The sequence below is a fragment of the Barbus barbus genome (genome assembly GCF_936440315.1).
Source record: "Barbus barbus genome assembly, chromosome: 3".
NCBI classification, from domain to species: Eukaryota; Metazoa; Chordata; class Actinopteri; order Cypriniformes; family Cyprinidae; genus Barbus; species Barbus barbus.
The window spans coordinates 3471105-3536961 of record NC_136731.1 but is presented as its reverse complement, the minus strand read 5'-3'; the positions used below and the strand labels follow the sequence as shown (position 1 = coordinate 3536961).

At 38.2% G+C, this 65857-nt stretch overlaps 5 protein-coding genes across 7 annotated transcripts in view; 4 read left to right on the top strand and 1 right to left on the bottom strand.

Annotated features, from left to right (window-relative positions):
* Positions 1 to 864, top strand: part of LOC306854775 (uncharacterized protein) — a 6482-nt gene extending 5618 nt beyond the window's left edge. For all 3 annotated transcript variants that reach the window (XM_079393008.1, XM_079393007.1, XM_079393009.1), the window contains one exon: positions 1 to 864. This exon is cut by the window's left edge and continues 102 nt beyond it. In XM_079393008.1, coding sequence (XP_079249134.1) covers positions 1 to 767 — 767 coding nt within the window. In that variant the 3' untranslated portion in view covers positions 768 to 864.
* An 11348-nt stretch (positions 865 to 12212) lies between these two features.
* Positions 12213 to 19601, top strand: LOC306854649 (uncharacterized protein). Its single transcript, XM_079392830.1, has 3 exons — positions 12213 to 12284; positions 12907 to 13055; positions 15701 to 19601. The coding sequence occupies exons 2-3, from the start codon at positions 12956 to 12958 to the stop codon at positions 16813 to 16815; spliced, it is 1215 nt and encodes a 404-aa protein (XP_079248956.1). The 5' UTR covers positions 12213 to 12284; positions 12907 to 12955; the 3' UTR covers positions 16816 to 19601.
* A 186-nt stretch (positions 19602 to 19787) lies between these two features.
* On the top strand, positions 19788 to 26131 carry LOC306854799 (uncharacterized protein). Its single transcript, XM_079393027.1, has 3 exons — positions 19788 to 19857; positions 20461 to 20609; positions 23511 to 26131. Exons 2-3 carry the CDS (start codon positions 20510 to 20512, stop codon positions 24362 to 24364), a joined length of 954 nt encoding a protein of 317 aa, XP_079249153.1. The 5' UTR covers positions 19788 to 19857; positions 20461 to 20509; the 3' UTR covers positions 24365 to 26131.
* Positions 26132 to 29805: 3674 nt separating this feature from the next.
* Positions 29806 to 34999, top strand: LOC306854830 (uncharacterized protein). Its single transcript, XM_079393075.1, has 3 exons — positions 29806 to 29853; positions 30358 to 30615; positions 33677 to 34999. The coding sequence occupies exons 2-3, from the start codon at positions 30408 to 30410 to the stop codon at positions 34297 to 34299; spliced, it is 831 nt and encodes a 276-aa protein (XP_079249201.1). The 5' UTR covers positions 29806 to 29853; positions 30358 to 30407; the 3' UTR covers positions 34300 to 34999.
* A 9396-nt stretch (positions 35000 to 44395) lies between these two features.
* Positions 44396 to 48986, bottom strand: LOC306854564 (transcription factor Sox-8-like). Its single transcript, XM_079392696.1, has 3 exons — positions 48329 to 48986; positions 47417 to 47646; positions 44396 to 46673 (listed from the first exon to the last, which is right to left on the bottom strand). Exons 1-3 carry the CDS (start codon positions 48721 to 48723, stop codon positions 46003 to 46005), a joined length of 1296 nt encoding a protein of 431 aa, XP_079248822.1. The 5' UTR covers positions 48724 to 48986; the 3' UTR covers positions 44396 to 46002.
* Between the last annotated feature and the right edge of the window lie 16871 nt (positions 48987 to 65857).

Here is a 65857-nt window from a genome sequence, read left to right as displayed (position 1 = left end):
AAAGTAATTTCACATGCCAACAGTGCGGAAAGTGTTTCTCTACAAAAGGAAACCTGAAACTCCACATTGACATTCACACTGGAGAGAAGCCTTACACTTGCCAGCAGTGTGGAAAGTGTTTCAATAAGAAAGGAACCCTTAAAGGCCACATGAGCATTCATACTAGAGAAAAGCCCTACTCGTGCCCTCAGTGTGGAAACTGTTTCACCCAGCAAGGAAGCTTTAACAGGCACATGAGAGTGCACACTGGAGAGAAGCCTTACACCTGTGAACTGTGTGGAAGGAGTTTTACAACAAAACTAAACCTTAAGTATCACATGAACAGTCACACGGGTGAGACGCCATTTACGTGTGATCAGTGTAGAAGGAGCTTCCGACATAAGGTAACCCTTAAAAAGCATGTGAAGCTTCACTTAAAAGAGAGCAGTTTTATGTGTCATCAGTGTGGAATGAGTTTCTCAGACAGCAAAGACCTTAAGAATCATGTGATAACCCACACTGGAGAGAAACCTTACATGTGCCTTCAATGTGGGAAGACTTGCTCAAACAATACAAACCTTGGCGTTCACATGAGAATTCACACTGGAGAGAAGCCTTTCACCTGCCCTCAGTGTGTAAAGAGCTTCAGATTTATTGGAAACTTTCAGACTCACATGAGAGTTCACACAGGAGAGAGGCCTTACACGTGTCTCGAGTGTAATGAGAGTTTCACATATCAGAGAGACCTGAAACGTCATCTACTAATTCATTCTGGAAAGGAAGTCTAGTGTTTCCTCAGTGGCAAGAGGTTTACAAAATATAGCAATTTCAAAAATCATCGACGCATTCAGTCTGGAGAATGGCAAATTGTGAAATAAAATTTGTATTGGTCTCAAAATAGTTGGGATGGGGGCATGTTTACCATCTCCTCTTCTTTTCAAAACATCTGGACATCGAGGTTATGAGTTTCTGGAGTTTTGTTGTTGGAATTTTGTCCTATTCTTGCCTGATATAGGTTTCCAGCTGCTGAAAAGTTTGTGGTCATCTTTGATGTATTTTCCGTTTAATGATGCGCCAAATGTTCTCTGTAGGTGAAAGATCTGGACTGCAGGCAGGCCAATTCAGCACTCTTCTACTACGAAGCCATGCTGTTGTAAAAGCTGCAGTATGTGGTTTTGCATTGTCCTGCTGAAATAGACATCGTCTGGAGGGGAGCACATGTTGCTCTAAAATCTTTATATACCTTTCAGCATTCATGATGCCCTCCAAAACATGCAAGCTGCCCATACCGTATGCACTTATGCACCCCCATACCATCATAGATGCCAGCTTTGAACTGAAAGATGATGACACGCTGGAAGGTCTCCTCCTCTTTAGCCCAGAGGACACGGCGTCCGTGATTTCCAACAAGAATGTCAAATTTGGACTCGTCTGACCATAGAACACTTTTCCACTTTGAAACAGTCCATTTTAAATGAGCCTTATCCCACAGGACACGATGCTTCTGGACCATGTTCACATATGGCTTCCTCTTGGCATGATAGAGATTTAGTTGGCATCTGCAGATGGCACGGCAGATTAAGTTGAAAAGGTCACGGTTGACTTAGGCGGAAGTACTGAGTCAGTAGGATTTTTAATATTAAAACGAAATGGGCATTTTAAACCATAAACTGACACAAAGACATTTGAATATGTGTATATGGTCCTCCTTCCGCACATTTGTAAACACTGACTCGGTACTTCCACCTAAGTCAACCGTGACCTTTTCCACGTAAACTGAGCACTGTTCTTCAGAAAAATCCTCCAGGTCCTGCAGAATCTTCAGTTTTCCAGCATCTTTTGCATATTTGAACCCTTTCCAGCAGTAACTGTATGATTTTGAGATCCACCTTTTCACGCTGAGGATGATTGAGGGACTCAAACACAACAATTAAAAAAGGTTCAAACATTCACTGATGCTCCTGAAGGAAACACGATGCATTAAGAGCCGGGGGGTGAAAACTTTTGAACAGGATGAAGATGTCCAAATTTTTCTTATTTTGTTGAAATATCATATTTTTCCATTTAGTACTGCCCTTCTGACGCGACAAATGAAGTACAATTTACCTTGATCTTCAAATTCAAAAAGTTTTCACCCCCGGCTCTTAATGCATCGTGTTTCCTTCAGGAGCATCAGTGAATGTTTGAACCTTTTTTAATTGTTGTGTTTGAGTCCCTCAATCATCCTCAGTGTGAAAAGATGGATCTCAAAATCATACAGTTACTGCTGGAAAGGGTTCAAATATGCAAAAGATGCTGGAAAACTGAGGAATCTGCAGGACCTGGAGGATTTTTCTGAAGAACAGTGCTCAGTTTAACTGTTCAGAACAAACAAGGGACTCATGAACAACCATCACAAAACAAAAAAACAGTCGTAGATCATCCAGGTAACCACACACAGTATTAAGAACCAAGGGTTCCCAAACTTTTGAATGTGGTTATTTTAATAATTTCAGCTATTTTTTTGTCTTGTGGACTATATGTAAACATCTTTTATGGAAAATATCTTACTCAGGACAGTACTAAATAAAAAATAACATGCATTTTGTATGATCTCTCTTATTTTGGTAAAATTATCCACATTTTCACAGATTCTGCAAGGGGTTCCCAAACTTTCGATCCCCACTGTATGTTAACATTAGTTCAGTCAACGTTAGGCTAACATCAACAGGCATGATTCTGTCTGACAGAAAATATGATTATTCTGACCTGAGCTAATTTACTGAATCAACCAAATGCAGTGCAGAAGTGCGTACGATGTAAGCAAGATATTAATTTCACAATGTAAGCAACTTCAGTGATTAATGGGAGTTTTTGAGAGTGCTTTAATGGCTAAGTCAATGATAATTTCGCTCACCAACGTGTGATAGGGACTGTCAAGATTATGAAAAGCTACTGTGAACCAACAGTTCCAGTGGCGCAGATGGTAAAGCACATAATCCCTGCTAACCAGTATCTCCGAGCTTTGGTTTTCTTGTACCACAACCAATGGCTCCGCAGTGGAGATTTTGAAAGCGAGGAAATTGAGGATGATTGAGTAGATTTTGATCTTTTTTGAGCTGTAGTTTCACACACATTATACAGCTATATGGGTATAAGAAATGTAATGTGTTTTTTCTTTTATCCTTTATCAAATGTGTGGAAATGATGGGAAAAAAGATCAGCAAGTATATGGAACACAAAAAGATTGGATTCTAAAGCTGCTTTCACATGTGTAAAATAAAATCATCCGTGTCCGTCCTGTGTAGGCATGATATCAGTTAGTGTGAGCCCTGGCCCTGTTTCGCTATGCTGAGCTCCGTTAACTTGGGAGTGTAGTGCGTCACCTTTGAAACAGTACTACCTCACGAGCAGGCACTTCCTGAGGGGTAAACTGGGACTTTCTGAGGGGTAATTTACCCCTCAGAAAGTCCCTGCTCGTGAGGTAGTACTGTTTCAAAGGTGGTGGGACTTGGGCGCTGAACATGCTGATTGGTTGAGTTCAAGCAGCACTATTTCAACCACCATTCATATACTTTTTTTTTTAATATTACTGTTGGATGATTCCCAACTATGTTATAACCGAATGATTCAATATAATGTGTGTAAAATGGCCATAAACTGGTTTTCTCATGATGTACAATGTATCTATAAACTAAATCTAATTTGCATATTAATGTATTTTTGGGGCTACATGTAATGAAAAAAGAAGTGTAATAATGGTAATAGTTGACCAGATTTTCATAATAATATATAATATTTCATAGAATATTGAAATATAATTTCTTTCCCTATTCCTTTGTTATGTCTCCCAAAATGCGTAATAAACATGATTTTAGTCCCGGTGTCCTCATATGAGGACATGTATGAAATCAACATCCTGTTTCATAACAGAAGGTCATATTTTGATTTGAAACCCCATAACATTTTCCCGAGATGTTGATTTATGACACACGATTTCAATGATAACTACAAAATATGATCATATTTCCAGTGTCACTAAATTAATTTCAGACATTTTTGAAGAACAAGGAGAGGGAGTAGTCATGGTGAAACATCCAATCATTTGGTATCTCTGAAAACAGGACATCCAGACTTAAAACTGTGGCTTGTATAGTCTCAGAGACATTCACAAAAATATAATGGCCTCATATGAGGACGCAGGGTCTTAAGAGGTTAAATATCGCGTTGGTTCTTTATGTCCCTCAGTTCTTGCTATAATAAATGACTCTTTGTAAACTGGTGTGGTGTTAGTAGAACTTAAAACTGCTGCTGTCACTCCCGTTTTAAAAAAAGCTTTAAAACTGTTTTAAAAACTTTGATGTGAACATTCTTTCAAATTTTCCATTCCTGGCTAAAACCTTAGAGGTTGTGGTTGTGGCCCAACTGAAATAAACACTTAATTGAAAAAAACAAAAACTGAATTTGGTTTGTCCGAGACAATTCTTGGCTGGTTTAGGTCCTATCTTACTGACTGCAGTCAATTTGTTTTTATGGGTGTCTATAGACCCAAGGTTGGTCCTGTTCATTCTGGTGTCCCACAGGGGTCAGTATTGGCTCCATTACTTTTAGTATGCATAGTTACTCACTTGGCTAACTACTAAGATCTCTTGACCTTAACACTTTTATGGTGATGATACGCAGATTTATATTCATTCAAGACTAGGTCAACATGTGGACGTTGTGCATCTTTCTAACTGTATCACTTAGATCAAGAATTGGATGTCTAATAATTTTTTGTCTTTAAATAGCTCCGAAACTGAAGTTATGCTCCTCGGCTCTCCCCATCAACTGCAAAATGCTGGTTCTCTTACTTTGTCTGTTGATGGTGTTGCTTTGGAGTTTCAAAGCAAACTAAAAAATCTTGGTGTTATCTTTGATGCTATGCTGTCATTCAAGCATTTTGTGCAGAATACAGTTAACTTGATATCGTTTGCCTCTTCTGTTACTGAGCAAGAGTGAAACTTGAATGTTTGATTAGCTCAGCTTGTTGCTCAAGTTTCAAGGGTTAAATGTAATATTTAAAACCAACTATCTACAGTAGTTCTTGTTTCCTCAATCTGCATACACTGTTTCAACACACTAACTTCCACCAGGCTTGGAGCTTGGTACAATTCGTCCTTAAAAGAACATTTCCTAAGCTTCTAAAACATATCAGAATAAAATATTAATCCTGCAAGGAAAATGAACTCTGTGACTTGTTTTTACAACAACATTTGTGTATGAGACGCCTTCTGCACATACTCAGTGCAGTCCTGAGAGACCTTGCATGCAGACCACATCCTGATTCACTCAAGATACAAGATCTGCTGTAAGATTTGAGGCTTTTGTTTTCAAATCAGCTCGCCTGTTCAAACAGATCACTTCAACCTCCTAGACAAGCCATGGATTTCGAGAACAGCAAAGAAGGATGTAAAAACTGCAGGAAGAATTGCAATAACAAATGCCAATGTCATTGTCATACAATAACCCAAAGTCCTAAACCTAAGCAAAGGACTGAGGAGAAGACGCCTGAAGGGCCTTCAAAAGAGTGTGGCTCCTGTGATTGCGGCTACTGTCATTTCGTCCCCTGTGACTGTGGCCCTTGTTATTGTGGCTCCGGTGATGGTGGCTCTGGTGATGGTGGCTCTGGTGATGGTGGCTCATGTGATTGTGACCCCTGTGATTGCGGCCCCTGTGATTGTGAAGCCTGTGATTGCGGCTCCTGTGATTGCGGCTCCTGTGATATTCAGTGAATGTTTGCAGGATGTTGGTCAGACAGGTGAGAAACATTTGTCTCTTTAATGGCTGCTTCTAAAAATATGGACATCTAACAATTTCTCTCTAGTTTTATCAAAGTTTTATCTAATTGTGGCTGTTTAAATGCGCTCTGAACATTGATCAGTACTTCCACAACATTTATAAATCTTGATGGTAATTTCAACATTTACTAATACATATTCAAATTAAAAATTGTGCCAGCATTATCTAGTGCATGGTGAATTAGCATGAATAAACCCTAACAAAGGTTAATACATGCAGCTCAAATATATTTTTCATTCCTAGACCACTCCAGCTAATGTGAACAAATGAGACTTTATTGCAAAAGTGTCATAAAAGTGACATGTTTTTATTTAATTCTTAACCTAGTGAAAAATAAATATACTGAAATTTATTTCCTGTTAAGTATATTACAAATACATTTCAATTTTTAGGTACTTAATAAAAATACCCTGTAATTGTACTTTTGGTATACTAAATTTGTACTTAATGCATCTAAGTAGTGCTGAGGTCCAACTAAAGACAGTAGAAAGTATATTTGATTGTCCTAGGCCCGGAGCTCAGCTCAAGCCAGGACTAGGACTTAGTTAAATTAAGATATTTACGCAACTTTTACAAAAATGAAGAAAACAATAAGGTGACACAGAACAATGACACTGACATATTTTAAGAGATGTCAGAGCTAGATATTGTCAGTTGAGACAGCTCAAACATGCATTTTAGTCTGGGACTAGCTTAAGCCTTGTCTGTGAAACCAGCGGCTAAAGTGGGACTATTGCAAATGTACTTCAGGTACACTTTAAATATTTTGCATGTGAAGACTGGTATTATTCAAAGATCATCGTAATCCTTATCAGTAGTGACATTTAAACACACTTTAGTCTTTTAGAAATGGTCTTATTAAGAAATGTGCATTATGCATAAGTAGTAATCCAAATAAAGTTTAATTATATATATATTTTTTATTAGTAAGTCTTTTGTGATATGCCTTGCGGTTAGTGCGCTGATATATAGTGCAACTGCGCTCACTGTGACCCGAGTTCGAATCCCAGTTCGTGGTCCTTTGCTGATCTCGCTCCGCTCTCTCTTCACCCAATGCTTTCGTGTACTCTACACTGTCCTTTACAAATAAAGGCATAAAAAGCCCATAAATAAATCTTAATTAAAAAAAGGTTAAACAGATTTCTTTTTACTAGGGTAAATGTAATTATTATGGTTGTTTTGATTTTTTAACGTATTGAAAATACTGCCCATTTCAACCTTTTTCATTTGTAGGCATAGCAAATATTTCATGTTGATACTGAACTTTTTTTATTTTACTAATAATTTTATTATTATTAAGTAATTCGTCTGTCCGGAGTAGATGGATTTGTGGAGACAACGCAGTACTCGGGACGGGTTTCAGCTCCAATGCAGAACATCATCAACACAAAGACAACACCACTGTGATCTACGATAAACATCAGGACATCTTCAGTGCCATTATGAACGTTAAACATCATAAAGGCAATATTATCTGTCCATACAAATACAGTTCCAGCCAAAAGATCAAAGTCAACTAAATAGCAAATCAATTAAATGCTGAATTATTATTTTTTCGGTGCTCTGAATATCTGTATTCAGATAAATGAAAAACAATTGTTAGATTTGATTATTTTTGTAAACAGGGGCATCATGCACTCATTATTTGTGAGGGGCACGAGTGAAGGTGGGGGTGGGGAGTGGTGTGCTCATCATGCTTGTCCCAAACAGGTTAACTATATCATGAAATATCTTCATTTTCAAATATGTGCGAGTACGTTTTGCTCAAAATATATTTATTCATTTGATTTATACATTTACAGCAAAACCAGAGTAAAGGCATTTTTAGCTTATAATTAAAAATGTATTCAATAATTATAAATTACAAAATTATAATAGCCTATTTGAAAAATAGGCGTTTTACCCCACACACACTATGTTAGAGGGAAAAAAAATTGTCATTCTAAATATAATTATATTTTTCTTAAATGACATATACTCCCCATCTACAGGCCCTACTGTTCTCACTGTGATTTTCTATAAAACAACAAGCTTTAAAACACTTCTTTTACTGCTGAAAATGAGATCATTTACTGTGAAATGTTTTTTTTGTGTCATGGTGAAGTGTCATGGTGAATACTTCTACATCACTCTTGTCAACGCAGTCCATACTTACAATAAAAATTATCTTTACTTTATCTTGTAGTTATTTTTGGAAAAACAGTAGGGGGGTGTTTTTGATGCATACTGTAGATCGTGTAGATCAAGTGTCACAAACCTCGAGCACGGAGGCACACACTTTCCACAGCACTCAGTCTCTCACACGCACTTCAAACAGACGGCTCCTGAAGACAGAAAAAGTTGGTGACGCATCCAGCATCTATTGCAGGGGGTCACGAAACTTGTTCCTGGAGTTGGAGTTGCCTTGAAGTTTCAATTATACCAAGCAAGACCTTGATTAGCTGGTTCAGGTGTGTTTGATTAGGGTTGGAAACAAATTAATGACATAAAGCTTATGATTTATTGAATTATATGATAACTTTGTCATTTTATTTGCTCCCTCTGCTGAAAGTAGAACTGACAATTTTAATTGCTTAAGTTATGATTACATTATTAATCAATGTCACTGGTAAAAGTATCAAAGCATCAATGGACTTGTCTCCTGTTTCATAACATTTGTGCATAAATAAGTTAAAAAGAGCTTGTGTACATTGGATAACGGGGTTATGAGAAGAGCTCTTTCAATGGGACAGTTAATAACTTCATAATGAAAGTTCAAAACTGAAAGTTGTTGTTTTTAAAGACTTCAATGGCCAAGTGCCCAACTAAAATGAACACTAATCACCATAATGGTAACTGGCTTTAGCAACTTTTGTGCATGTACCATATCAAAGAAGTAAACCCAAAATGGTTTGCAATAAGTGAATATGGTAATTATGTTTTTGCAGCTGTTTAATCATCTTCTGGTGAGATATTGATTTCATCTAAGACTTTGTGGCTGTAAGTAGTTGTTGTGTTTCTGCTCACCTCTTCACTTTTTTCTGTTCCTGTTGTTCCACTTATCTTCAGTGATTCTGCTTGTTAACTGCAGGTGTCATCACTAATGTCTACAACACTGCTTCAGTGTTACATTTACTGTCTATAGATGAGGATCATATGAAAACTGGGCAGTGTTTGTTTAACAATGGGGATTTTGCAGTGTAAACTTTAGGCTTGCTGCGATAGACATGTTGGCAGTGATACCGTTGTTATGCCACTTGCCCGCCGCAGCAACGTCCCTAACCGTTGTTTTGATTTTTTATATTAATACAAATCATATAGTTCAGTTAGAGAACAGACACTGCAATTAAAAAAGGAACGCGGTAAAGCATGCTGAATGACAGTCGCATTACAGATTCATTATTATTCATTTAGCCTATCATGTATCAAACTTTTTTTAAACATTAGTTTCTTATTTAACCTAATTGATTATACAGTTTGTGTAATTTATTTTATTTTGACATCAAGGTGTATGCTGCGTCTCCAAGCTTTCTCATTCATTTTGATAATAAACGGTAGCAATTCTAATTTATTTGGTTGTTTTGGTTTGTTTACATATTTTCAGTTTTGTATACCCATTTAAACTTTGTGCAAGTTATTTGTTGTTTTATATTAGGTATAGCCTAGCATGGTGTATTTTTATTCGTTTTGTTAATAAAAGTTCTATGATTTATAAATAGGCTAAGTGAGTTTGACGGTGTATCTTGTTGTTGCTTGAATTGATGCCGAATCGCTATTTAGAAAGTGAAAGTAAAATGCGCACGGTGCTTTTCTACTATTTAAAAGTGAGGGAAAACTCCCCCCATGGCGAACTGGGGGGCGAAATTTCCTTACCGTCACAACCCTAGTAAACATAAATAGGAACATCTGATTTTCTTTATTAAAAAATGTATTAAACTTTATTTGGATATGCACATTTATTTGGATATGTAACACATACACAAGTTTTGTTGTGGTCTTGCTGAGATCATACCAGCGTCCCAGCCTGCAAAACATACCTTATGCTGGTCCAAACGCACAACTGCTTACCTTGCTGAGATCCAGCAAACTAGCAACCAGCATCCCTAGCTGGTCCCAGCATGTAAAACATACCTTATGCTGGTGACCAGCAATGCTGGATTTTTCAGCAGGGCAAACATTTGCAACATCTATATGTCCAAAGAGCTACAATTTAGACTCGTCTGGCCAGAGGATGGATGACCAGAAGATCTCTAGGTGACCCCTCGCAAAGGCCAGACATGCAGCCCCATGTCTCTGGGTAACTCCCCCACATTGTCGGTTGGGGGGAGTGAATAACCAACGCTCTCTCCACCTTCAAAACCACGACTGAGGTGAAACCCTTGAGCAAGGCACAGAAACTTGCACTTGGATGGGTTAAATGCAGAGCACACATTCAGAGTATGGGTCACCATACTTGGCCACACACCACTTTCAATTTCACTTAAGATATGCCAGTCTAAACATTAAACAGCTAGAAGACCAAAATGAGAGCAAATATTTAGTTGTTTTTTGAGCTTGAATAGACAAATTCACACAAAAATTGTCAGCATGCTTGCTCGTCATATATATAAAATAAACAAGTGTTTGTAAACACTGAATAGTTGTAATATGTTTATTTATACATTTATTTTTATATATATTGTGGGTTTAACGGTTCAAATTATTCACAGTTCAGTTTGTATCACGATTTTAGTGTCACAGTTTCGGTATGGTAACTTTACTTTTTAGGTACAGAAATTTAATAAAGTAATCAAAAGTAAAATAACATTGGATATTTGCCAGTATAAATTGAAGTTCAATCCTTATTTAAGATATACGAGCTATTTAATCATGAGCAGTGAGTGATTTCCTTGAACTATCCGTGACGTAAGTGTGCGCTGATTGGCTAAACGCGTATGAAAACACCCTCACCCGCCATGATTTAAAAAACTGTAAACATTGTATCATACTGAGAGCATTTATTACATCACTTCTTAGTACCCGCTGTCGGTGCGAATGCAACCCTTTAAATGGTACTGGGAAAAAGTTCACGCAAAATCGTCCCAGTACTTTTAGTTCTGGACCTAAAGCAGTGCGAAAGGCCCTAATACTCACCCTTGTGTCACTCCACTCCTGTTAGACCCAGTGGTGGAGGTAACGAATTACAACTACTCACGTTACTGTAATTAAGTACTTCGGGTACTTGTTTATTATAGTGCAAGGAAGCCTGTTCAAATGCTGTTTGCTTCCAAAACTTCCAAAAATTGAGTTTCCGCCAAAATCATTATTGTATCTGGTCGGTATTGAAAAGTCCATTTTTAATTTTACGCCAAATGAGATATCCGCCATGTTATTCTGTCATGGTTGAAACGCCAGTCTCTCTGCAGAATGCGATAAATCCGCTCAGCCAATCACAGCGCACCATTCCACACACTGTAGACAGTAATGGCGGCGCTTTGAATACACCCGGCATCCATGTGATTTTCGTGCACATCATGTCAGGTTGTGCAATCTGCAGTAAATCTCCTTCATGTGCTTTCAGGTGGAGCGGCATTCAATACACAGAGCGATCGCTGACTGTAGCCTAGCTATGTTTAGGATAAGATTAGTAGGCTATTGACCAAGTTCAGATGCTGTCATATGCAGATCAACTTTGTTGAGTATTTTCAACAGTTTCAATATGAAAAATAACTTTTATATTGATTCAATGGATTTATTGCATTTTGGGGAAAAACTAATCATTTTTTATAATAAATCAAAGTTTGAAACAGAAATAGGCCTAGTGGTTTTCGTCTTGCCACTTTCTTGGTAAAGAAAACATTTTTTACTCAAATTAATCCAAACAGATTTATAGCGTTTTGGAACCAAACTGTTTATATATATATATATATATATATATATATCAGAAGAGAAGATACATGGAGAAAGAGATAACAGAGCAGACAGCTAATTAACCCAAGGCAAGACAAAGTATTATAGAGCATTTGCATGTATTTAAAAAAAAAAAAGTACAGAATAATTAGTTTATTGAATTAGTGCAAAATAATCTAATGTAAGATAATAAAAAAAAAACACAATTCACCAGAGGAGGGCATTCAATCATCTATTTTAAATGCATATTGAAATATAAGAATACATTTCAACTTGACCGAATGTTGATAGAAGGCAATCTTTGAGTTTCATGATTGTTGCATGTTTTTGTCTGTGTCTGTTGTCCTAATAAAAGTTTCATTTGGTTGACAAACATTTTATAGAAAATTATTAGTTTATCACTAAATATAAGTGGTTTCTGCACTTTTGTCTTTCAGACAGAATCTCACACAGGATCATATTGTAGTTATTTTCAGAGCATCACTGGACAAAATATTTTACCACATAAAACCTTTTTGGTTTTCTGTAAATGTTTCATGGGCTTTACAGGACTTTTATTTTGTTCCACTGGTATGACGTCATAAAACCGCGCCGCGCTGTGATCCGACTGAAGACAGGTTTGTGTTTTTAGTCATTTAAAATGTTTAAATCGAGACCCGTTGGAGCAATTTCACAGTTTTCAATAAGCGATGTAAAATTAATTATTGTTTAATGTAATACTGCAGTGCTGCTTCTAACATTTATGAGCGCTAATTTGTGTGATTAAAACACATCTGAAACAGAAAAGTGCGCCTCACTTTGCTTCATTTATCGTGAATCAGTTCATAATAAACACGAATTGATGAGCAAGTACTAGCCTGCGTCCTGATGTGCATACCATCTCTCCTAAATTCTGTGTGATATTAGTCATTTTCAACACTATTTATTGCAGATAGGGTGGATAGTATTGGGACGCAGGGCTATTGAATCAATTGCTTCGAAAATCGATTCAGTGATTCGGTTCGTTTGAATCGCCGCGCGCTGAAGACACACACAATGTAAACAAAACAAAAACATAAACATGTGTAACTCTTACAAACCTGTGTTTAACAAGTGCACTGACATAATACATGTTATATACAAAACCAACAATATAAATCTGTTTATACAAATATAAACCCTCATCAGTGCGCTGACTACTGAACTGAGCTGATTGAGATTTTGTCTTCATTTTTCTTTCTTTCATCTTAAATGTCACAGAGGGTCCAAACACAGAAGTAACTGAGAACCACGTGACACTGTTATTAAGATGGCGTTTATTAAGGAGGAGATCGAAGACGTGAAGATTGAAGACGTGAAGATTGAAGAAGTATTCAGTCTGAAACAAGAAGATACTGAAGAACAAACAGGTTGGTTTTCTTTCTCAAAGCTGAACTCATTTGATCCTTAATAAAATGTCCAGCTCTGCAGGTATTAATGACATGTTACACATTAAATTAGAAAACATACAGAAGTAGCCAAAACAAAACAATTTATTTGAACAAAAATTTTTTACTTCTGAATTGAAAACTCCTTTATAAGACAGAAAAACATGTTTTTCTTGTTAAAACACATGAACAAGCTGTGTTCAACCAAGTCTCTGGCTTTCTCACACACAACAACCTCCTCGACAGCAACCATTCTGGTTTCAGAAGTGGACATTCAATCAAGACTGCCTTGCTCTCAGTTGTTGAAGCCCTAGGACTGGCGAGAGTGGATTCTAAATCTTCAAAATTTATCTTGCTGGATCTGTCTGATGCTTTTGACATGGTTAACCACCCGATCCTCATGTCAACACTATTGGCAAAGGGCATCTCAGGAACTGCACTCCAGTGGTTTGAGTCTTACCTCTCAGATAGGTCCTTCAAGGTATCTTGGAGACGTGATGTGTCCACATCGCAACATCTAACTACTGGGGTGCCTCAGGGCTCAGTTCTTGGACCACTTCTCTTTTCTGTCTACATGGCATCACTAGGCTCTGTCATTCAGAAACGTGGCTTTTCTTATCACTGATATGCTGATGACACTCAACTCTACCTCTCACTCCATCCTGATGATCCGACGATAGCTGCTCACATCTCAGCTTGTCTAACAGACATTTCTTGCTGGATGAAGGACCATCACCTTCAACTCAAACTTGCCAAGACAGAACTGCTTGTGGTTCCAGCAAACCCATTATTTCATCACAATTTCAGCATCCAGTTATGCCATCAATCATAACTCCTGGGTCAGTCGTGGCCTAATGGATAGAGAGTCGGACTTGTAATCCGAAGGTCGTGGGTTCGAGTCTCGGGTCCGGCGGGGATTGTAGGTGGGGGAGTGAATAACCAACACTCTCTCCATCCTCAATACCACGACTGAGGTGAGACCCTTGAGCAAGACCAGATGGTAGCAAAGTGAATAAACGATTATCAGGGTGATTTGAGTCCTTGATGATTTTGACAGCTCAACTTTTGCAGCGATTTGAGGTAGATGTCCTGTAGAGAGGGGAGAGCGGACCCTGAGATGCGCTCAGCTAAGCACACAACACTCTCCGTTTCCATACCACACTGAGATGCACTGAGTCAATACACTTTCTATGGTCCCTGAATAGAAAGTTTTCAGTATTGCTGGTGAGACCCTGAATTTCCTCAGCTGTCGCAGATGGTACAGTCTTTGCCTGGCTTTCTTAACCTGTGTTTGGATGTGTGTAGTCCAAGTCAGGTTCTCGGAGATGTTTACACCGAGGTACTTGAAGCTACTCACCTGCTCCACAGGGGTCCTACTGATCATAAGAGGGGCGTAGGGCCGCTGCTGTCTCTTCCTAAAGTCCATGATCAGCTCTTTAGTTTTGCTCACATTCAGAGAGAGACAGTTGTCCTGGCACCGTGATGTGAGTCTCTCTACCTCATCCAAGTATGCGGTCTCATCGTTGTTGGAGATGAGGCCCAGAACCACAGTATCATCAGCGAATTTGATAATAGATGTGGAGCTGTGAGAGGACACGCAGTCATGCGTGTAGAGAGAGTAGAGCAGGGGACTCAGGACACAGCCCTGTGGGGCTCCTACGTTCAGGGTGATGGAGTTTGAGGTGAACTGGCCAACTTTCACCACTTGAGGTCTGCCGGTGAGGAAGTCTTGAATCCAGTCACAGAGTGAGGAGTTTAGGCCGTGGTCTGTGAGTTTAGACCCCAGCTTGATGGGGACTATAGTGTTGAAAGCTGAGCTATAGTCAATGAATAGCAGCCTTACATAATTCCCATTGTTGCTGTCCAAGTGTGTGAGGGAAGAGTGGAGGACGTGACAGATGGCATCGTCCGTGGATCTGTACGGACGTAGATCTTTGAGGACGTTCCCACAGCGTTTCTTGGACATTAGCCAAACTTCTAAAAAATGGAACGCTACCACGACATCCTCATGACATTGTCATAAAGTAATGTCACACTGAACAAATGACAACCAACTGGCGATGTCCTCACAACGTACTGTGTTTACTGGGCATAAGATCACTGTGTTAGTGTCAAGCTTAAGTAAAGCACTACAAATAAACTTTCTTTTTTCAATACATTTGTCACAAAGTCCAATACTTTCCGTGTTTTTTTGCCCCCTTTAACAACTGAGAAATGTGTCCAAATATCAGACCTGACTAGTTTTGCTTTTATATAATAAAAACCTGCATTAATCTTTTTCTCAAGTTCATTCCTTTTGTTTACTCCATCCTTCTTGTTAAATCTTGTGTCGAGACCCGCAGGATCCCAGTCCCAAAGCAGTACCCTATTGAGTTTTTATGTTTCGTTTTGTTTTATGAGGGGCTTGATAACTGCCAGTTTGAAAGAATTTGGGACATGTCCTAATGAAAATAAAGAGTTAACAATATTGACATGAGGTTCTGAGATTACAGGTTACAGAACACTTTGTGGGTGTACGATCTAGCAGACGTGGTTGTGTTTGATGCTTTACATGTGTACATTTTTATTTTGTTTGTTGCTATGTGCCATTAATCCGGTATTAAATTGCACGTTTCTTTCCGCTTTAGACCTGATGCCACTGAAAGAGGAGAGTCAACAACTCAATTACATGGAAGAAAAAGATCAATATGAGAAACCTCATCAGTTCATGACTGGAGAAAAAGATTTTAGCGACTCAAAGATTGAAGAGACGTCCTCACAAAACAAAGGAACTAGAAACATTAAAGGCCACAAGAAAGTTAAAACTGGAAAGAGCACTTTCGCTTGCCAACAGTGTGGAAGAACTTTCAGTCACAAACAAGCCCTAAACAGACACATGAAAATTCACACCGGAGTGAAGCCTTTCGCCTGCCAACAGTGTGGAAGAAGCTTCAGTCTCAAACAAACCCTTAACAGGCACATGGAAATTCACACCGGAGTGAAGCCTTTTGCCTGCCAAGAGTGTGAAAAGAGATTTTCTGATAGAACAAAACTTACAGCCCACATGAGAGTTCACACTGGAGAGAGACCTTTCACCTGCTCTCAATGTGGAAAGAGTTTTACACAGAAAAAGCACCTTAATATCCACATGAGTGTTCACACTGGACAGTGCCTGTACACCTGCAAACTGTGTGAAAAGAGTTTCTCACAAAAAGGAAATCTTAAGACTCACATGAGAGTTCACACTGGAGAAAAGCCATTCACATGCGATCAGTGTGAAAAGAGTTTCACACACAAAAAAAACCTTAATGACCACATGCATTATCATACCATCAGATTTAAAAAAAACCTTAACCATTATATTACGATTCACACAAGAGAGGGGGATTTTATATGTCATCAGTGTGGAAGGAGTTTCAAAGACAGCAAATGCCTTAAGAATCATGTAAAAACTCACGCTGGAGAGAAGCCTTTCATGTGCGATCACTGTGGAAAAACTTGCTCAAACAAAGCAAACCTTGAGAATCACGTAAGAGTTCACACTGGAGAGAAGCCATTCATCTGCCCTCAGTGTGGAAAGAGTTTCCCATACAAAGGAAACCTTAAGATTCACATAAGAGTTCACACTGGAGAGAAGCCATACAAGTGTCTTCAGTGTGAGAAGAGTTTCATGTACCACACAGGCTTGAAACGTCATTTACAGACTTGCACACACCGCAAGCGTGAGCTTCACGTCAGCGTCACTGGAGCTGCAGACTCCTGAGAGTATTCACTAGGGATGTGCGGGTCTAGTCAACTAAACGGTACAGCTCCTACTAGACCACACTGCAAACAATAGTCAATTACACGAGAGAGAAAGAGAAAAAAATAGGATTTTATCATTCAAATTACCATCATTTTAATGTTACAAAAATCTAGCAAATGTCAATCACACCATTCACTTCAACCCGTCACCGCTACGATCCCGTCCGCACCGTCTATGCCTCTGGTGGTGCGAGATGTCCAGGCACTTTCCGAAACTTGCTTGTCGTTATCTTTGCGTGAAGCCGAGCACTTTTTCAAGCGCTGTTGTCCGCCATCTTGTCCGAAAGCTACGGCCTAAAAAACATTTTAAAACTTTTTCAATATAACTAAATATAAAAATGTGCGAAGGGTTAAGCTGTGCTCTTGCTGGCTGCCACAGTAACGGCAAAAAGCTAAGGTATTCCTTTAAAGTACTGTTTTGGTTCCAGAAAACTTGTCATGTCCGGTGCTGTTGCATTGCTTGCAGCACTAAAGTTAAATGCTGAGTGTTAAGTAACGTATGCACGTGCGCTCATCTGTTTTCAATGCAGCTCTCCTCACATTGCTTCATGTCATCTTCCCTCTCATTAAACTATGACAGGTCCACAGTTTCGTCATAGGTAGAATGCAAAATGTTTCAATACAAGCATTGCAGTCAAATGTCATTTTTGCAGTATTTCAAACCTTTAACTCGTGGGAGAAAATGAACCCACTGCAACAGTTTAAAATCAGCCTAATTCCGTGCACAAATTGCGGATTTGGCAACCCTGCATCCAAGTGATACTCCGCATATGGATAGCTCCCTGATGTGCGAAAATTATATTCAGTATTACAATGTTTGCAGGAGCGGGAAATTCAGCGGGAGCGGGATTAAGAAAACAGTCCCGCGCAGGGCTTTAATACAAAATGCATGAATGGTGACTGTAGATAGCAAAAGCCAAATCCCGGACATTTTGGGGCGATTTAGAAATCGCAGCCGGACACATTTTTTAAGGTCCAAAAAGAAGACATATGGTCACCCTAGTAAAATGGGTATTATATTGTTTTTAGACGATATAGCCTACATTAAGTATGTTTTTAAGGGTGCTTTCACACCTGTAGATTGATTGCTTTGTTCCGAAACAGGGATTCAAATTATTACAATGTTGCTTTTTATCCTTGGTGCGGTTCGCTTTCACATGGCAAAGTTTCTAAACGGACCAAAATTGTTAATACAAGTCACGTGCGAGTAAACTGTCCTATCATTGGTCAGTTACACGGTTTATTTTCTGGGATTCCATAGCTGTCAACAGTCAGGATGGAACAACTACAACTTCGCGGCCTTATTGTTGTTGTTTTTTTGTAGCTGTCGTTATAGTAATTTATCATTTTAATCAGGGGTCCAGGATTCGTCGGGAAAACATTAAAATACACCTACTACGAAGAGCATTAAGACGGCATTATAAAATGAAAAGGCACGCTTTGATTTTGAATGGCGAAGACGTACTCACCCACAGACATTGTCTAACGTTATTGCTTTTCACTGAACTTACGTAATTACCCATTATACAGTGTGATATAGCCTGGTCCGTTGGATTGGATCCGAAACGCTCCAGAGTTCATTTTCAATCGAGCCGAGACCACCTCGTTCATGCAATCTCGGACCGATTGTTTTGGCGTGGATCCGAGCGCGATTTCCATGTTCACATATACCCAAACGAACCGAGCTAAGTGGGGAGACGCGCCAGGTGCTGAAACAACGGGCTAGATGTGAAAGCACCCTAAAAGCCGTTTTAATGCTGTTCCTTGTTAAACGTTCCTATTGTTTTTGACTTGTGTTTTAATATGTTGGCTAGATGAAGAATTCTGTCAGTCTATTGCCCCTTGTGCTTGCGGTGTGAAACTAGCGGGGTCAGCGGCATCACCGGCGGTGTCATGCTCTGCTAGCCGCCGCATGCCTCTAATAGTGTCTGCCAGACCCAGGTAGTCTTTCCAGGGTTCAAAGTTCTGACTTTTCGACTCCATTTAGACTATGGCATTCGTGACAGAACCGTGACGCACGAGCTGAGCACGTGTGGATTTTAAAGGGCAGACGTCACGGCAGGAGACCAATGATCTGAACTCCACGCAGCTCCTGCACTACTCTCCATTCAAAATGAATGACTTCCGGTCTGACGCTTGTCGTTCGTCGGAGATAGTAGAAAGACATTGAGTGTCACTAAAGGTTTACAAAACTGAGCGATACATTTTCATTCTGAAGGACATCAGTTCAATTGTGATCAGTGTAATTTTTTCTTTTGCCATCACACTTAACTGATGCATATGAAAAGACACCTCATTGAGACCCTGTTTGTGTTCCTTGTGAAATAGTAAAGCAACAGAAAATGTGTGCGTGTGTGAAATTAAGGCTCTGTTCACACTACAGCTGAATGTGGGCTACATCTAATTGTTCACTTTCATGACCAATTCTTTTATTTGCACCCTTTACTTCTTTATACTTCAGCTAATAAAAGGACATAAACTTATAATGAACTCTGCACTGTGTTATAATTTGATTTCAATGATTATGTAAACATATGTTGTCAGTCTGGACTTGAATATGGTAGATTTCAGCAGCGTAATTCACACAATTCACCAGAGGAGGGCATTCAAATATCATTTTAAATGCATATTGAAATATAAGAATACATTTCAACTTGACCGAATGTTGATAGAAGGCAATCTTTGAGTTTCATGATTGTTGCATGTTTTTGTCTGTGTCTGTTGTCCTAATAAAAGTTTCATTTGGTTGACAAACATTTTGTATTTAGTGATAAACTAATAATTTTCTATAAGTGGTTTCTGCACTTTTGTCTTTCAGACAGAATCTCACACAGGATCATATTGTAGTTATTTTCAGACAAAATATTTGAAAATATACTTTTACCACATAAAACTTTTTTGGTTTTCTGTAAATGTTTTATGAGCTTTTACAGGACTTTTATTTTGTTCCACTGGTATGACGTCATAAAACCGCGCCGCGCTGTGATCCGACCGAAGACAGGTTTGTGTTTTTAGTCATTTAAAATGTTTAAATCGAGACCCGTTGGAGCAATTTCACAGTTTTCAATAAGCGATGTAAAATTAATTATTGTTTAATGTATTATTGCAGTGCTGCGTCTAACATTTATGAGCGCTAATTTGTGTGATTATAACACATCTGAAACAGAAAAGTGCGCCTCACTTTGCTTCTTTTATCGTGAATCAGTTCATAATGAGCAAGTACTAGCCTGCGTCCTGATGTGCATACCATCTCTCCTAAATTCTATGTGATATGAGTAATTTTCAACACTATTTAGGGCAGAAAGGGTGGATAGTACACACATTGGGACGCAGGGCTATTGAATCAATTGCTTCGAAAAGCGATTCAGTGATTCGGTTCGTTTGAATCGCCGCGCGCTGAAGACACACACAATGTAAACACAACAAAAACATAAACATGTGTAACTCTTACAAACCTGTGTTTAACAAGTGCACTGACATAATGTTATATACAAATACCAACAATATAAATCTGTTTATAAACCCTCATCAGTGCGCTGACTACTGAACTGAGCTGATTGAGATTTTGTCTTCATTTTTCTTTCTTTCATCTTAAATGTCACAGAGGGTCCAAACACAGAAGTAACTGAGAACCACGTGACACTGTTATTAAGATGGCGTTTATTAAGGAGGAGATCGAAGACGTGAAGATCGAAGACGTGAAGATTGAAGAAGTATTCAGTCTGAAACAAGAAGATACTGAGGAACAAACAGGTTGGTTTTCTTTCTCAAAGCTGAACTCATTTGATCCTTAATAAAATGTCCAGCTCTGCAGGAATGAATGACATGTTACACATTAAATTAGAAAACATAATACAGAAGTAGCCAAAACAAAACAATTTAGTTGAACAAAAAAATTTTACTTCTGAATTGAAAACTCCTTTGTAAGACAGAAAAACATGTTTTTCTTGTTAAAACACATGAACGAGCTGTGTTCAACCAAGTCTCTGGCTTTCTCACACACAACAACCTCCTCGACAGCAACCATTCTGGTTTCAGAAGTGGACATTCAACCAAGACTGCCTTGCTCTCAGTTGTTGAAGCCCTAGGACTGGCGAGAGTGGATTCCAAATCTTCAAAACTTATCTTGCTGGATCTGTCTGATGCTTTTGACATGGTTAACCACCCGATCCTCATGTCAACACTATTGGCAAAGGGCATCTCAGGAACTGCACTCCAGTGGTTTGAGTCTTACCTCTCAGATAGGTCCTTCAAGGTATCTTGGAGACGTGATGTGTCCACATCGCAACATCTAACTACTGGGGTGCCTCAGGGCTCAGTTCTTGGACCACTTCTCTTTTCTGTCTACATGGCATCACTAGGCTCTGTCATTCAGAAACGTGGCTTTTCTTATCACTGATATGCTGATGACACTCAACTCTACCTCTCATTCCATCCTGATGATCCGACGATAGCTGCTCACATCTCAGCTTGTCTAACAGACATTTCTTGCTGGATGAAAGACCATCACCTTCAACTCAAACTTGCCAAGACAGAACTGCTTGTGGTTCCAGCAAACCCATCATTTCATCACAATTTCAGCATCCAGTTATGCCATCAATCATAACTCCTGGGGCAGTCGTGGCCTAATGGATAGAGTCAGACTTGTAACCCGAAGGTCGTGGGTTCGAGTCTCGGGTCCAAATTCCAAGTATGGGTCACCATACTTGGCCACACACCACTTCCCTTTCCCCCTTTGCCTTCAAGAACAGCCAGAAACCTTGGAGTTATGATTGATGTTCAGCTGACCACATTTGCTTTATTAAACATTAAGAAGATCTGGCCCTTTCTTTCGGAACATGCTTCACAATTCCTTGTTCAAGCTCTTGTTCTGTCCAGGCTGGACTATTGCAATGCTCTCATGGCAAGTCTTCCAGCCATCAATCAAACCTTTACAATTAATCCAAAACGCGGCAGCAAAATAAATTTTGAATGAGCCGAGACAAATGCATGTCTCACCTCTGTGTCTACCAATAGCTGCTCGCATAAAATTCAAGGCATTGATGTTTGCCTACTTAAACCACCACTGGCTTTGCACCCCTTTACCTAAATTCATTACTTCAGACTTATGTACCCTCTAGAAGCTTGCGTTCTGCAAGTGAATGTTGCTTTATTGTGCCATCCCAAAGAGGCACAAAATCACTTTCACAGACTTTTAAATTAAATGTTCCCTCGTGGTGAATGACCTGCCTTCAATAATCAGCTAAAAACACATCTCTTCCATCTTTATTTGATCCTCTATCTAGCAATCTCTATTCTGCTGTTGCTGCTGTCTGTACACGCTGCAAATACTCACAACACAACCAAAAAAAAAAAAAGAAAGAAACGCACTGCAAATAGAAAAAAAAAGCCTGCAAATTAAGAAAACAACTTTCATCAATTTGACAACACACACGCTGCAAATGCTCACAACACAACCAAACAAAGAAACGCACTGCATATAAAATTTATTTGGTTGTATTGTGAGCATTTGCAGTGTTTCTTTATTTGTTTGTGTTGTGAGCATTTGCACCACCTGCTGTCAAACTGATGATGTTTTCTTGATTTGCTGGTGCTTTTTCTATTTGCATGTTTTTTTCTGAAGTTGCAGCGCGTTGAGCTCTCTCGGCCACTGTAGCTTTGGCTACAAAATGACCTCTTCAAAGACTGAGTTTAAAAAAGAAAAAGTGTAAAAAATATCAACGAGTATTTAATGGTAAAAAAGCAACAACAACAAAAAAAAGGCTCAGCACAACAGCGGCCTGTTTTTCCATTCATTATAGGTCATAGAAATTCAGCTTTTTAGTCAGTAAAAGTCAGGGAATTTGACATTTGACTCGTACGTGACTTGCGCGAATAAATCGCGCTATTCGCGCGTAGTTGGACGCGTGAACATTTTGGGTTTACTCGCTTCACGCGCGTGAAATTCGCTCCAGGCGATCACTCATGTATCCCGAAGAGAGGAGCATAACCTCGGCTAGTCCTTCTGACATTTGCCGCTGGCTCTGATGTCTCTGTAGTGGATAAACATAAGATATAATTTGTTTTGGGTAAATCTAACAGGTAATCTTTGGTCTATAGTACAGCTCCGGATACAGCTACGATGATTTAGTCCTCTATTGTTGTTTTGATTTCTGCCTCGCTCGTAATCACGTCACTACTAGAGCAAGCTCCTGATTGGTTAGCGCGGCGCGAATATCCGCCAAAGTTCAGATTTTTGAACTTGCGCGTCAAACGCTCAAAATGCTCAATTCGCGCGAATCGCGCCGCAGGATGTCTATTCGCGTCTTTGCATTGACTTAACATGTAAATCACTCGCGCTTAACGCTTCATTCGCGTCTGGTGTGAACGCACCATTAGAGTGGGAACCCTGCCTATTGAGTTTTTATGTTTCGTTTTGTTTTATGAGGGGCTTGATAACTGCCAGTTTGAAAGAATTTGGGACATGTCCTAATGAAAATAAAGAGTTAACAATATTGACATGAGGTTCTGAGATTACAGGTTACAGAACACTTTGTGGGTATAGGATCTAGCAGACATGGTTGTGTTTGATGCTTTACATGTGTACATTTTTATTTTGTTTGTTGCTATGTGCCATTAATCCGGTATTAAATTTCACGTTTCTTTCCGCTTTAGACCTGATGCCACTGAAAGAGGAGAGTCAAGAACTCAATTATATGGAAGAAAAAGATCAATACGAGAAACCTCATCAGTTCATGACTGGAGAAAAAGATTTTAGCGACTCAAAGATTGAAGAGACGTCCTCACAAAACAAAGGAACTAGAAGCACTTTCGCCTGCCAACAGTGTGGAAGAAGTTTTAGTCACAAACAAGCCCTAAACAGGCACATGAAAATTCACACCGGAGTGAAGCCTTTCGCCTGCCAACAGTGTGGAAGAAGTTTCAGTCTCAAACAAGCCCTAAACAGGCACATGGAAATTCACACCGGAGTGAAGCCTTTTGCCTGCCAAGAGTGTGAAAAGAGATTTTCTGATAGAACAAAACTTACAGCCCACATGAGTGTTCACACTGGACAGTGCCTGTACACCTGCAAACTGTGTGGAAAGAGTTTCTCACAAAAAGCAAATCTTAAGACTCACATGAGAGTTCACACGGGAGAAAAGCCATTCACATGCGATCAGTGTGAAAAGTGTTTCTCACACAAAAAAAACCTTAATGACCACATGCATTATCATACCATCAGATTAAAAAAAAAACAGTGTGGAAGGAGTTTCAAAGACAGCAAATGCCTTAAGAATCATGTAAAAACTTGCGCTGGAGAGAAGCCTTTCATGTGCGATCACTGTGGAAAGACTTGCTCAAACAAAGCAAACCTTGAGAATCACGTAAGAGTTCACACTGGAGAGAAGCCATTCAAGTGTCTTCAGTGTGAGAAGAGTTTCATGTATCACACAGGCTTGAAACGTCATTTACAGACTTGCACACACCACAAGCGTGAGCTTCACGTCAGCGTCGCTGCAGACTCCTGAGAGTATTCACTAGGGATGTGCGGGTCTAGTCAACTAAACGGTACAGCTCCTACTAGACCACACTGCAAACAATAGTCGATTACACGAGAGAGAAAGATAATTTTTTTGGGGATTTTATCATTCAAATTAGCATTTTAATTTGATGTTTAAAATATTTTAAATAAGTTACAATTAAATGTTTGAAAAAGAATACATAATCTTTATGTTGTGTAAGGCCTGGTCAAAACCAGAACACACACACACCTAATTTCAACACATTCCTGAAGCAGGAATCAAAGCTCCCACTCCAGCCCATCGCTCGCCCCGAACCTCCTTATCTCCTGGGACCATAAAAACCAGGATATATTGGGGAAGAACATCTGGATGTCTTTAGAGAAGAGAAAACTTTTAAGTGCTTGGCTGGATTTATCATAAATAAAGTCGAACAGGGCAAAAGACCTTGTAATTTGGAGAAACTTCACACAAACCCTCCCTAATCTCTTTCCATTAACGCAGTAATTCAGGGATGGTATCGTTAAAGATGATGTTTTTACAATCAACGTCCAACTAAGAAAATCTCCAGATCTCCACGAAAGTGACCTTCCCGCGACCTCGCGCTTCTCCCCAAGAGGGGAATGCACCTTTTTCTTGTTGCTCTCTAACAGACAAAGAGACGCCACGCTTTGCTCAAGTATCTAAAAGAGGACAAATGATACTAGTTTCTACTATTGAAGCAATATATTCGAAAAAACACTCATACAATATATTTACAACATATATTAAGGTTGTTTTCGTGTCATTTCAAAGGCTTGTGGAACGTATGATATTGTTGTAATCTTTTGATGCATAACTTTACCTGATGCTCCATGTGTTTATTTAGAATCAAGGATTGTTTCTTCTATGGCTTAACCGCGTAATGAATACAAAGGATATATGTATTTTTGTGCATGTCAAATACGTGGTGTTTGGTTTCAGATGAAAGCTGATTTCATTAATAGTAAGCTGGTGTGGATGAAATTTGTTTGTTCTCATCAATGCATGATTACAATACGAATATCAATATGTTTTTCATGTGATAAATAACTGAACAGATAAGGTATGCGCACGGAAAGAAGCTGTGCAGGGCTGGAAGAATCCGATTGGGTCAGTCGCCCGGGGGGTAGATCCCAAATCGGCCCGTTAAAAACAGATACCCAACTGTGTCTCAGTGTTGTTGTTGGAAATTGAAAAGAAAAGCTTAAGCTCAGCTCGCTCCTTGCTCGACGCTCTCAGCCATTTAACATCATGATTGAGCAGTAAACTGAGATCAAGACTTAAGCTTCCAAAGAACTTTATCTAAAAGCCTCAGAAACTGAACCAACTTCCTGGGAGCGTCATCAAGTCAGAACGAGGCCAACCAACCACTGAAGAGTATTCTCGTGACAACGAACTACCAAGCCGCCCATCAGCGCGCGATCTTTTCTGAGCCGGGAAGGAAGAAACTCAACTGAAAGCAAAAAAGGTACAGCATCCTTGAACCGGGAAAAGACTGAACTCAACCGAAAGCAAAGACAGTAAGACAAAATCTCCTGAATCGGCTGAACTGGTTGTATTCATCTTTTAAGAGTAAAGACAGAAGAGTTCCATGCGTGTGTGATTTCCCTCAGGTTGAAAACGAGCATTAGAACCTAAAACTCTCTTCAGATCAGAACAATCCATTGCAACGAATGTGTGTTTGTTTACGTCTTTTGTTTCGTGTTGTTTAGCTTAGTATTGTGTTAGATTAGTGAAATAAACTTTGATTCTATTAAGAAATCTCATGTCTGTTGCTATGTGATTTTCCAAGTCTGAAATTACTTGCCAAGATCACGTTTACCGGTGCTCATGAGCTTGATAACTAACTATTTGGTTTGTTTTATCGTTGGCCGCGAATAAGATTTCAAGAGATTATTGTTAAGAGATATCGTGCTGATTTTAATGCTTGCTGGACAAGTCGTTAATAAGGTATCGTTAACAAGGTATAAGTTGGACATTCTGATTAATCTCAATTAATCATATAAATATCGACTCTTAAGAGTGATTCCCTAAAAGCTAAAGTTAGAACAATGATTCTAAAGACCCTTACAGTTGTTTTTAAAAGTGTATCTGGGCAGAAACTATATTTTTTACCTCAGAACTCTTGAATTTTCTTTGTGTCTGTTGCGGTGAGCTCAAAAATGACCACATGAAAGACGAGCAAAGTGTGGGATTATTATGAATTAGAAGAAAAATGGAAAGTTTTGTGTAAACGGTGTAATGTCAAATTGGCTTACAATAACTCTACTGGAGCGATACATAATCATATTCAACACAGGCACGTATGCGTTAGCTTAGAGGCCAAAAGCTAGCAAATGTCAATCACACCATTCACTTCAACCCGTCACCGCTAGGATCCCGTCCAAACCGTCTATGCCTCTGGTGGTGCGAGATGTCCAGGCGCTTTCCGAAACTTGCTTGTCGTTATCTTTGCGTGACGCCGAGCACTTTTTTTCAAGTGCAGGAATAACTGTTAATCGCCTCAGGTCCCGTCTTTCACCAGACCACGTAGACATGTTAATTTTACTGAACAAAGAAGCATTGGTCTGAGTAATTAAAATGGGCATTGCTGCATTTTGTTTTTAGACGATGAAGCCTACTACAGGTGCATCTAAAAAAAATTAGAATATTGTGAAAAAGTAAAAAAAAATTCTGACTTTTTTCAAAAATTGAAACTTTCATATATTCTAGATTCATTACATCTAAAGTAAAACATTTCTAAAGTTTTTTAGTTTTAATTTTGATTAGATCTTACAGCTCATGAAAGTAAAAAATCCAGCATCTCAAAATATTAGAATATTTCCTAAAATCAATCAAAAAAAGGATGTGCAAAACAGAAAAGATCAAGTTTTTTAAAGTATGTTCATTAATGCACTCAATGCTTGGTCGGGGCTCCTTTTGCACGAACTCCAGCATCAGTGAGGTGTGGCATGGAAGCGATCAGCCTGTCCCAGATAGCACACGTACGTCTGCAAGATGTCTGTTAAAGATCTCTTGATCTGGAAAGCATCTGCTGTCTACAAACATCTGACAGATGTCTTTCAGATGTCAGTTTTACATACATTCTAAATCATAAACATCTTAAAGACATCTATTTGATATCTAAAAGGAAACGTCCTATAGACGTATTGCAGATGAGCAAACGCCCTAAAAAATACGTCTTGCAGATGTAAATGCAGACGTCAAATAGATGTCTCCGAGATGTGTATGTGTGCTATCGGGTGCATTCAGCTCGTCTGGATTGTTGGATCCACTGCTTCTCATCATTCTCTTTTGACAATATCCCATAAATTCCATACGAGGTTCAGGTAAGGCATGTTGTCTGGCCAATCAAGCAAAGTAATGTCATGCTCAGCAAACCATTTGGAAGTGGTTTTGGCAGTGTGGGCAGGTGCTAAAGTCCTGCTGGAAAAGGAAATCAGCATCTCCATAAAGCTTGTCAGCAGATGGAAGCATAAAGTGCTTCAAAATCTCCTGGTGGACGGCTGCATTGACTTTGGACTTGATAAAACACAATGGACTAAAGGCCTTTCCACACTGAGCGCGAAAAAGCGAAGCAAATTTTGGACGCAATGACGCGCTGGAATAAAACAACAGCTTCCTATGGCTGCTTCCACATAGGCCGCAAACATTCGCGCACTGAAAATGCAAATGTTTTTTTTTTTTCGTCTAGTCTGACAAATCTTTTCAGTTTCGCAAAGCGAAAACACGGGCTGTCCAATAAGTTTTGATCTAGGATCACATGACTGGAGCAGCTGCTGTTGCACAAAGGGTGAGAATGGTGGCGCTGTTTCGAAAACCAGTGTAAACAAACAACGAAGAAAAGTCTCCTGGATAAGAGAGTGGATGCTGAGTTCTTGTTATCGTTGGTATTTGAGAACAGATTTATTCTCACATGTTCTTCCTTCAGAATAACATTTCTAATAATCATCCACTGAATCATGTGACCTGTAGAGCACCGTCCATTTTCTTCCACGTGTACGAGTGTTATGAGTCGGAGCGTTGAAAGTTGGCCAGTTCACCTCAAACTCCATCACCCTGAACGTAGGAGCCCCACAGGGCTGTGTCCTGAGTCCCCTGCTCTACTCTCTTTTCTTTTCAAAGATCTTTTCTAAATGAAAGAATTTGGATGATGACTGGTGATCTTTTACATGTTAATGACATTAATTAGGAGTCGTTTACAAGGCAGAGAGCTGAAACCGTTCAAGTTCAAGATCATTCATAGATTTCACATCTGAAAGAGAGGCGTTTGTGCATTTTCTGCAAAGACATTCATTCTATGAAACATACGTACGCATATGTGATAGATGATCATAAGATCAATTTTAGGATGGCTTCTGCACAACATTTTATAAACGAGGCCCCTGGAACTTAGCTGTAGACTGAGAGATAGAAACGTTGCATTCCTCTCTTGGAAGAATCCACCGAACAGATGGGAAGAAGTCTGTGTAGACCGCAAACTTGCATGGAGTCCAGGAACGTGATCTGAAGTGAGAATAAGGGGTAAGTCCAACTTGTCTTGAACATAGTCGAGACCAGATGATGTGTGAGTGATTGATGCTGGCTTATAAAGATTTTGTTTGAGTTTTATTATATTTGTGGCTGATGTTATGAAAGCTGGGGACATGGGGGTTTAGCCTTCTTGCACTAAAATAAGAGCAATTGTTTTTTTATGAATTAATTTTGGGTACATGTTTGTGTTGTATGGTAGAGGGGCAGTAACTTTGTAAGATGAGTACTAGCCCATTTTTACAGGAAATACACCACATTATATCATGGGGACTCAAATGGCCCTGAAAGCTAGGAATGACCCATATCCTGATGGAGATTGTCCCAAAACACACTACAGACCACAATTTTTTAATGGTTTAATGGTTAAAGTTGATGGTTTGTAATGATATTTGTAGTGGAAACCATTAGAATTAATAATAATCAGTTCATTAAACAATGTTGAATTAGTGAATAATGTTTCAAAACATATTTCAGCAGTGTAACTCACACATTTCACCAGAGGATGGCATTCAAATATAATTTTTGAAATATAAGAATACATTTCAGCTTGACCGAATGTTGATAGAAGGCAATCTTTGAGTTATTCTGCACACAATAAATAATAACATTGATACTTTAATGATTGTTGCATGTTTCTTTTTGCCCTAAAAAAGGTTTCATTTGATATTTAGTAATAAACTAATAATTTTCTATGGCTTGTTCTAAACATGCATCAAACTAACTACTATATTTTTCTGTTCTTTCAGACAGAATCTCACACAGGCTCATCTTTCACTGCTAGTTATTTTCTGAACATCACTGGACAACATATTTGAATATATACTTTTACCACATATGTAAATATTTTTTTCGTTTTCTGTACATTTTTATGCACTATACGGGACTTTTATTTTGTTGTACTGGTATGACGTCATAAAACCGCGCTGTGATTCGACTGAAGACAGGTTTGTGTTTTTAATCATTTAAAGCAAAGTGTTTAAATCGATACAACCCGTTGGAGCAATTTCATAGTTTTTAATATCCATGTAAGATTAATTACTGTAATACTGCAGTGCTTCATCTGTAACATTTACGAGCGCTAATTTGTCCGTATATCTGTAACAGAAAAGATGAGTCTCGAAACGGATCTTTTAGAAACAATTGAATCGATTCAGTGATTCGAATCACTTGATTTGCTCCACACACGTGACCACTCTTACAAAGCTGTATTTAACAAGTGCATTCATAAGAAAAATAGTATAGTAAATGTGATCTACAAAAACAAACAATATAAATCATAAATACCTAAATATGTACTTTCTAGATTATTTGTGATAGTGCTTGTGCTAGTTTTTAAATAGTAAATAAATCAGACTAATCTATCACTCTGACTGATTACCTTACCAGTGTGCTGACTACTGAACTAAGGAGCTGATTTGAGTTAATTATTCTCATATTAAACATTACAGTGTCCAAACACAGACAACAACTCCTGCTGAAGCAACTGAGATCCATAAAGATGACTGAAGAAACACTCAAACAAGAAGATACTGAGGAACAAACAAAGATGGCGTTCATTAAAGAGGAAAGTGAAGACTTCAGGATCGAGGAAACGTTCAGAATCAAACAAGAAGATACTGAGACACAAAGAAAGATGGCGTTCATTGAAGACGTGAAGATTGAGGAAGTATTCAGTCTGAAACAAGAAGATACTGAGGAACAAACAGGTTGGTTTTCTTTCTCAAAGATTAACTCAATCATTTGATCTTTAATAAAATGTCCAGCTCTGCAGGAATGAGTGGCATGTTATACATTAAACTAGAAAATATAATACAGAAGTAGCCGAAACTAAACAATTATTTAGCTTCACATTGAACAAAATGTTACTTCTGAATGGAAAACAACGAGAAACACCTTTATTTATTGAAATGCAACCTTTTAAAGAATACAAGATTGAAAAACATTTTCCGCTGAATTTCAGACCGTTACTGCCCATTCCCACAATGTGTGTATTTCACTTCCACCACCTCCACAATGTCAAGAATTTACACAAATGTTAAGGCTAAAATAATCTTTTAGGGGTGCATTCCCCAAAAGCATTGTTAGCCGACTATCATTGCAAGTTACCAACATATTTATGTTAGTTATAGTAATGATTTGGCATTTCCCAAAACTATAGACCCAAATTAACAATCTTTCATTCTGTTTATACTTATATATATGTATATAGTGCTGCTTTGTGAACCCTTTAGAATTTTCTATATTTCTGCATAAATGTGACTCAAAACATCATCAGATTTTCACACAAATCATGAAAGTAGACCGAGAACCCAGTCAAACAAATGAGACAAAAATATATACTTTATCATTTATTTATTGAGAGAAATGAACCAATGTTACACATCTGTGAGTTGCAAAAGTATGTGAACCTTGGCTTTCAGTATCTGCTGTGACCCCCTTTTGCAGCAATAACAGCAGGTAAGCATTTCTTGTAACTGCTGATCAGTCCTGCACAACAGCTGGTAGGAATTTTAGCCCATTCCTCCGTACAGAACCACTTAAACTCTGGGAAGTTGGTAGGTTTCCTCCTATGAGCTGCTTGCTCCAAGTCCTTCCACAACATTTCAATTGGATTAAGGTCCGGACTTTGACTTGGCCAGTCCAAAACGTTAACTTTGTTCTTGACCATTCTTTGGTAGAACGACTTGTGTGCTTGGGGTCATTGTATTACTGCATGACCCACTTTTTCTTGAGACTCAGTTCAGATGTCCTGAAATTTTCCTTTAGAAATTGCTGGTATAATTCAGAATTCATTGTTCCATCAATAATGGCAACTTGTCCTGGCCCAGATGCAGCAAAACAGGCCCAAGCCATGATACTACAACCACCATGTTTCATAGATGGGAAGGTTCTTATTCTGGAATGCAGTGTGTTCATTTCTCCAAACATAACGCTTCTCATTTAAACTAAAAGGTTCTATTTTGGTCTCATAAATGTCCACAGAACATTTCTCCAGTAGCCCTCTGGCTTGTCCACATGATCTTTAGCAAACTGCAGACGGGCAGCAATTTTTTTTGGAGAGCAGTGGCTTTCTCCTTGCAACTTTCTTGCCATGCACACCGTGGTTGTTCAGGTTGTTGAGGGTAACGGTGGTCTTGAATTTCCTCCATTTGTCCACAATTTGTCTGACTGTTGATTTGTGGAGTCCATACTCTTTAGAGATGGTTTTGTAACCTTTTCCATCCTGATGAGCAACAGCAACTCTTTTTCCGAGGTCCTCAGTGATCTTTGTTCATGCCATGATACACTTCTACAAACATGATCGGACTTTGATAGATCCCTGTTCTTTAAATAAAACAGGGTACACACTGACATCTGATAGTCATCTCAGTGATTGAAAACACCTCTGAACAAATGGACTTTAATTTCACCTTCAAATGAACTGTTAATTCTAGAGATTCGCATACTTTTGTCACTCACTAATATGTAATATGGGAACATTTTCCTGAATAAACAAATGACAGAGAATATTTTTGTCTCATTTGTTTGATTGGGTTCTGTTTGTCTACTTTTAGGACTTGTGTGAAAATCTGATTATGTTTTGGGTCATACTAATGTAGAAATATAGAAAATTCTAGAAGGTTCACAAACTTTCAAGCAGCACTGTATATATGCCCTACTCATGTCTTGCCCCGAGGGGCCTCCTGAGATTTGAGTCGTCCACTCAACTATCATGCACATTCTCTGAGTTAGAGCTCCTCTCGCTGTGGTGTCGAGTGGCTTCACTCTTTAACTCCACTCTGCAGTTTCAATAGATGGTTCGGCCCACTTGGACCTCCCTGTCACACTGCCCTTATTGTTGGGCGAGGACTGGAATTGAAAACCGCTGCTCTATGGTGTGACCCTGTTGGAATGTGTAGATCCCCTTCTAAGCTGGATCCCATTGCTAATGTCCCATTTGCGGTCAATCTGCTTCCTGGACATGGCAGTGCTCCCCTCACTGCGGAAGGGTCTTTTAGGAGCTCGCCATCATGATGTGCTCCCTATCCCCTGGCTGGGTGTTTGCTTCGAGAAGCTGCCCTGGCCAGGGTGCACTACTCATCTCTCACCCTGAGGGGTCTCCTGGGATTGAGTCTTTCCTTTAACCTTCATGCACTTTCTCTGAGCTGGAGCTCTTCCCGTTGAGCTCGCTGGTCTTGGGCAGACTGTGTGGGTCCTCCTCTCTACTTAGCTAGGTACACTGCCAATGGGCTATTGATCACGTCGGTCAAGCTGGGTTCCTCTGTCTCCTTGCTAGAGGTTGAACCCTCCGCTATTTGAGCTTCATGGCAGTGAAATCCGGTAGTTGGGCCGTTTGCTGCCTCCCTGATAAGCTGACTCTATTTGGGTCAAGCCTGGCAGTGCTCCCCTCACCTCAGAGGGTTGTCCTCTAGAGGACACAGTGTCTCGTTCCCTTCTCAGGGAACCATGGTTACATACGTAACCTGAGACAATTTGTGTCGAGACCCACAGGTTCCTAGTCCCAAAGCAGTCCCCTATTGTGTTAAGTTTTGTTTTGCTTTGTTTTATGAGGGGCTTGATTACTGCCATCTTGAAAGAATTTGGGACATGTCCTAAAGAAAACAGAGTTAACAATATTGACAATATTGATATATAGGTTCTGAGATTACAGGTTACAGTACCTTTGGATTTGGTTGTTTGATGCGTTACATGTGTAAATTTTTTTTGTTGTTGTTGCTATGTGTCATTAAACCAGAGTTAATTTGCATAAGTTTCTTTCCGCTTTAGACCTGATGCCACTGAAAGAGGAGAGTCAAGAACTCGATAATATGGAAGAAAAGGATCAATATGAGAAACCTCATCAGTTCATGACTGGAGAAAAAGATTTTAACGACTCAAAGATTGAAGAGACGTCCTCACAAAACAAAGGAACTAGAAACATTAAAGACTTCGAGAAAGTTCAAACTGGAAAGAGCCCTTTCACTTGCCAACAGTGTGGAAGAAGTTTCAGTCACAAAAAAACCCTAAACAGACACATGAAAATTCACACCGGAGTGACGCCGTTCGCCTGCCAACCGTGTGGAAGAAGTTTCAGTGACAAACAAACGTTTAACAGGCACATTCAAATTCACACCGAAGTGAAGCCTTTCACCTGCCAACAGTGTGGAAGAAGTTTCAGTAAAAAAAAAACCTTGAACAGGCACATGAAAATTCACACCGGAGTGAAGCCTTTTGCCTGCCAACAGTGTGAAAAGAGATTCTCTGACAGAAGAAACCTTGATGCCCACATGAGTGTTCACACTGGAGAGAGACCTTTCACCTGCTCTCAATGTGGAAAGAGTTTTACACAGAAAAAACACCTTAATGTCCACATGAGTATTCACACTAGACAGTACACCTGCAAACTGTAGGAGTTTCACACAAAAAGGTCATCTTAAGACTCACATGAGAGTTCACACTGGAGAGAAGCCATACAAGTGTCTTCAGTGTGAACTGCGCAAACCTTGAGAATCACGTAAGAGTTCACACTGTGGAAAGAGTTTCCCGAGCCAAGGAAACCTTAAGATTCACATAAGAGTTCACACTGGAGAGAAGAGTTTCATGTATCACTCAGGCTTTAAACATCATTTACAGACTTACGCCTGTTTCAGACCGCGAGCGTGAGCTTCACGTCAGCGTCACTGCAGCTGCAGACTCCTGAGAGTATTCACACTGGAAGCATTTGTACAGCGTCACAGCAGTGGCTCCAAAGCTGCATATTTCTTTACAAAGACAGCTATAAATTTGCTTTTATAAGTTGATTTACAAAACTGAGCAATATACATTTATTCTGAAGGACATCAGTTCAGTTGTGATCAGTGTATTTTTTTTTTTTGCCATCATACTTAACAGATGCATATGAAAAGACACATTAATGTGAGACCTGTTTGTGTTCCTTGTTAAATAGTAAAGCAAGCGAAAGTGTAATACGTGTGTGAGACATTAAGGCTCTGTTCACACTACAGCTGAATGTGGGCTACATCTAATTGTCCACTTTCACGACCATTTCTTTTATTTGCATCCTTCTTTATACTTCAGCTAATTTTTGTTACAAATAAAAGGACATAAACTAATAATGAACTCTGCACTGTTATTTGATTTCAATGATTAGGTAAACATGTGTTGAATATGGACTTAGGACCAACCTTTTTTACTCCACGGACCGGTTACGGTTTCGAAAAAAATCTTGGGGGGGTATGGGGTCTTCTATTCATTTATACTGTTGAAGTAGATTCGTCTGAAGTTAAGACGTTCACCGGCATAACTATTGCGCAAAGTTTGCACGTTGCTTGTGTGATATCCATTGGCTCACCTTCATGGTTTAACACAGAAATATTTGGAGTATTGCGACATAACTGCAAACCCCCATGCATATGTATCTTAAATGCAGGGAAACATGAAAGAGGAATAACTCGGTATGTCTGAAACACGTCTCTATGCTTGTGCGAGTACAGCACGCAAGTAATGAATTGAGTTCTGTTTCGTTTCTTCTTCATGTGGTTTTAAATAGCTTGAACGTGTAAATTGGCATATTAATCTGTGAATCGCATGCTAAGCGATGGGGTCTGGACCTGGTCTGTATATCACGGATCAACTGCAATCCGTTTCTGCCCTAATAGCCTATATGACAAATTAGTAAATAAAATAGAGCGTCGTATCTATACACATTATCCCCAGAATGTTCCCGCGACCCGGTAGGAATTCTTCTAATTATTATTATTATTATTCTAATTTATGAGCTACTATAATGACCATATTTTGTTGTTGTTGGAATCCAACTTGGTATCAGCTTCTTCACACTTTCATTACCTGAAGCTGTAAATCACATCTCTCCGTCAAATAGAAAGACATGAACAAACATAAGGCTGTATTTGCTTTCTTTCTATAGAAATAAACCTGTGCAAGACCCATCATGTCACATGTGGAAATGTTGGGCAGCAACTTGGAAAGTTTATAATTTGTAGCATGTCAAAACTAGCAGCAGCAGTGAGGTACCAGAGAGGTTTGGTGACAGCTGAAAGAGACTCACTTCAACGCTTTCCCTGAATTCATCCACTTGTCAAGCATTTTTCCACACCTCTTCCTCATGCCCCCTGCTTAGCCCCTAAAGCCCCCCAACAGCTGAGATTGGTTCTAGCTCGGCTGCAGCTGTTTCCCGCGCTTACAGCTGTAAGTCATGCGGCAACTGTTGCCAACTACTTTCAATGGAAAGTAGCTAAGCTTGCCTGAAAAGTTGCTACATGTTGCTAAATTATGTCATATGCTACTCAGCATACTCCATACATTTGCATCCGATCTAGTGTCAGCCCTTTACTTTTGTTCTAACATCCAGAACTGTGTTAAAACAGTTGAATTCTCAATAAAGCTGTTCTCATTGTTCTGTTGTCAGACAACGTAACAGACATGAACACATGACTAAACACAGTCCGTTAACACTACATCGTAACCAGAAGTTACTGCTCTGCATTAAAACCCTGATTCATAATCAAGATGTCATCTGATAAATTCACCATAGAGAAGTCAGAAGCAACAGTCTTTCTTATTTTGTCTCAGCATCTCTGCCACTAGCTGAACAGGGCAGACGCAGAGAGGGGTGCAAGGGAAAAAAATGTTAAACGGGTCTGAAAAGTTACAGGTGAAGGGAAGTGGAGTATGATTTTTCTGGTTTTAGGAAGTAAAATATACACAAATAGAGAGAAGGTCTCTTCATGTGTGTTTGTGTAAAAAAAAATAAAACCTTTCACACCTCTGCTATATACACTCACCTAAAGGATTATTAGGAACACCTGTTCAATTTCTCATTAATGCAATTATCTAATCAACCAATCACATGGCAGTTGCTTCAATGCATTTAGGGGTGTGGTCCTGGTCAAGACAATCTCCTGAACTCTAAACTGAATGTCAGAATGGGAAAGAAAGGTGATTTAAGCAATTTTGAGCGTGGCATGGTTGTTGGTGCCAGACGGGCCGGTCTGAGTATTTCACAATCTGCTCAGTTACTGGGATTTTCACGCACAACCATTTCTAGGGTTTACAAAGAATGGTGTGAAAAGGGAAAAACATCCAGTATGCGGCAGTCCTGTGGGCGAAAATGCCTTGTTGATGCTAGAGGTCAGAGGAGAATGGGCCGACTGATTCAAGCTGATAGAAGAGCAACTTTGACTGAAATAACCACTCGTTACAACCGAGGTATGCAGCAAAGCATTTGTGAAGCCACAACACGCACAACCTTGAGGCGGATGGGCTACAACAGCAGAAGACCCCACCGGGTACCACTCATCTCCACTACAAATAGGTAAAAGAGGCTACAATTTGCACGAGCTCACCAAAATTGGACGGTTGAAGACTGGAAAAATGTTGCCTGGTCTGATGAGTCTCGATTTCTGTTGAGACATTCAGATGGTAGAGTCAGAATTTGGCGTAAACAGAATGAGAACATGGATCCATCATGCCTTGTTACCACTGTGCAGGCTGGTGGTGGTGGTGTAATGGTGTGGGGGATGTTTTCTTGGCACACTTTAGGCCCCTTAGTGCCAATTGGGCATTGTTTAAATGCCACGGCCTACCTGAGCATTGTTTCTGACCATGTCCATCCCTTTATGTCCACCATGTACCCATCCTCTGATGGCTACTTCCAGCAGGATAATGCACCATGTCACAAAGCTCGAATCATTTCAAATTGGTTTCTTGAACATGACAATGAGTTCACTGTACTAAAATGGCCCCCACAGTCACCAGATCTCAACCCAATAGAGCATCTTTGGGATGTGGTGGAACGGGAGCTTCGTGCCCTGGATGTGCATCCCACAAATCTCCATCAGCTGCAAGATGCTATCCTATCAATATGGGCCAACATTTCTAAAGAATGCTTTCAGCACCTTGTTGAATCAATGCCACGTAGAATTAAGGCAGTTCTGAAGGCGAAAGGGGGTCAAACACAGTATTAGTATGGTGTTCCTAATAATCCTTTAGGTGAGTGTACGAGACATTAATTTGATTTATTTTTTCATTATTTATTAAATTATTTGTCTTTATTCTGTACAAAACACTAAAGTGGGTGTTAATATTTTCATAAAAGTGTAAATAGAAAAGAACAATGAATATTTCAGGGATAGCACAGTTTAAAGGCACCAAAAGTTTTGAAAACAACAAGATTCAGAAATAAAAGTTAGAAACTAAAATGTAAAGACACCTTAAATATTTTATATTTATTTTATAAGTTAATGATGCACTGACAATCTTCACCAACACACTTTATAATAATTTTAAATGAATGTGCTTGATTAATTTTCTATCCGTCTATCTATGGTATAGATTATGGAACACATTCACTAATAACCAGGAGTTTTCCCCCAAACAACTGTTTATTGCTGCTTACTGATAGTATGGTAGTTGTAGTGGTTATGTTTAGGTGTGGGGATCCAGAAAATATGTGCTTTATAAGCACTAAAAACGGCCAATATGCTAATAAGCAATTAGTTAATAATAAATGTGCTCTCTAATCTAAGAATAATTAACCTAAATCGGGTGAGGAACATTACACTCACTTGAAATGTAATTCTGCAGCTGCGTGGGATGAGGATGACTCGCACTTACTTACCCATCCAGGATCTTTCATTGAAAAATTTCATTTCATGAAGAGTTTTCATTTTGGGGTTAAGTATCCCTTAAAGGAAACCGAGAAGCACATCCTTTACAGACACTACTGAATTTAAAACTATTCATCCTGCTGCTAGAAATTATAATGCAATATTTCGATAATCTGAAGAGAATAGGTCATTATTCGCACTCATTACGCTACTAGTTTACAAGTTTAAGTTTGCTACAATAAAAAAAACATATATATATATATGCAACCCTAAACTTTTGTCCTAGAGTCCCACAAACTGTGCATTTGTTTTCCTTACCAATAATGACATTTAAAATATACACCTTTTGAAATACCATAAAAATAGCAGGTAGCCCATGTGAATTATATAACATTTAGTCTATCATCTCATAATAGCCTACCAAAATTTGATTAGCAGTAGAAGTGAAATCTTGCTGTAGTCTTTAAATCTGAGTACTGTCTTATGTTTTAAAATCTCTTACAGAGGAAGTTTGTTCCCATCAGTCAGGACTCTGTAAGCTTTTTCTTTTGTTTCCACTCGCGATCAAATTTGCAGGCAGTGCCTGCTGTGTCCCCTAGCACCTCGCAGGACAGATGGCACAACATGGGTGAGGATGATATTGGGCCTCTGTAGCCTGTGTTTAGACCTTCTTGTATACCTGGGCCAAAGTTGGTGACAACTGCATCTGTACTACAGACCATCGTTCAGCACACAAATGCATATGTGGCCAAAAACATTTCTGCAGAAGACTTGAAGTATCACCTGACACTTGTTGTGTACAATGAATGATGGGATACGCTCAGCCTTAAATATGCTCTGAAATGCTATTAGAAATTTAGTATATGTGGCATTTTTAGATCTTGCACACTTCCTGTCACATGCACGTGCTCTCAAATGGTCTGCAAGACTCTCAATACTGCAGATGCGAGTATTGGGGGGGGGGGGTCACTTGTGTGTGTTCACATATCAAGAGCACAGCAGCGCCTCACAGTGTTCCCTCTAATAATACAACAGAAAATATGCACTCATGACAGACAGCTTAGGATGAAGGACATCTAATGTTCTGAAAGAACTGTCTTTGTTATAATTTTCTAATTTACGATAGTGACTTGACTTTACAGTCTCTCACAAAAACTCGATTATCTTTTAGTGGTCTTCTACTAGCAAAACATTTAGTCAACACAAATTTGATCAGATATACACATAATTTGCATATTATTAATTGAATTTATTTTCAGGTGCTCAAAACAACCTATGAGTGCCCACGTGCAAAGATCGCCAATTTCAAAAATGTCCGATTTCTGAAGGTTCCCAGAGAGCACACGTACGTCTGCAAGATGTCTGTTAAAGATCTCTTGATCTGGAAAGCATCTGCTGTCTACAAACGTCTTTCAGATGTCAGTTTTACATACATTCTAAATCATAAACATCTTAAAGACATCTAATAGACGTCTATTTGACATCTAAAAGGAAACGTCCTATAGACGTATTGCAGATGAGCAAACACCCTAAAAAATACGTCTTGCAGACGTCAAATAGACGTCTCCGAGATGTATGTGTACTATCAGGGTTCCTACAGCAACATTAGTCATTGAGATGAATACGGGAGCAATAATATAGCACACGTACATCATGGAGACGTCTATTTGACATCTGCGAGACGTATTTTTAGAGAGTTTGCTCATCTACAATACGTCTATAGGACGTTTCCTATCAGATGTCAAATAGACGTCTGTTCTTTAAGATGGTAATGGTTTAGGAAGTATGTAAAACTGACATCTTACAAACGTCTGTCAGATGCTTTCCAGATCAAGAGATCTTTAACAGACATACATGTGCTATCTAGCAGATATGTTGCTTCTTATGTTATGTGCACCTCCTGGGTAACAAACATCTTTTTCTAACAAACCTGTTTTTTCTCTTTACAATAGCTGACACTTGCTTTGGTATTCTGTTATCAAACTGAATTAAGTCTACTTTGAGCTAAAATGATTTGTAAGTGTATAAATGTCTTTGTACTGAGAGATCGTGTTTAGTCCCTAATGCTTGTTGTGTTGTGTGTCAAGCATGATCGAGGCTTACACATAAAATTCTTCATGCTTCCTGTGTGGTTGTGTGCCAAAGAGTGCAAGAGAGAGGAGAGACTGTTTTTACTTCTAACCCGTTCTCTCACTTCTGGTCTCTCTCTCTGTTTCTCCACCTCCGTCCTGTGAGAATATGAAAACTCTCAGCAAATGTTCCTCCCACACAAGCATTCCTGGGGCAGTGAAAGCAGTCCTACACGCTGATGGAGGTCTGAACAATAGATGCATACCTGAACACACCTTGTGCTTATCCCTCCATTTCCTCAAGGAAAGTTCATTATCTTTCTGTGACAAACCCATTATGTTTCTCTGTTTTCCAGGTAATAATTCATAGCAGAAACACTATATGAAATCCAAAAAGTGGCACCAGAGAGAGAAAGTTGATTCATGCTCTATGTAATTTCCCTTGCAAATCAGTCCTAAGTTCCCAGAATCCTCTAGCGCACAACAAATCCACCAGGCTTCGATCTCACACACACACGTTTTCCATGTTTTATAGACTTTCCATAGACTTCATAGTTTTTTCTACTGTTCAGACTGTATTTTCTATCTCCTTATCCTAAACCTACCTCGTTCTGCATTTTAGATTTTCAAAAAACTTCATTCTGTATTACTTAAAAGCTGTTGTCCTTATGGGGACCAAAAACGTCACCACAAAATTGACTGGTATTACTATCCTTGTGAGTGGGGAAATTTAGTCTACATAATGTAGGGAATGCCAGGCACACACACACACACAAACAATCTCTCGCTTTAAAAAAATAAGGACAGGGATGTTTTATTGACTTTTCATGTAGAATTACAGTATTTGCTCTGCTCTGAACCTAAGTCTTATAGAAAGCTTATGGCATTTTTAATTTTACCCACTTGTTTTGCCATGGATCCTCTGCTGATAAAAACATCACAATCATCCACAATTACCAATTAACGTCTTTTATTCAATTAAGACGGTTAAACCATCACTTCTGGCCAAAATCCAAGTCTATAATCCATAACAAGGCTTCCTCCAGTGAAAAAAGTCCAAGTTCTATATTACAACAGAACCCCCGAAACAAGATTATTCAACCTACAACGATTAGATGAACTACAAAAACCCATTTATAATATGTCTACATACTTCGTAAACATGAGTCACAAAAGCCTTTCGATTCCGTCAACAAAATAAACACAACACACGCCGCATAGCAAAAGAAACAGTCGACTCTGAATCATTGAAACGAGTCGTTTTTAAGACGAATCCCAAGCCGTTTCGTGTTGACGTCAACATGAAACATTAGCATATTGCGCGCCCACTTGTTGTTTTCGCTGTGGTCTGAATGAAAATGCGAATTCATTTGTTGCCACTAGGTGCCGCTTTTGGAGCGGTAAAAGCTCACAAACACTGCTTTAAATGAAATGGACCAATCACCGCAGATTAGCGCCACGCAAAGGAGGGGTTTGGAAAAATGAATCTTTGAGCGACTCGTTTGGGAGTCGTTGAGCAAATAAGGTAAAACTAAATGCATATTATAAGAAAATGAAAGTGTTTTTTGACCTTGCATGCATGTTAACCTGCTGTTGGGGACTCAAACCAAAATATGAACCTTACCCATAATAGGGGCACTTTAAAACAATAGAGGTTTATAGAATGTCCCCATTTAAATAACTACATTGTGTTTGTGTTAACCAGGGGCGCCTTAAGAGAACCAGAGGCCCCTGGGCTACAGCATTACGGCAGGCCCCCCCCCCAGAAAACCTTATTTTTTTAAAAGCTTCCTGTCAATTATTTATGTCAAATTTCGATTTTGTTTTTCTTGTTAATATGCCAGTTAATATGCAAAACACTGTTTTGCGTAAAATGTGAATATAAGTGAATATGCAAATTGCCACAGGGTGTTAGGAAAAGCAGAATTATAGCCGTTACATAAAGTAAACACTACATTATTACAGACTTTATACGGAGGTAATATGAAAAGAAAATGTCTTGAGTTTACAGGTATGATTTAAACACCATAAATCACACAACATATTCATTATTCATCATTATATGTTCTTTTTTCAAAAGTGGACCTTTTTCAGTTCCCACTCATTTTGGTGTGTAGTTTTTAGGTTCAAATGCTTCATTTTGGTGACATCTCATGCACCAATTTGTGCTGGATTAGCATGTCTGCTGGTATAATGATAACCAGTAAAAACACAGGCCTATAGCATCTCAAAACCATGGTATAAAAATGAGTTCTAGGTATTTGTATGAAGAACAGTGGTCTAATACATTTAGTATAACTAGCTTAATACTGTAATTATATTCCATTACTCCTTTAATACATGTCTACATTAGAAATATACCAACACAATTCAATATCCCTCATTTCTGGCGCAATACCATGCTGCAGTTAGTGTTACAGTAAAATAAATCCATGGTAAATGATTCTGTTACGGTGACGGTTAATCAGCATCCCTCCACCACCCCTTCTCCACTCAAGAGGTATCACTACACTATGGGGGGGTACTCTGGGTTCGGGCCATTCCCCAGGACAGCACGCCAACTACGCATTACTATACTCGCCGAATATAGAAGTGCATTAACGCGCCCCTCGTGTTAACCATCACTTGTGTTTCACTGTTAGTAAGTAATGATTTCTAAAGGATGTATGAGGGTGAAATGAGACCCAAGCGTCTTTATTTCACGTGCTTGAGTCACGTCTGCTCTCTCTCAAGAGTTCCTCCTCAAACTATCTGGCCAACGCAAGAGGAAACAAGAGTTTAACAGAGAAAAACAAGTCTTCCTAAAGCCACCCACATCCCATCTGCTCAATAATTATCACTTTTATTATTATCATCGCTGTTGTCACGATTATGAGCTAAAGTTTTCCTAATTGGCACACTGGTCATCGGGCTGTATTCCTGTTAAAGCGTACAGTACGGGGGGGGGGGGAAATCCAGCCGTGTGCGTGTAATCATCCATTCACATCCCTCCTAATGACTGTCAGTTTTCCAGCCCCTCCATTTTCTGTCCAATTAATTCTTTTCTTACTTCCCGGAGAAAGAGAGACAATAGAGCCCCTCCAGCACATAATAGAATAGATCATTAAAATTCAGCAGTTCTGTGCGGTGGCACCGTGTTTCCTCCCCGGACTGCCAGACCCCGCTTTGAAATTCAACCCAGCAGAGCACAACCCCGGACGCTCCTCGCTCCTCCACTCTCAATCTCTCAGCAGCGGACATGCATTTCCATGCTTTTCCCAGATCAGCCGGGTTTCTGTCCTCCATGTATGACTAAAACAAGATTAAAAAGGGAAATATATTTGTAGATTTCATATGCACACTGCATTTTAGAGCCACGTTCACAGATTCACAAGTTTGCTTCTGTATCTATTGGGTCGCTTGAAATGAACCACGCTAAAATAATTCAAATGCCTGTAGTGTTGTTAATCATCCAGCCGCTTGTTCTTGTGGTAAACATTGTTTATGTCTTACATTTAGACATGGTAGGAAAACGACAGAAGCATTTGTTGAATAAAATCACGGCAGCCTGTCTTGATGCTGACAGCTGCTTCAGTTGCAGATGTAAGACTAAGAAGGTCACTGCAGCAGCTGCTTCAAACAGACACGGCTTATGGCCCAAAGTATAACAATTATTTCATAGTTTCTGGTAGTGGTATATATTTGCTCAGTATTTCCAGAAAACCTCATTAATTTATTCAAAAACTAATGTTTTTGCAAAAACGGGCACCAAAAGAAATTAAAGCACAGTAGTAGCCATCAGTTTAGTAAAAGTTAAGACAATCATTTTTCAAATACATTTATTTTTTTCCACAAATATTGCCAGCAATTACTGTTAGCATTTTATAAGAATGAACCAGTTAACAAAAAAGTGAAGATTCACAGCCAAGTCGCTTTTTTTAAATTATACACAATAAAACAATGTCGTGTGTTTAGTGTTTCACAGCCTAAAAGGTCATTAAAATGTTCAACGGATTGCTATATAATTAAAGAAACCGATTTAATTCAAGACAACAAGCGTGATATCAATGACCGGCGGTGTTAAAAATGCAATTATTAATGAGCTTGCTGCAAACGAAGAGCTTTTGACGTGTTAAAGTGCTCACTAAAATGATGCAAACGTAAAAAAACAACTGCTAATTATTAATGTCTTCTATTATAGAGTTAGTTGGTGACACAAAACAAGGTTTTACTGCATCTGACATGTCCCTCATGGACCCCCCCTGAAAATAATGTCCAAAAAGATACGGCTGTTTATCAAAACCTTTTCAGCCCTCCACCCTTCCAGCTTTTGTAAGTACTGTACAACAGAAACAACCGATACAAAATGACAACACAACATGAAACGGAGAATTAAAATGTTTTAGGTTAAAAAAAAAAGGATTAACCGTAGAGATTCTGAATATTCATTGGTCCCGATCCTGGAGCGGTTGGCAGTCCTCACAGAGGATTTCTGCTGGCTCTTCAAATTCGTCACGTTTAGCACCAACCGTCAATGTTCTGATGTGTCGAAAAATCAGCAGGCACTCATTGCTCAGTTAGTTGGCACAAACCCATTCAGCTAGCGCTGGCCTTCATTGGTGAACATGATTTCACCGAGTGCAAAATGTTCCTGGATCAACACCTGGAACAACATTACCAGCTACCAATCAGAATTGAGGGATAAGTTTAGCGGAAATGTCAGTTTTAGCCTTAAAACCAGAGTTAGGCGCTTCTACAGCCTTGTTATTCAACTATCACTTCCTTCTGATTTTTGGGATAAATTATGGGTAGGGTTAGGTTTAGAGGTAGGGATAAGGTTAGGACAATAATGTTGATCCAGGATGAACAAAAGATGTTGATCCAGGAATAGGGTTGGGTATCATATGTATTTTATTCATTCCAATTCCGATTCCAATGTGGTTAAAAAAATTAAGTCCAACATTATATTCTTATAGCAAAAAATCTAATTGCTGCTGAATACCATGAACAAAAATCAGCCGTGGACTCGATTAAGAGCTGTTTGTGTTCAAAGCTGCATGATTCTGGATAAATTGCGACTTTTTTTGTTTTTTTAAATGGAGGTTGTAGTTCTCTCACAATTCTGAAGAAAAAAACGAAACAAAATCTCGTAGAATTTATGAATGGAACGATTCAATGACTCATTCAAGGTTCACATTACTGGATGAATCAGTGTTTTTGAACGAATCTCTTGAATGAATGATTCGAAGACAAATTTGAGACATTTTCAACAGCGCCTCTTCGCCACCTAAAAAAAAAAGATGTGCACACATAAGTGGATTCTGGAATCAGAATTGATTTTCAGTTCCCAACCCCATCCAGGAACATGTCTTACTTGGTGAAATCACAGCAACTGTCTTTCATTATAGTATGGGACGCAGCGCAAAGTGGCCGGGCCTCACGGCCTGGATAACGTGGTGTAAACCGGCTGATCCCAGCTGGCGGAGGGACTGTGGGAGGGCGGGATGGACAGGCCGTTGAGGATGTTGCTCCCGTATGGCCTCCGTGAGGAATGGAAGTATGGGTACTGGTAGAGACCGGATGGGTAGCCGGCGTATGGGCTGTAGTAGCCGGAGCTCTGAAGGTCTGTATAGTCACACTGAGAGCTGGTGAACGAGGCAGAGGCGGCCGAGGACCCGTGAGCGCTGTAAACGCCGTACTCGGGCGAGTGCTCGCGGTAGTGGCTCGGACTCAGCTGCTCAGTTTTAATGTGAGCTCTGTGCTGGCTGGCTTCGCTCGTGCCGGGCGGCGAGGACGCCATGGGCCCCTTGCGGCTCCAGGAGGCCCCGCTGCTGTAAGGCGAGGCGTAGGAGCTGGCGCTCTGCCCGTCTGGACCGGCTCCGGCGTGGCCGCTCGGAGGCAGGTACTGGTCGAACTCGTGCACGTCGAAGGCCTCCATGTTGCTGATGACGTCCGTGCTGAGCTCTGAGATGTCAACGTTGCTGAAGTCGATGTTCTGTCGCGTGCCGTCAAGCAGACGTCTGCCTTCATGCTTGGGGTCTGGCTTTCCTCCGTGATGGAGGTCTGTTTTGGGCGTTGTAGGGGGTGTCGGAGGTCCATGAGGCTGGCCTGAGGATAATAATAAAGCATAAAATGATGTTGGAGTTATACATTTGCATGCATCACAGAGAGAGTCTTTCATTCTCCGTCAACAGTGTGTTGAGTGACCATCGGTATTTTGCCTTTCTACCTTTATTTGAAAGAAAAGTTAGGAAACTGACAAAAAAACTGCAGAGGAGAGGACCAGTAATATGTCAGAGTGCTGCCTAGGGATGTAACGATTAACCACAAGTCGGTTGAAAATGGATTCAAATATGTGGCGATTCAAATCGGTTGAGATGCTAAACAAATCGTGATACGATTGGATTATCTCTGAGGGGAACTGACTGGCATTTTCCTTTCATCTTGCCTCTGAACGATGCATATATAAGTAGAGTTTATAAGCGCAGCTCAATAACTAAGTAATTTCTGTTCATAAGCGCCACCTGCTGGCAGAGAGTGAATCTATGTTTCGTTCAGATATGTTTCATGCAGTAGGCCTATAGTTTCACAAAACTAAAGTCAGACCACTCTGTATAATTTCGAAATTTGAAGCAAAAACAGTCTAATTTAGATTAAAGCACATGTATGCTGCATCTTTGTTTGGATGATGATGATTAAAATGCAGTGGTTGCCTCTCATTTTGAATGGAAAGAGCACAGACAAATTATGCATAATTACATGCAAGTAACTGTAAGCCAAACCCTAATCATATAGTAAGTACATGTAGTTAATTAATATTTGCATGCATCACATAAGAGCGTGTATCTCACCTGTATGATCAGTGATGAGATCCGATGGACCCGCCAGTCGGCCCATCCCAGGTTCAGCTTTATACATGTGTTGGGTCAGATCCACGCCGGCGTCAGGCTCGCTCTGACCGGGCTTCACACTCTTTCGTCGCCTCGGCTGATATTTGTAATCCGGGTGATCTTTCTTGTGCTGAACTCGCAGTCTTTCGGCTTCCTCCACAAAGGGTCTCTTTTCATTCTCCGTCAGCAGCCTGTTGAGTGAGCATCGGTCAAGATTCACTGTCACTCAGAGTGATGATTAGCAATGCATTCAGTTTTTTAAGTTATAGTTTTCTACCATTAAAGTGAAATATCAGAACATAAACACAGGAGCCTGAGAAAAATGCTCATTTTAGAAGAAAATTTGAAAGGCTTTTGCATTTGAACTCTTCAAATACTGCTTAATATTACGTCCAAAATTTACAGAGATTAAATGCGTTTAAATATTGCATTTTATCATTTCTATGTAATAATGCATTTTGTTATAGAACTCAGGATAATTACATAAAATTTGGTAACACTTTATTTCATGGTGTCCTTGTTACATGTACTTACTATTATAATAACAACAAATTATGCATAATTACATGCAAGTAACCCTAATCCTAAATTAAGTGAATGTGGTTCATTAATATTACTCAGTGCTCAAATGTATAATTACACTGTAACAAGGTCACCTTAAAATAGAAAGTGTAATTTACATCTCGAGTTTAACATTTTTGAAAGAGTTAATAATATAATGCATTATTTTTTAGTTTATTTATTTGAAGGCATTTGTAGTTTTACGTTTTTCTTGTGATATTAAAATGCAATATTATTACTACTACTACTAATGATGATGATGATGTATGTTTGTATAATAAAAGAGTGCTTGAAGTGAGCTCTCTCTCTCACCGCCAGAGTTTTCCGAGGGTCTTGCTGAGCTCGGCGTTGTGCAGGTGTGGATACTGATCCGCCAGCTTCCTGCGCGCGGCTTGAGCCCAAACCATGAAGGCGTTCATGGGTCTCTTGACGTGCGGCTTGCTCTTGATCGCGCCGCTGCCCCGCGCCGGCATGGGCACCAGGGACCAGTCGTAGCCCTTCAGCACCTGGGACACCGCGTCCCTGATGCACGCCGGGAACCGCTCGTCCTCGCGCTCCAGCTTCGTGATCATGAGCGCCGCGTGGCTGCCGGGTCCGGCGGGGGATGCCGGCGCGTCCGAGTCAGAGTCCTCCGGGGACATGGAGCTAGACGAGCCGGCTGGACTGCACGGAGGCTCCGCGCCGGACTTATCCTGCTCCTCCGTCATGATGACCGCTTCTGCTCTTAGACCCGAGTTGCTCGAATCCAGCTGCTTCGGTGTGGTTTCCTGCAGCCGGAAAGTTTCAGACGCTGCAGCAGTCCATCCGGGAGCACAGAGGCGCACTGATGGAGCTCATGAGGACCAGCCAGACTTAGAGGCGCTTCCACGCGCGGATGAAGAGCCGCACCTCCCGCGGACTCTCGTTGGTGGACGCTTCACCCGTGATCAGCTCCGATTGGTTCAGCACACTTCACAAAATAAGGTCATCTGATACCTTTCACTCAGGCAAGCTATTTAGGGTGAATTCAGGTAAAGTGGGCCACTTTAATTGTCTATAAACTTGTTTTTTTTTTTTCAAATGGTTATATTTTTTAATAATTTTATTTTCATTGTTATAAATTACAACGTGTTTCAGTCCATAATAATATATTTTTTGCAAAAAGTGTCTTGAATAGCTAAAAAAATCATGATTTCTTGTCTGAATTAGTGAATTTTTTCCATCATGTATCATTGTGTAATCAAAATATTTTGTTGTACTTTTCTTTTGGTAATTTTTAATTCATTTTCATGTCCCTTATAAAAGCCCTAAAGAGTCATTTACCTAATTCTGCAACATTATATATATATATTTTTTTTCTTATGAAAATGTGTGTGCGTAAATCTTGCATCAACTCTGTTACCGTCCCATACTTTGTCTTTACATTGATGGAATGATCTCCCACAACTATGTAAGAAACAGGAAATGATGTTGCATTCCCTCACCGATCAGATCTGAAGCACTGAAAAGTCCGTGTGCTCTCTCTCTAAGAACATATTTTAATCTAAAAAGCTCTTACACAAAGAGTTATTTTGCAGAATGTCAACACTGTTACCACAATATCAAAAGGAAAAGAGATTTTTTTCATTGATCACACTTTGCGTTAAGTCTTTTGATCATGATTTCATTAGTGCCATGTGCTCTTAGCATTTTTTTTGGCAAAAAATAAATATAATTGTGAAACTCTGTTACCAAGGTAGAGTAACAATGGTGACAATAGTGTAGCAGAATTGACCAGCCACCGGACAATTCTGTTAATTTACAATTCTTTTACTTATAGGGTCAACTCTGTTTATGAACTATTTTCACAAAAAAACAATAAAATTGTTGTTTAAAATCTCAAAAACACTATTTATTTATTTTTGCACTCTTTTAATATTTCTGTTTTTTAAACTGGATATTATATTTAATACATTTTCAGATGAAAAATATTTGCTCCAAGTGGACGGTTCTGACATAGGATTTAATTTTTTTACCGTTTATCTAATGAAACGAAGGATTTTTCCTGTTATGATTTATTGTTATTGCTACACATTGGCTAATTTGTCCGTAACACAGTTGACAAACAATACCATAAAGACATCTGGTTTTTCATTAAAAGTAAAAAAAGGAAGTAACTGGTGTTTGGCAAGCACTGAACGATTAAAATTTAATATGTTTTCAATAAGAAAAATTCTGTTATTCTGTTTTTCATAACTTTCTGAAATGCAAAAATATCTCCAATTATTGAATCGCCCATATATATATATATATATATATATATAATTATTTTTTTATTAAACAGACATATTTAACAAACCCATGCTATGAATATAATTAATAAGTTATGTATAAAATTTAAAACAACTGATAAACCATAGTGTTGACCAGTCTCGGGGTAACGCAAGTTACATAATCAGATTACTTTTTTAAGTAACTAGTAATATCTGAGTTACTTTTTCAAATTAATAATGCTTAATTAATTAATTGAGCAGTATTCCTCAAAATGAATAAAAACAGTCAAATGGAAATTCAGGATATTATACAAACCTGCAATAATTCAATTTGTCAAATAAAACAAAAATTATTTATGCATTTAATCTCATATTATTAACCAATGTCTTTGCTAATGACCTTCGATCATCCATACTAATAAGCATACTAATAAGCAAAAATGATACATTTGTGCTTTATTTTTGTTATTGCTAAATACTGTTGAACTTTCCTCTCCTTCGTCATAATTACTTTTTACGGAAAGTAATGCGTTACGTAATAAGTTAATTTTTTAGGGAGTTATCGCAATATTGTGATGCATTACTTTTAAAAGTAAACATTTAAATTTGATGAAATCTTAACAAAATATTGATGAAATTATATCTGCAATACCTTAGAAATCTGACACACACATGCAACAAACAAATAGGCTAACAAAACTGATAAGAGCAGTTTTTTTCTGCCTGTTTTTTCCCCAAAACACTTTAAATGAACTTCATTTGTGATATTTTGAAACTTTATACTCTGCATCTACATTTTTTTTCAATCCAGATTCAACTTCTTGCCTCTGTTTTCTTTCTTTCATCTCTGTTTCTATGGTCCACTGAGTTGTCTGACATATTGGAAACGGTTAAGTTAGAAATTTGACTGTGTCCGCAACCATAGTTATTATCTATATCTGCAATAGTCTTTTGAAGCTGATCTTTTACATTCACATATAAGTACTTATTCTTTTATTTGAAGTGTAGTTTCACTGATATGTGTAAGTTCAGCAGATTTTTCCAGAAGACACATATTTAATCTTTCAGCGTATATAGCAGGGTTGAACATCTTGAGAGGGCAGGTGACGTTCCCCTGTGGTTCACACAGTATTTGAATATAAACAAATATACAGGACCTGCATTCACATAATGAGCAAAAGAATATTACTCTTCTAAAGGAATGAGGCTACCTGTAAGTCTATGATAATAAAGGCCTCTAAAACTCCAGGTCTTCCAAAAGAAAGTTTAAATGCGACAAATGATTGTTTGAAATAATGAAATTGGTGCATAATACTATTATGAGAGACATATGCAGATAAAAGCGGAGGCTGAATCACTGTGTATTGCAAATGATTTTATCAAACATCTTTCTCATGAAAAGACAATGCCTCGCTTGTCAGACATTTGAGTTTGCTCTGAGCCGCAAAGAGTGTATAATATCGGAGCAGAATGAGGCTTTTGGATTTATTCATTTGCAAACATTAGTTGGAGATTGCTTGTAGTGTGGTAAGTGGGTTATGAATTAAGGTTATACACATTTGTAAATCTGCATTGCACACAGTAGAGAAGAAAATAAATCATGGAAATCTTTTCTTATTGTGGCAGTGTTGCAATGAATGAACCATCTTCAGTGTGTTTATATATGTCTTTAGGGAAAGCAGTGTGTTTGACAGCTTCTGTTTTCAGTGAGCTGGACAAGTGTGCTGCATTTGTTTGGTAAATCTGTCTTTAACACTCTTTTAGTCATCATTTTTATTAATTTCTTTGTAATATTGCATGTTAAGGTACTACTTGCTTGAAAAAGAAGTTACTTGATTGTTTATGTTGCTTCTTATTTTCAAAAAAGTAAATCGATGAAGTAGAAATCATAAGAAAAAGATGTTAAATTTTACATTATTTTCACATTTTTGTATTGCTGTATTTATATTTGTTTAATCATTTGGCAGATACTTTTATCCATAGTCACTTAAAAAAGCGGTAACACGCATTTTGTCACAGAGCCGAAAATATTCATAGTATACAATTCCAAGTTTATTTAAAATCTACATTAGAAAAGTGAATTGCATAAAAGAAGAAAACATTTATTTCGTTAGTTAGTTACTTACTAAATGCCTTGATTAAGGTTGTTCAGTGGTTTAAGGTGGAAAAAATTAAATGGCAGTCAATAGCTGCGTTTCCATCCACCTTTTTTTATGCGCATTTTGGAATATTGCATAAAAAATGCGCATTAAAAACTGATACATTTAAATTTTTTATCTGATAAGAAAAAATGCGCTTAAACTACGATGGAAACACATTTACCGAATAAATTCCTCCATTTTTCGGTGACTTTTTGCGATGGGACGGGATAACTTGACTAACCAGCGGACTGATTTCGTTCCACAGCATCTGAAATGTTGTTATGGTCATTCTGAAAAGCCTGAGCGTCAAAGTATTTCTGTTTAATTGTCTTACACGACTGAATCCCCAAACAGTTCACACCAAAATGAAAATTCTGTCATTAATTACTCACCCTCATGTCGGTCCAAACCTGTAAGACTTGTTCATCTACGGAACACAAATTTACATTTTTAATGAAATCCGAGAGCTTTCTTGACCCTCCCCTAGACAGCAACACAACTGTAATGTTCCCAGGTCCAGAAACGTAGTAAGGTAAAACAGTCCATGTGACATCAGTGGCTCAACTTTAGTGTTGCGAAGCTACGAAAATACTTCTAGTGTGGAAAGAACGTGCAGCACATGCATGAATGTAATTAGCGTAATCAACGTTGTTTACGCTTAGGGGAAAGCGTGCGTATCCAAAATGGTGGAAGACAGTAACTCGGGGGAGACTGATTTTGGGGTGAACTAACCCTTTAAGCTTAAACTTTTGAGAAACGCAGCCCAGATGTGCCTCCACATTCTGTATTACCTTGCACTGGATAGAAGGCCAGTTGATAGAGCAATGCAGCAGTCCTGTCTTGAAAAGACCTCAGTGGCCAGTTGCATAAAATGCTTAGACTAGTATCATAACTTTGTTACCCAATTTTTTCTTTAAGGCTGGACATTTTTAAATGCAGTTTAATGAAGAATGGCAAAGGGAGCAGTAAAAAGACAATGTGAGTTCCTCTTTATCTGACAATGCAGCAGTTTCTAACGCCTCATTATGTTCATGTTCTTTTCATTAGATGTTCTTTCGACAAGAATTTGTTTAATTTATAAACATTTCTTAAAACATGCAAAACTTCACCTAAATATTAAAATATATTTAAATTAATCTTTTGAGGACTCGCCACAATAAGTTACATCATCCTAAACTGTAAAATAATTTCCTTGAGGTTACCATCGCATATGCCTTACACTAACTCATTTGCATAAGGGTTAGATACCATTCCTTCAAGGGCACAAGAGAATTTTTAACTTCCTCATAAATCCACTAAAAAAATCAGCAGATGCAAGGATGGTTGGTCCATTTGAAAACAAGTTGTCAACACAAAAGACAATCATTACAACTAAAGAAGTGTTGCAATAGCATTAGAAGCATTGAGTGAACATGCAAATTGGGACTCAAAAATTCAGTGACATGTATGTTCAAGAAAATACATATTCATTACTTATGCAACTACTGATCTGTTATTATAGAGTGCAACCAAAAAACAGAAGAAATTCTGCAGCATGAGCAGTGTGCTTGTCAAGTCAATTCATGTTCACACAAATTTATATTCACAGCTCATTATTATAGCTCACAGCCGATGTTACAAGTCTTGGAAATGAAAGGAAACACTGGCCACAGCTGGTTTCATTTGATGACAAGCTCTGGAACTGGTTTGAAAGCGTCTGAGAGTAAGAGTGTCAACAGAGGTTACACATGAGACAACAATGAATCCAGCCGCCACAGCGCTCTGTGTTGTGGGGAATAGCTCTGCTTTATTTTTATAATATGAGAAACAAGAAAGAGATGAGGAAAAGAGGCGTGCATGAACTCACCGTGTCCCAGTGAGACAGAAGGGTTTCATTTCTCAGGGGGAGAGTCTTGGTTTTGTGTCTGCCATCTATGTGTCTTTGTCCTGACCAGTTCCTGTCAGACCCCGACAATCAAAACCATTTTCAGTCAATGGATGGAAGTGTTTATCTTGCAGTTATATTTTTTGTTTTCGTAATAATCTGTAGCTTCTTGCAGAGATAAAACAAATATTTAACCCCAAAATTAAACATATATCTTTCCAAACATATAAGGGGGCGTTCACACAGAACACGTTTTTCCATTCCAATGCACTACTTTTCCATTGTTTTTCTATGTAAACTCGTTAGATGTGTTTGACTGTTGCGTCTCGCGTCTTTTGCAGCGTCTCGCACATGAGTGCCGCATTTTTAAGACGCCATGTCGGTTTCAAAACAGCGGACCAATCAGAAGACTCCGGAGGCGGGGCAACAGTACCGTTTCTAGACTTCTGGGGGCCCTACGCTTTATCACTGGGGGGGTTTGGGATGAAGGAATGGATGAAACGCATTTGTCCGTGTTTCGCTCCGTCTTGAATCGCACTCACAGAAAGTGCTCTAGAAACATGCTTGGTACGCATTCAACTCGTTTTTTTTAGTCTCGAGGAAGAGACGGTACGACATTCACGTTGCACGATTTGACTGAGTTTTACTCGAGCTTTTGTTTACAGTAGCAAGTTGGCATGGCAACTTTTTTATTTGGCAGAGGAAAACCCATTCCTGAGAATTTGTAGCATTTTTGTGTTTTTAGACGCAAAAACACATTTTGTGTGAACGGGCCCCTATGACTGCCTTAATGTTCACACTGCTTTTGTCCATTCATTGAAAACATATAGTGACCAGGGGGTTCAGCTCCGGATAATTAGGCCCAGATAAAATATGCAGATTTTTGAGCTGAGTGTATTGGGAGGTTATAACATAATTTACAAATTAGTGAAAGCATTTCATAAATAAACATACAAGGGGCAGCTGATGTGTAGAACATTGTGAATGACTATCCTTCCATGTGATCTTACAACAGAGGCGTCCAATTCTGCACCTCAAGGGCCACAGTCCACCCTAAATAAACTGTTACTGTTACCACATCTGACAAGCCTTACAATGAAAACTACATCGCAGAGCAAAGAAAACTCTGACACACCGACAGACAAGACAGAGCAGGTTACTTCTGGTATAAAACAAAGTCTCCGCTTTCAAATTTTGTATTTTTTTAAGAAATTTAAACAACATTTTGTGGCTCTTTAATGCGTCATATCAGATCACTCTAGCTCCTCAGTTCAAGAGGCACTCCTTCTCTTTACTAGTTAAAGCATGAAATAAACATGAATGAACATCAGAAGGTATCTTGTTTCAACCGCGGAAAGACACACGCACCATTTTTCAAGTTTAAGTCCACCCACGTTAACCTACTCTCCTGTCTGGTTTGTTTGTCAGACAAAATGGCAGATTTGGTGCTATGATTGGTCAGATCGCCTGTCAATCAAGCTCCCTGCGAAGGGTCAATTGACCGTAATAGAACTCTGGAAGCAATTCAGTGACATCAGTGCTATAATGTGATTGGTTATCAAGGTACACATGACTGTTACGCTTTCTCTAAAGGTAGAGCTGTGCAGATTGGTCATCTACAAAGTTGCTTTCAAGGAAAGTCTGTTCACAAGGAGGCCATATTTGCAACTAAATGAATCTTGAAATCTCAAAAACTGCAACTGATACTAGGCATCACTGACCTAGTATGGGCCCTTTTTACACAAAATATTTAGATATATGCACATTTTGAGAGCTGCGATTGAAGAAAGGATTTGTAATTGCTCACAGTTTCGTCTGTTTCTGAAACAAATGCCTTGTGAAAAGTCACTGTTGAGGTCACCTATTCTCTGAAAACTAGTATGTCCTCATTTTTCTGTCTTTTACTCCATGCATTTAGGTCATAGTCCTATACAAAATATAGTAAGCTAGTCATAAAAGTGTTTGCCCACCTGACCTCTGATGTGTGTCTGACCCTCACACCGCTCTCTGACCTCACACGAACCTACACTCATTCATCTTAATGAAAAGTTTACTGTTTTAATTAGAGGCTTTGTTTAAACATATTAGTGGGAGATGTTGAGAAGAGCGGGAGGGGATTTGAGGATTCAGACTGAAGGAAACAATTAGTGTGAACTGGCTTGAAGCCATTTTTCAGCGCTGTGTGGAAGAGTTCAACTACTTCCAGATTTTATTGGTTGTACGTGTTTATTCCCAGATACTTCACGGTCTTGTTTGTTCAAGCTCATGCTGAAGGGATCATGCTCAGCCACAGATTATTCAGATCAATAACTAAGAATCGACCGTTTTTGTGCATATCTGCAATGTTCTCATTGTTTACTAATGAAACTTTTGCGCAATGCGTTGACATCCAGTCGGCAGTTTTCCTTTGATTTTCCGATATCTGAAAGATGTTTGGCCTCCGCTTTATTTTCCGACTGTGACAGGTTAAGTGCTTGAAAGAGTTCTGCAATGGGACAGCTAAGGACACATATTATCACCACCCCCCCTTCCCACTCCATATGGTCCGGATAAAAGTTGTGGCTTCCAACTCATCTGTCTTTTTGATCCCATATTCTCATAAATCAACTTCCTAATTTTCATGTTGAATTTTATTTGCATGGGACGTTTGTTTCCGAGCACTGCGATCCACCCTCTGTGCTTTTTACGGGAAACGGGATGTCTCCGCACAAACACGTGATCACAAGGGACTCCTCGGTTTTCCACAGGCTTGTCTTGGTCCATCGCAAACCCAGCACTCCCATCAACAGCCTTATGTTAAAATAAAATACTAATTTATTTAATAGAAAGACAAAACTCAGTGTTTAGTTGAAGCATGCTAGAGCAATTAAAGCCTCTTTGAGTACGACATGAGAAGCTTACCTGGATTTTGGGATATTTTGCCATTCTTTTCTGCAGATTTCAATGTAATTTATATCTTATAGTGGAGGAATACTGGATTTTCACTACCTTTAGACTCAAATTATATATATAAAAAAAGTTTTCATCTGTGCATATGTACTTCTATAATGTGCACAACTTTTGAATTTATTCCTTGCGTATAGTTAGACCTCTTTGGTCCTACTTGAATAATCCTATATTGTTTGTTCCTCTTCTGTGCGAGTCTGCATCAGGAATAGTTAAATGTGTCAGTTAGTTCAAACGGTGCACTGCTCGCTCTTACTTCACTATTTTGAACTGCTGACAGTCACTCTCACCGGATGCAAATCTTTACCTGCTAAAAGCAATGAATGTGTGTCACAGCGTGTCTTAAGTATTCAAAGCATTTGACTCGTACTGAATCACAAATTGTGCTTTTCTCCTTTTATGGTAGAAAAAAATATGCACGTGTTTTTGAACATGTCCGAAATTTTCATTAGGGCCTGAAATGTTTGTGTGAGAGAGGTCTATTTCTGACATTATTGTGAGCATTCTTAGAGTAATATTAAAGTCTTTTGATGAAGCCTGATGTGTGTGTGTGTGTGTGTGTGTGTGTGTGTGTGTGTGTGTGTGTGTGTGTGTGTGTGTGATTGGCGGCAGCCCAGTCCAGCTGACGTGTGTGGGAGAGATGTCACTTCCTGGACATTTCCTGTGAGCTGCATCCGAGGGACAAACAACGTGTTTTCTGATTCATCCACAGCATCTTCAATATCATTTCATGCTTTTAAATGTCAGCATTTTTCAGCACCACAGTTATCTTTCATTTTGTAAACTATTTTGTGCACTTATCTACGGAAGTGTATTGCATTCACTTGAGGAAAAAAAAATCTACTCGGTTTTTCTGAATTAACGAGTTAATTATCTATAATTAAATCATTAATTCAGAAAAACAGAGCAAAAACTTTTTTTATGAAAAATTATCTCGTAATTCTGAGATAATTAACTCGTTAATTCAGAAAAACAGAGCAAAAACTTTTTTTAATGAAAAATTATCTCGTAATTCTGAGATAATTAACTCGTTAATTCAGAAAAACAGAGCAAACACTTTTTTTAATGAAAAATTATCTCTGAGATAATTAACTCGTTAATTCAGAAAAACAGAGCAAAAACTTTTTTTTAATGAAAAATTATCTCGTAATTCTGAGATAAGTCGTTAATTCAGAAAAACAGAGCAAAAACTTTTTTTAATGAAAAATTATCTGAGATAAGTCGTTAATTCAGAAAAACAGAGCAAAAACTTTTTTTAATGAAAAATTATCTCTGAGATAAGTCGTTAATTCAGAAAAACAGAGCAAAAACTTTTTTTAATGAAAAATTATCTCGTAATTCTGAGATAAGTCGTTAATTCAGAAAAACAGAGCAAAAACTTTTTTTAATGAAAAATTATCTGAGATAAGTCGTTAATTCAGAAAAACAGAGCAAAAACTTTTTTTAATGAAAAATTATCTCTGAGATAATTAACTCGTTAATTCAGAAAAACAGAGCAAAAACTTTTTTTTAATGAAAAATTCTGAGATAAGTCGTTAATTCAGAAAAACAGAGCAAAAACTTTTTTTAATGAAAAATTATCTCGTATAAGTCGTTAATTCAAAAAAACAGAGCAAAAACTTTTTTTAATGAAAAATGATCTCGTTAATTCTGAGATAAGTCGTTAATTCAGAAAAACAGAGCAAAAACTTTTTTTAATGAAAAATTATCTCGTAATTCTGAGATAAGTCGTTAATTCAGAAAAACAGAGCAAAAACTTTTTTTAATGAAAAATTATCTCGTAATTCTGAGATAAGTCGTTAATTCAAAAAAACAGAGCAAAAACTTTTTTTAATGAAAAATGATCTCGTTAATTCTGAGATAAGTCGTTAATTCAGAAAAACAGAGCAAAAACTTTTTTTAATGAAAAATGATCTCGTTAATTCTGAGATAAGTCGTTAATTCAGAAAAACAGAGCAAAAACTTTTTTTAATGAAAAATGATCTCGTAATTCTGAGATAAGTCGTTAATTCAGAAAAACAGAGCAAAAACTTTTTTTAATGAAAAATTATCTCGTAATTCTGAGATAAGTCGTTAATTCAGAAAAACAGAGCAAAAACTTTTTTTAATGAAAAATTATCTCGTAATTCTGAGATAAGTCGTTAATTCAGAAAAACAGAGCAAAAACTTTTTTTTAATGAAAAATTATCTCGCAATTCTGAGATAATTAACTCGTTAATTCAGAAAAACAGAGCAAAAACTTTTTTTATGAAAAATTATCTCGTAATTCTGAGATAATTAACTCGTTAATTCAGAAAAACAGAGTAAAAACTTTTTTTAATGAAAAATTATCTCGTAATTCTGAGATAATTAACTCGTTAATTCAGAAAAACAGAGCAAAAACTTTTTTTAATGAAAAATTATCTCGTAATTCTGAGATAATTAACTCGTTAATTCAGAAAAACAGCAAAAACTTTTTTTAATGAAAAATTATCTCGTAATGCTGAGATAATTAACTCGTTAATTCAGAAAAACGGAGTAGATTTTTTTTCCTCAAGTGAATGCAATACGCTTCCGTACTTATCCGCTAAGCCCCTCTAGTAGTAAATTTGAACATTTTGAAAGTGAAGAAACCAGTATATTAGATCAACATATGCTGGGCTAAAATGAGATTTTTATATTTTATACATGCTAATGTCATTGTTTTTATGAGTGTTTAAAGGGGGGAAATCATTTAATCTAACCAATATGTGTTTAGTCCATGCCTTTTGACGTGAATGGACTACATTTTCTAAATCTGTCCACTCATTAAACTTTTATCAAATCTGGTACTTCATATTAGTCTATGTATAACAGACACAGTGATGTTTAGTTCTGATTAAATTCATAAAATAAGGCCTCAAGATGAGGTGGAGTGATCTGAAGAAAAGGGTGACTATATACAGATACAGTTTTTGAGCGAGTACAGTAGTTAAGTAGAGATGTACTTTGTATTCTCGATCAAAACTGGACCAGAATACACATGGATTAACTGGATTGATGAACTTTTTTGTGTTTTTCCATTGAAGGTGTCGGAATACTGTTGGATTTAGCCCCTCGTTGGTTTTGAAGAATAACGCCAGAAGTAAAGTCACTAAAAGTGACTTTTTATTGTATTTGTGTCAACAGAATAGAGTAATAACATGTGGTCGCATAACCTGACCCACACACACTCACAGGTTGTTACAGTCTATGAAGGTCCAGGCATGAAGTGGACATACTGTAGCCCACATTCAGAAAATTTGACTAAAGTGCAGCAAACAGGCTGCTCAGCTATTTCTGCCTTGGTCACATTTGCAAACGTGCTTTGCATGCTGCTGGAGGAACACAGGTTTGAATATTTGTCATCTGCATGTGAAATGATGTGCAGCACTCGTGTTTTGTTCAGTTACTTGGACGTGTCCGTTAGTTTTGCCCTCTGCATAAAGCTCATGTAACAGGTGTGTGCGTCAGGCATGAAGGTATGTGTTCATCTAGTAGCATGAAGGGCAGTCAGTGTAAAATCAGTGAAGAAGGCAAGATGAGCCGCTTCTGCCTCTCTGTGTTTCCTCTGCTCCTTGTGTCCACCCAGGACGGATTACAAAGACGTGCTTTGTGAGCGGCTGCAGCTGCTGAAATGCGACAAGATCCAACTGAAGAGAGATGGGAGCAGGTGGGTCAACAAAACGACCCCTCCGTTCCCAGAATATCAGACTGCACTCACACACACCTACTATGGTGTAACAAACATGCAGTGGTACAGAATAACATGTTTACTGACTGTTATGATCTAAATGAGGACACCTATTGTTTAAGCTATTTATAACGACTACATACTAATCCATTCCAAAACCCAACGCCCTAGAGAAGAAGAAGAAGAAAAAAACAGCCTCTAGTAAACACACACATGCAGGAAGAACACAGTTAACTAAATGTGACCCTGGACCACTAAACCAGTCATAAGGGTCAATTTTTTGAAATTGAGATTTACACATCATCTGAAAGCTGAATAAATAAGCTTTCCATTGGGACAATATTTGGCTGAGTTACAACTATAACAAAAAATACAAATTTAAAAATCAAAATATTGCGAAAATCGCCTTTAAAGTTGTCCAAATGAAGGTCTTAGCAATGCATATTACTAATCAGAAATGAAGTTTTGATATATATTTATGGGAAGCAATTAGCCTCTTTTTCTTCCTTCACACAGTCAACAGGAGATGCCATCAAAGGAGTGGATGAGATACGGACAGTTGTTCCCATTTAACACACACACAAACACACAGATATTCTGCGCTTTGTAGTCATGTTTCATAAGCTGGTTCTTTGAAAATGATAAAAAGCTAGTGGACGGTTACCAGTGTAAATGGTGTCTCTGCCGCTGGCCTTGAGCAATTCCCCAGTGTATTCACAGCTCTGCCTTTTTTGTGGCATCTGTGATGAGAACGGGCTTCTGTCATCACTTCTGCTTGCTCGCATTATGGCAGAGCGACGTCCCCTGCCCGGCAGTCCCTGTGGGTCCTGAAAGACTGCAGTGTTTTCGGCACACTTGGTATTCTCGCAGGGGTATGTAGGCCACATCCTTAACACCCGTACGCACACATGCTTTAATGATGAAGCCTATAAGCAGGGCCATACAGAAACTGCTTCAGCAGAACAGCAGGATGAAAGGGGAGTTATATGATGACTCAGGGAATCAGAGGAAAAAACTTCGTTTTATATATTGTTACTTTTAATAAGAAAAAAAAAACTCATCTTTCAAATCATGTCCACTTTTTTCCAGGAAATTGCTGTATAAATGCGTTTTAAGGCGAAATAAACATGAATGAACATCTCATGCTTCATGTAATCACTCAATCAATTTTTCAACTGTGGAAAGACGTCAATAAAACAGCTTGTAAACAAAATGTCACGTAGCATTTCATTTACCTCAGGCAAGTCATCAGTGTCCACAGCTCATTATTTGCTAGAGAAATGAAGAGCATTTCGCTAAATATTAGACTATGCTCATTATATTTGATTAAACTTGTTAGTGATGTCTTAATTATTTAATGTATGTTTAAATAAACCATAAAAAGTTATGACAGCCACTCTGTAAAAGAATATATTTGAACCACAAATAGAAATGTTATAATTTAGTTATAAGTTCATTTTAAAACTACGGAGGCGTATTGCATTCACTTGAGGAAAAAAAATCTACTCTGTTTTTCTGAATTAACGAGTTAATTATCTCAGAATTACGAGATAATTAAGTCATTAATTCAGAAAAACAGAGCAAAAACTTTTTTTAATGAAAAATTATCGCGTAATTCTGAGATAATTAACTCGTTAATTCAGAAAAACAGAGCAAAAACTTTTTTTAATGAAAAATTATCTCGTAATTCTGAGATAATTAACTCGTTAATTCAGAAAAACAGAGCAAAAACTTTTTTAATGAAAAATTATCTCGTAATTCTGAGATAATTAAGTCGTTAATTCAGAAAAACAGAGCAAAAACTTTTTTTTAATGAAAAATTATCTCGTAATTCTGAGATAATTAAGTCGTTAATTCAGAAAAACAGAGCAAAAACTTTTTTTTAATGAAAAATTATCTCGTAATTCTGAGATAATTAACTCGTTAATTCAGAAAAACAGAGCAAAAACTTTTTTTTAATGAAAAATTATCGCGTAATTCTGAGATAATTAACTCGTTAATTCAGAAAAACAGAGCAAAAACTTTTTTTAATGAAAAATTATCGCGTAATTCTGAGATAATTAACTCGTTAATTCACAAAAAAAGAGCAAAAACTTTTTTTAATGAAAAATTATCTCGTAATTCTGAGATAATTAACTCGTTAATTCAGAAAAACAGAGCAAAAACTTTTTTTTAATGAAAAATTATCTCGTAATTCTGAGATAATTAAGTCGTTAATTCAGAAAAACAGAGCAAAAACTTTTTTTTATGAAAAATTATCTCGTAATTCTGAGATAATTAACTCGTTAATTCAGAAAAACAGAGCAAAAACTTTTTTTAATGAAAAATTATCTCGTAATTCTGAGATAATTAACTCGTTAATTCAGAAAAACAGAGCAAAAACTTTTTTTTTTTCATTAAAAATTATCTCGTAATTCTGAGATAATTAACTTAATTGTTTTTAATTTAATTATAATTAATTTAGAGTAGATTTTTTTTCCTCAAGTGAATGCAATACGCTTCCGTATAAAACTGCATCATGTGCAATTCACGTTTGCATACAATTTTTTGATTATTATATTTAAAAATAAATAGTAATTAAATTTAAGTTTGAGTTCTGTTGTTAATTGTAACCTTATAGTAATGTAATAAGCCTAAGCTGAGGTAGATTTTTATCCCTATAAATTTTAACCGAACCGTCCTGTTTGTGTACGTTACACTCCTAGACAATAGAGGTACATTTGTGCATCTAAGCAGTGGACTGGTTTCTTTTCATTTCATTACATGTCTCCTTCCTCTTTTGGATGTCTGTGACTTATGGATTCCTATGGGACGGCAAAGCCAGTGGCTCAGTTCACAAAAAGACATGAAACTGTCACTGATGATAATGATTGTGAACAAGTGGAGACACTTTGCATGGACAAATGATGGGCCGCGCAAGGCTGTCTATGACTGTGTGATAAGCTCAAGTGAAAATAGGGCTCATTTGTTATTCAAAGCTGCTCCGTTTTCCCCACTCCCAGGAGCCCTCGCTGGGGAAGTTATCCCGAGCCATCAAGGATGTTTTGGATGCAAAGCAACATGCAAAAAGTGAAAGATTTGCATATTTGCTTTCATTCCACCTGTTAGTTATGCAGTGTTGTTATTAGTGCTTTTACAGAGCCATAAGATGTGTCAGATACAACATAGTCTGCTTGTTATAATGTAGAGATGAACATATGTTCAGTTCAGTTGTTTCTGATGTCTTGACCTGTTCATGTCATTCCGGGTACAAAGCTGCAGAGTAGCTGCTATTATACAGTATAGTATAAAATACTGTAAAAATTACCAAGATTTTACACTTACTGTAATTGAAGAGTAATTTCGTACTCTAAAAAGTTGTGCACTGCAAATATGAAAAGATTATAGTATTTTTGCCTTGTTTTCCGGTACTAATATCTGAACATTTTTGACTTGACAAGCAAAATGACGCCTTGTATCTTGTTTTCTTAAAAAATGATAAAAATTAAGTTTTTGCTTAAAACAGGAAAAATATCTGCCAATGGGGCATTAAAAATATCTTAATTTGCCTTTGAATTTAGATATTAAGACGTTTTATCTGGTTTTAAGCAGAAGCTAACCAAATTTTGCTCTTTTTTTTTTCAGAAAACAAGTCATTTTGCTTCTCAAGTTTCATCTTGACTCAAGAATGTTAAGAGAGTTCAGCTCTTGAGTGATATTGTTTTCATGCAACTTCTCTAACTGCTCAGGATTATGGGTAGTGTGGTTCTTCACAGGGAATTTGGATCAGTTTTTAAAAAGGAAGCTGAAATCACACTGACCTATCACTTTCCCATGAACATATATCATCACTTAATTTCAAAACTCTTTGCTTGGTGTGTCTTAAAGTCCTTTCTAAATGGAGACAATTTTTTTTTTTTCATTGTAATTTCCTGATCCTGTCTACTATACATAAAGTCATAGTATAAAGTAGTGCTGTTAAACAATTAATCACGATTAATCACATTCAAAATAAAAGTTTTTGTTTACATATGTGTATACTGTGCATGTTTATTATGCATATATAAATTCACACCCATGCATGTATATATTTAAGAAAAATGTTACGTTTATATATTAAATGTATTTATATTGTAAATATTTTCAAAATATATGCTGTATGTTTGTGTATTTATATATACATAAATATACACAGTACACAGAACCTTTATATTTAATGGTATTTAATTAATTGTAGATTACACTTTAATGAATACACTTGCAATTGCTTTGTAAAGTATGTCTTTAAACATATTTAGGTTGAGTTTTCTTGCATTTACATTGCTTTGACCAGCAGGTGCCGCCAGCTTGTGATGTGATTGAAAGAGTGAATCACTTCATGAATCAATTTATTCAACAGTTCAAATTATGCTTCTGAAACTCTGAATCTATCACTGGAATCTGGGTTAGTTGGGCTTAATAAAAAAAAAGCGTGGCAGAGAGCGCAGCCACCTAGAGTAGACTGACAGGGCTGAACATCAAACTGGGAAACATCCACAACAATCAAGCACAAGACTGAGCACACAGAGACTGAACAGATTAGTAATGTGGGTGTGTTGTTGAAATTAATAGTTAGTCATCATTATGGCGATTAGTGTTTATAGTGTTTAGTCTATAGTTCGGCAGTTGACCCTTTTTAATATTTTTTTACATTTGATTTTCTTTGTCTATATAGTAATAGTTTATAAAACTTTGTTTTGCAATAAATTAAACTAAGATTAAATGAGATTTGATAATGAATTACAATAAATAATATTCGTAATGTTGGCTACGTATGGATGGTGACAAAAATCATCATAAAATGGCTTGATTCACTGATCTCATCTCAAGTCAAATCACTGTTATTATCTGTGTTGTTATTTAATACCTATACATTTTGCACCGTCACACCTGAGATATTTCAGTGTGAGATCCAGCAGTAATCAGTTATTCTTTAGGATTTTAAAAACA

Coding starts and splice junctions, on each gene's coding strand:
- LOC306854649 (XM_079392830.1), top strand. CDS start 12,956: ATGGCGTTTATTAAGGAGGAGATCGAAGACGTGAAGATTGAAGACGTG. Junction 13,056..15,700: donor AGATACTGAAGAACAAACAG/GTTGGTTTTCTT, acceptor TTTCCGCTTTAG/ACCTGATGCCACTGAAAGAG.
- LOC306854799 (XM_079393027.1), top strand. CDS start 20,510: ATGGCGTTTATTAAGGAGGAGATCGAAGACGTGAAGATCGAAGACGTG. Junction 20,610..23,510: donor AGATACTGAGGAACAAACAG/GTTGGTTTTCTT, acceptor TTTCCGCTTTAG/ACCTGATGCCACTGAAAGAG.
- LOC306854830 (XM_079393075.1), top strand. CDS start 30,408: ATGACTGAAGAAACACTCAAACAAGAAGATACTGAGGAACAAACAAAG. Junction 30,616..33,676: donor AGATACTGAGGAACAAACAG/GTTGGTTTTCTT, acceptor TTTCCGCTTTAG/ACCTGATGCCACTGAAAGAG.
- LOC306854564 (XM_079392696.1), bottom strand. CDS start 48,723: ATGACGGAGGAGCAGGATAAGTCCGGCGCGGAGCCTCCGTGCAGTCCA. Junction 47,647..48,328: donor ACCCTCGGAAAACTCTGGCG/GTGAGAGAGAGA, acceptor CTCACTCAACAG/GCTGCTGACGGAGAATGAAA. Junction 46,674..47,416: donor TCTCATCACTGATCATACAG/GTGAGATACACG, acceptor TATTATCCTCAG/GCCAGCCTCATGGACCTCCG.